Raw genomic sequence first — 72,089 nt, forward strand, 5'->3', positions numbered from 1 at the left:
GAAATTTGGTGATAAAACAATCATTGAAAATTAATAATTTTCAACCAAATTTCCAAAAGAGATATATAATTGCTTTTATTATATTGATAAGCAAAAAATAAAGTGTCTACATAACACATTATTTTTGTATCAAACAACCAAGTTTTATAACTTTAGAACAACAAATAATTAAAAGATGTGAAATAAAAAATATTGGTGGAGATTACATAGTCAAAATAAATTAAATAAGAGAGTGACTATGTCATATGGGACGAGAAGAAACCCAAAAAATTTTCTATGATTGACAAATTTCGAAAAATTATCAAAAATTATTTTTATTAATTTTTTAACTGCATAATTATCATTAAAATAATAATAATTATTAAACGGAGTCAAAAAATTAATTAAAAATCATAGAAAAATCAGAAATTGAATTTTAAGCACGCTGAAAAAAAGAACGTCGAAAACCGATGCCCCACGTGGCCGCACGCGCCCCCACGCGCCACCTGCGCGAGTGGGCTTCGCGACCTGCTGCTTCTTCTTCTTTCTGGGCGGGTTTCAGTCGGGTCACGCGACCCGTTTTCCTCCAGTCGGGTCTGGTCGTGTTTTCCGGCCAAAAACTCGACGAAAACACCGGAATTTGGATGGGTTTTGCTCGGGATTGAATTTCTAATTGATCTATGCTACTAATTTCGGTTATTAAAGTCTAAAAAACAATAGATCTAAAGAAAAGCAATCCAAAAAATAAAGAGCATAAAAAAAAAAAAAATTGATATGGAATATCAATCTTAATTACAATACAAAATTAATCATTTAAGAACATTCATAAACAATTAATAATGAGATATCTATAATCAATTTTAGATTAAAAACCATAAAATCAAAATACACAATTATAATTTCACATTATAATCATATAAACCCTAAAACTTTAAAATTAAAATTCTCTTAATATAGACTATGAATTCAAACACATAATATATCAATTGAAAGAGAATTTAAAGATCAATAAAATCCCTAAAGTTTTAAGATTTATAAACAAAAAAAATACACATAAAATAATAACGAAATTGATATGAAATTATGGATAATTAACATATACAAATTAATTATACTAATTATAGGTTCTAAATCATATACAATAGGCAATCTGATACCACATGTTAAATAAATTAACAATTAACCCAAGATCTATTTGTATATAACATAGAACACAATAGTAGTATATGATAATTGAGTATGTGTACCTGATTGATCCATAGCAATTATCTCTGATTGATCCACAGCAGTTACTCCAATTTGATAGTGCAATACTATCAACTAAGTCTTCCTCCCTAGATCTCTAAATCAGAAGCAGTTTATTTTCTCTGATTATCAAAAGGTATACAATTGTGATGAGACAATATGTATTTATAGAGTTAGGGAGGGGACTTAGCTACAAAACCCTAACTCATCAAAGGCTTCAGTCAACTAGAAAAGCCCACACTTCTGCTTCACCTAGACTTTACTCACAGATGCTAAGCCCATTAACAATTGATCACCAACAACATGGGCTAACACAGCAAAGAACTATCCAATCAACCCAAGTTTTAATAAAACCAATAAAATTTAATGTAAGCCCAAATAAAAGTCTAACATTTTCAAGATCATCACCATGGGTTCAGGCAAGTACAAAAAAACAAACCTGCCCTTTTATTAAAATAACCACACTAAAGGTTTGTTAAGTACAACGTGTTGTATTGTATTATATTAATATTATTTAATACAATATTATGTTTGGTATTAATTTGTATTATTGGGTTGTGTAAAATTATAATATCTTTACAATAAACTCGATCCCAACCCTGACCCTGGCTTGGACTCGAGTCTGCACCCCATTCCCGGAGAGTGTTTTGTAAAAATAGACTTTATAAAAAAAATTATTAGCAAAATAACTTTATAATAGGCTAATTAGTAATTTTTCCCCTTAAACTTTGACATGTACCAAATCGTGCCCTCTGAACTTTTTTGGCCGTTAAAAATTCCCCTCGAACTATTGAAATTGTTAAATTTAAGGACTTCTGTCTAATTTCATTCAATTTTACTATTTCAGTGATTGTTTATGTACTATTTGGTAGATATCAAAGTCTGGGGAGCATGATTTAGTACATAAACAATCACTAAAATTATAAAATTGAATGAAATTAGACTAAGTCTTTAAAGACGGCCAAAAAAAAGTTTAGGAGCACAACTTAATATATGTCAAAGTGTGGAGGAAAAATTACTAATTAGCCTTAAAAAAAATAATTTTTAAAAAATATCTAGCAATTATTATATTAAATTTTAGCATAAGATTAAAAAAATAAAAAGAAAGAGATCAAAAGAAGTGTAGAGAGAGAGAGAATGTACCTGAAGAAGGCTATGTGGAGTGAGGGAATATCAGCAGCGGAGAAAGATTCGACGGAGTCGGAGTCTGACCCACCGTCGACGGAGGTGAAAGACCTCGTCAATGTCTTGACCCAACAGAGAGTTTACAGGGAAGTCACCCTCGCTCTCCGTAGCGGTCTCAGGGACGCCCGAGCTGAGTTCTCTTTCCTCCGAGTCCGCGGTCTCACAAGGCTCCTCAAGTTTCTCCGATCTGTGGCTCAATCCGATCTCACCATCAATCTTTTCTCCCAGACTCAATCCATCTCCGAGCTTCAAGGTTTGAACTTCCATATCCCAATTCAATGTTAGCGCTTTCGATTCATTCATGGAATTTGTGCTTTACAAAATTGGGGGATATTTGCATGAATTCTAAGCAAAAAGATTTAAATTTGTGATACATTTCCTTATAGAAAGAGGATCAAAATTGGTGTAGCTGATTTGATTTCGAATACAATTCCTTTACAATGTAATGAACAGTGGTTCCGGTCCTCTTTCAACATTCATTGAATGAGTCTGAAGATGAGATTGTATCAACTTTGGATCATATTTTTGATGTGGAACCCATGAAGATCACTAGTCCTTCTACCGATTCTGAAGTTTCACTTGCTCTTCGTGTTTTGGAAGGTTGCTGTCTTCTCCATAAAGATAGTACTACGTTAGCTCATCATTACAAGGCAATTCAGGTCTCTATAGACTTATTTTCTATTTGAAATTTGAGCTTATAACTATAAGAAATTTTCACACTGAAAAAAGAAAGAACTAAAACAAACCTTGTGTGATGTAGGTATTGATGACCATATTATCAACTAGAGGAGTGCTTGAACAGGGTGCTTGTTTAGATGCTTTGATCTCCATTATGCTGGAATCATCAGCTAATCAAATGGTACAGTTTTATATTATAGATGTTGTATAAAAAATACATGATGGTAAATGTTTGAAGAGTGAGTATTTGTGGGATCTATATGTAACATGCATATATGTGTTTGATATATTTGATCAGGATTTTGAAGCATGTAATGGGATTGAGGAAGTTGCAGAGCTTATAATAGACAAACAAGTAGATGAAAATCTCAGGTTTTTTCTTCTATTTATTTTTGCCCTTTTCTTTTAGAGGTTATATCTCATGCTGCTGTTAGTTTCTAGTTGCAACGTAAAGGCCAGTAGGCTTGGGAGTTACTGGAATTGACATGTTTGGGTCAGGGTCTGAACTTAGTTTAGCCATAGATAGTTTCTGGACAATCGATTCCCTTTCGGGTCTATGTCACATAAATCCAACCATATGCTGACAATAGATAACTGCTGCTTTCTTAGGTTGAAATGTGGAGAATTTTTGTTGCTGCTCATTGGGCATGTAAACGGACGAGGGAGGCCTCCATTGGCATCCATACAAGAAGACATTAGGCGGCTTCTGGGCGAGAACTCTGCCTCCTTGATATGGGCAGCCAGTCAATTTGGCTCTACTCTTGATCCAGAACAGAGATTGACTGCACTGCATATCCAAGCTCGAAGAGTGCTCGAATCCTTAGACCTGTACTGAATTCCTCCTTTAGCTTTTTCTCCTTGTTTTCTGAAAATTCTTTTCTTCAATTATTTATATTCAAGTTTCTAGAATGCCTGATAATTGGGGCATTAGTTATCAGTAGAAACTCTAAACATATAGTAGTACCACACAATAGTGTCTTTCCTTTTATTTTGTTTGATGTAATCACAAATCATTTGTAAAAAGTCCAGTTACATGTGCAAATGCAATAGCATGTCTCTTTAGATCTGTTGTGAGATTTAGTTTCATCTCGATCTTCAATTCAACTACATCCCGGGCTCTTTCGCATCGTCATATCTGGCTCTACCTCTATTATCCACTGTGGTGCAACTTCTCCAAACTCAATGTTACCACAGAGAACATAGCCTCCAAGCATAGCAACCCACAAAACCAAATCAGGTTTCATTGGACTGATAGGAAAGTCAGGATGTTTGGTTTAAACTCATTTTTCTCCTTATGTCCTCCATGCATTTCATACATAAGCATTGTAGGATTTCAAAATTAGGATTCAAGATTCTGTTACGAGCCGAAAATGCACGGTTCAGACTATCGCATTTCGCATACATGCCCACAACTTCTGCTTGCTCCTCCTATGTAAATATCTGAGTTGTATCTAAAAGAATGTATGTGAACTTGCTGTTAAAATAATACCAATTGAAGAAATATTGGGACCTTTTTTTTTGTTCTTTCTGTTTGATTGCAATGAGAATAGGCAGATAGTATTCTCAAAAGTGTTCCTTTACCTTCATCAAAAGCTCTTTGTGTATTTGCAAATTTAATTGCAAAAGGTTGCTCTTGTTGCCTTAATAAACCTTAAAGAAAATTTTAAAAAATCAAAGTATTTTTAATTTTTTCTTACCCAAACACTATAAACTCTTTTATATTTTTTTTAAAATGCGTTTGCTGGTTTTCAATGTTAAAACACCACCAATAACAACAACTAGCATAGCCAAATAAAAAAAACTTTGATTTTTAAAATTTTCTTTAAGGTTTATTAGAGCATTGCTATGAGGCACCAGTGGTGCCTAGCACCTTCTCGACATGTCGAGTTGCGATTGGTTAGCGATATTCTCTAAAAGCTATTATATTAAATTATATGAGACCTGATACTTAGTTGGATCAATAGCGATATTGACATGTAGGAGGGTGCTAGACACCACTGGTGCCCTTTAGCATTTCTCGGTTTATTAGGGCAACAATAGCATCTCCAAATCCAATGGGGGTTGCCGTCTTTGCTACATGTGCATTTTGGTCAACATTTCAAACTAATTTTATAAATATTATTGTCCAAAATAAGCAATGATCATGTGATATTATTATTTATTTATTTTTTTTGAAAAAAATTACTTCATCACTAACTAATATTTTGAGAGAATATATATATAAAGAGTTTTTTTTATTTTTATACTTAAAAATAGTTTTTTTTTTTTTTTATATTTCTACAGAATTCTATACAGAAATTCTTACAATAACTAATGGAGCAACCTAAATCGCAACTAAAATCCGTATAGCAACCCACATAGAAACTACCAGAGCAACCCAAACCGTAAATTTATATAAAAATAATAATATATAAAGTAATTTTCCTATATATAATTATGAAATTTAATTAAAAAGTAGTATGTGGGAATATGGTAAGTAATTTTTGGAGTTGTCTACAATTGAAGTAATTTTTGTAGAAAAATGTATCAAATCTTATGTGGATGAGAAATAAAATAAAAAAAAAATTATTTTAAGATAATGTGTGTATTTTGACAACTATAAATATTGCCTTTTATTGAAGATGCTCTAATAGTAAATTGCCATCTAAGTTGCTTGTGGGAAGTGGTCTCAAGAGCAGCTGAGGTGAAAGAAGGAGAAGTAATATTTTTATTGTTATAGGAATTGCTATCAAAAAAGTAGGACTATATAAGTAAAAACTTTAAGATAAGAATGTATTTTCTTTTTTATATATATATAAAGAAAGGTAAAACAAGTATTAAGAAGGATTCATTAAACTAACAAAATAGATTCCAAGTCAATGTTTCTCTAGATTTTTCTTTTAAATTAAAGAAGCTTTTTTCATGTTTTATCCAAACAAACCTCAAAGTAACTTTGAGACTTCAAAAACTCTTCTAAAGGCATATCAAACAAGCCCTTTGTCATATTTGATCAAGATTTTAAAGCATGTCATGGGCAAAGTTTATAATAGAATCAAGTTAGATTGTTATGTTGCAGTGATAATTTCACAAATATTCTTTGTTTTCTTTCTTCTTAGTCCTATTTTTAAGCATTCATTTAAACTGCCTGATATTGAGGCAATAATTGATTTGTAATCAATGTAAGTATATACCATAACACAATATTATGTTTGAAGTACTCACAAACTAGTTGTAAAATCCACTTTCATGTGCAAATGCAAAATTTCTAAAGTATCATATATCTCTCTTGCTCTATTGTGAGATTTATCACTAGCAAGAAAAACATGAGTTTCATCTCTATCTTCAATCCAACTACATCCAGGGCTCTTTTGCATTCCTCTATCCTTCATTAACTCTCTCATTTTAGCTAGATCATACCACCTTCCTGCATAGGCATATAAGTTAGCTAACACAACATAGTTTCCGGTATTATCTGGTTCCAACTCTATTAGCTTCTGTGCTGCAACTTTTCCCAACTCAACATTACCACACAGAACACAGCCTCCAAGCAAAGCACCCCACAAAACCGAATCAGGCTCCATTGGCAGTCTTTGAGTAAATTCATAAGCTTCATTAAGTTTACATGCTCGACTTAGAAGATCGACAATACATGTATAGTGTTTAAGCGTCGGTTTAACATTGAAAGAGCTCATCAAATCGAAGAACTCATAGCCCAACTCAACTGATCCAACATGGACACATGAAGAAAGAACCGATAGGAATGTCACAGAGTCTGGTCTAAATCCATCTTCTAACACTCTGCGAAATAAGGCGATTCCTTTCTCGCCATAACCATGCATTGCATAAGCAGTAAGCATGGCATTGTGGGATACCAAATTAGGATTTGAGATCCTGTTATAAGCCAAAAATGCATACTTTAAGCTTCCACATTTTGCATACATGTCTACAAGTGCTGCTCCTATGTAAACATCAGAATCATTCCCACATCTGATAGAATTTGCGTGAACTTGCTTACCGCGCTTTATAGTAGCCAGCCTCGAACAAGCTGATAAAACAATACCGACGGTGTATTTGTCAGGCTTCAAATTTGAAGCCTGCATTTCAGAGAACAATTCCATGGCTAAATCAAGATGATTATTTTCAACATGGCCAACAATTATACCATTCCAAGTGTATAAATTTGGCTTAAAGCCATCTTCCTTCATCCTTTGAAGAAATATTGGGATTTTTTCTATTTGATTGCAGCGAGAATAGCCCGATATCAAAGTGTTCCAAGTAGTGATATCCCTTTCCCTAACTTCATCAAAACACCTATGTGCAGCCAGTAGTTCATGGCATCTACAATACATTTCTATAAGGGCACCACCCACAAAAGTGTTTGATTGCAAACCCCTAATAAGGGCATGAGAATGTATCTCTTTCCCTTGTCTCAAAGATTTCATATCAGCACAAGCTGTAAGAACACTGCCTAGTGTAAAAGAATCAGGTTCTATCCCTTCCCCAAGCGATTCTCGAAATAGACACAATGCTTCATCAAACAAGGAGTTACTGACATACCCTGAAATTATAGAGTTCCAGGAAGTTACATCCTTCTCAACACCCATCAATTCCATATTATCAAATAATTCCCTGGCATTTGAGATATCACCATTCTCACAATACCCGGAAATCATTGTATTAAAAGAGACACTACTCTTCATTGAGAAGTTCAAAAACATCTCCATAGCGCTTCTCATATCACCACACTTTCTATACATATCAACCAATCCATTAACAAGAAAAGGGTTTGACATAAATCCATGCCTAGTAATATAGCCATGGATTTCTCTGCCAAGACTTAGCCGTTGTAGTCTTGCGCAGGCTGGAAGGACACTGGCCAATGTTCTTGCATTTGGCTCAAATCCTACTGCTTGCATTCTAAACAACAACTCTATGACTTCATCATCATAACCATTCCGAGAAAAGCCTCCAAGAACCGCGCTCCACGAAACAAGATTAGGCGTTAACTTATCCGAAGCCATTCTATTCAAAAACTCCAAAGCCTCAAACACCATACCATTGGCAGCACAAGCAGTAACAACAGAATTCCATGAAACACAATCCTTTTCTGGCATTGTTGCTAAAACTTTCTTGGCATCATCTAAGCTTCCACACTTTCCATACATATCGATCAAAGCATTACCAACATAAATGTTATCAACAAACTGAGATTTCATTACAATCCCATGGAGTTGTTTACCTAATTCCAGTGCCCCAAGACCAATACTAATCTTAAACAAAACTGGAAACACAAAAAAATCCAACCCCATATCCTCAAATTGAAATTCTAAAAGGAGTGAAAGAGCTTCTCTGAAGAACCCCAGATCAACATTTACGCCCAAAAGGGCTGTCCAAGCATTACAAGTTTCTTTGGGGCATTTTATCGAACAACACGTATGCTTGCTCCAAACAACCGCATCTCCCATACATCTGGAGAAGCTTAGTTTCCACAAACTCATGCCCCAAAAACCCATTTTTGACAGAGTGAGAATGAATCTGCTTCCCCAAATATGGGCATTTACAGGAGTCAAGAAGAGAAGCATAAGAAGTGGAATTGAGTGGTTGGTCAAATGAGTAGGAAATGGAGATGGGTTGGTCAGGTCTTGGAAAGGAGAGGGTAGTGAGGTTGTGAGAGTGAGTAGTAGTAGTGGAACCATATCTTGGAAATGATGGTGGTGGTGGTGAGTGAGTACTGAGTAGTTCCAATGGGTGAGCAGACATTGGAGCCGACCATGTTCAAGCTGGAGCACAATTTTACTTCCCAAAATCACCCTTATTTATATAAAACTTTTTAAGAAAAAAGTTTTAGATGGAATAGTAAATAGCAAAATAGAAGGAATACTTACACTACATACTTGAAATTTTTATTTTTTTTTTACTTTTATAAAGCGGAACTTTTCTCAAAAATACTGTATTTTTTTCTCAAAAATACTGTGTACTGTGTTAAGTTTTCACTGTTATTCTACTGTTATTTTTTAGTTGTTCCACTGTTGTTTTTAGTTGTTCTGTTTTGTGTTCTACTTATATTTTATAAAAACACAGTATTTTTGAAAAAAAAATTTGTGTGATAGTATTTTTGTAAAAATTAACTCAAATTCCAGTATTTTTATAAATTTCCCAAATAGAATGGGAGTTTGGAAAAAATTTCGGTAAAAAAATAATATATATAGTTAAGTGTAACAAATTATATAATTCATGTAGTTTTGCCGCTAATATCTTAATAAGAAATAATATATATGTACAGAGGCAAAGTTACTTATCAATGTCACCTTGCTTTTCTAAAAGAAAATGTCGCCAAGGTTGCCAAGGCTTTGACTTTGAGGAATATTGTCAATCAATGTCGCATCTTTGGGTTTGAGAATATCTGGTTTGAGTTTGAGTTTACACTTCGCTAAATATGTTATTACAACATTTGTTAGTTAAATTTGGTTATCGAGTTATTCTAATTGTATTTAAAATTTGATTCTAATCGAAGCTATTGATAATGGATGGCAAAACTGGAACATAAATTTTACAAGTTAGGGTCGGACGTAGATTAAAAACGGATCAACACGACTTGACATGAAATAAAAACAGACTAAACACTATTATAAGAAGCTCTCAAAATACACTCCTTAGCTAAAATAAGGAGCGAGATTTGAAAAAATAAACTTCAACCATAGAAAAAATAGCTCTATAATAAAAAATGAAGAAGCTCCCTATATATTGTAAGGACCTCCTTATTTTTTTTTTGTTAAACTTTATTAATAGTATTTTAATCAAAAACACTATTATTTTTTTATTATTTTATAAAATTAATTTATACTTGAAAATTTTAAATAATCAAATATTAAGTAAATTAGGGAAAATAATTGGAGATTAATAACAATAAATATAACTTTTTATTTTAATTTTTTTTAACTATTTTAGTTAAAAAATTGAGAATATATTAGTATGTTATCTACTTAGCTAGGTATGTATAGGATAAGATATGCACTATAGAGATATTTTCATGTTTTTTTTTTCTTCTGAAATTCATATACAGTAGACTCTCTATCCAAGAATACACTTGGGACCAAGTAAATTATATTCTAATTGAGAGATTATAACTAAATAGAGTTATACTAGAAAAAAAAATTAAAAAACCAAAAATATCAATGTAACAATAATAACAATAAATAATCATTAATACTATACAATAATAAAAATATTTTAGAGTAAATATAATATTCATACATGTATTATAATTTAAAATAAAATTATTAATTTTACATAAATAAATTTACAAAATACATATATATATTTTATTAAGATGTAATTATTCTTATATAGAGGTATATTTTGGTAATACGGGACTTAAAAAATATATAACTAATTACAATTTAGAGGTTATTCTTATTTATAACTGGCCCAAATTGGAACTTGATTTTTTTATAACAAATTAGAGGTTATTCTTGAATAGAGTATTCTTAAATAGAGGTTCTACTGTGTATATATATATATTCATGTTAAATTATTGAATATATATTTATTTTTCCATGCATGTCGATTAATAATGCAAAACCCTACATATACATATAGGATATAGCTATATTATCCCTATTCTATATATATAGAATAATAATGATATCACTAAGAGTATTCCAATGCCACATCATGATTTAATGTTCTTCTCTTATTAATTATTTCTAAACTTACAATAATTATTTTATAATGTAAATCATCACAAACAATAATTCTAATAATTAATTACTAAATTAAAATATGAAACTCAAAATTAAATTACATAAAATATTAAGTTTGAATAGATATTTTGTCTCTAGTTTTTGGCCAAAAAAATATGCTTCCTTCAACTATTACCGATGTTAAATTAAATGTTCTTCTCTTATTAATTATTTATAAACTTTTACAATAATTATTTTATAATGTAAATTATCACAAAAATAATTCTAATAATTATTAAATTAAAATTAATATGTGAAACTCAAAATTAAATTACATAAAATATTAAGAATAAATAGATATTTTATCTCTAATTTTTGGGCAAAAAAATTATGCTCCCTTCAACTATTATTGATATTAAATATTGCCATTCAACTTTAAATGTAATAATTAATAATTTCATATCGAAACTATAACCACTATATCATATTTTATTTATCAATTAACGTTCGAGGGGTACCTAAAATATATGCACGGGTCACAAATATTTTTTATTTTCAATTTTTTTAATTAGAAAATTGTAATAAAAAATTTATTAATGCCCCCTCAAATTTTATTTTATTTTTTGCATTTTGGCCTCTCTCATATATACTTTCTACCTTCGTTCCTTATAATCATAATTGTTGGAGTAAAATTACTAATTACTCAGAACTTAAAGGAAATCTAACATAAATCTCATAAATTAACATTCCCAACAGTAATTCAAAAGGTACAATCCTATTAGTGATCAAATTTTTGGGCGAAATACCCTATTTATTTCAAATATTAATACAACTTATTTCTTCTAACAATTTTTTTAATTATCGATTTTCTTTTTCCTTTGCACTTTGAATTAGCTATAGCCTAGTCCCCTAAACTCTATAAATATATATAAAAATAAAATAGATAAAATATTCTAATTAATGAATGCATAATGAATGTTATGATTTTTTTTTAATGAGTGTTATGATTGGTAGTATATAATTGTAAGAAATCTTGGGGAAATAAGTGTACATATGTACGTGTATATATATCAAAGCAAGCTATATATATTATATACTAGCTAGCTACTATCTCTATGTAAATATATATATAATTGCTATATATGGTGCTTTCATAACAATGAGGTAAATTTTGACAATGCATATATTTTGCCTTTGATCAATTCCACGCATCCCAAAGAATTATTTAATAACCCACAATACCCACTACCATTATTATATATATGTATAAAATTAAAGTTCCAATTTTTCAGCGTCATAATTCACATCATTGACAATTTTGACATTATAAAAAAAATTATATATATATGTATTGAATCATTGAAAATTTGTATATGAGCAAAGGAAAAAAAGACAAAAAATGAAGAGAGATCAATCAAAGGATGTGTTAGTAGATATGGGCTAAATCAATGAACTCATCCTATTACTATGTTGAAAGAAAGAGATGAAGAAGAAGAAGAACCCTAGCTAGTGCTAAACAACTAATTAGACAAATTAATATATATTTTTTATTTTCACAAAAAAACATTAATAGACAAAGAAAGATATAATTAATTAAAGAGATAATCTAGGTTTCTAAGATATTGTCGTACAAGAAAACAATATAATAAAAAATGTTAGGAGTGTAATATTTTGGGAGAGTGGAGCTAGAATATTTTCTCATTATTATTATTATTATTATTATTAATGTATATATAGTGTAGAGCATGGTTATCGAGGAGAATGTTTGCATGGGTCCCATTTCAAAGACAAAAAAGAAAATAAAGGAATGCCACTCAAGTGTAGTAGCTAAGCTAGAGTGTATTTTTTTTTTAATTATTTTGAATTTCATTTTTAAATATTATGAAATAAGAAGAGAATATAATGGAGCTCATCTGATTATGGAGATGGTAATTATTGAATAAGATGGAACCATATTTTGTAATAGGATCTCACTATTTTCGTCGGCAGAACAATTTTTTGTAGGTTGTCTAGTCTACTATATATATATATTAATGGGTGTAATTATATATATTAACTCTAGATATATTTATAGCCAAACTAAGAAAAAGAAATTTAAAATTAATGTATGGCATCACAAATATATGATTATGCATTGCTGCATACAACTTATTTTGTAAACTATTGAATAATTGAGATAACCAAAAGTACTAATTTAATTAGTGAAAGAAATTTGATAATATATATATAGTTGATTATACGGTGTAGTAAGTGTTATCAAATATATAAAAAATCAAATACATTTTGGCAACAACTCACTATACATTATACTATATTTGTTCTATATATATGGGGCAACCTATGATGAAAATAAATATATGGATGCACTTCTTCAGTGTTTTCATATTTAGAGTTAATTTATTTCATTATATGACAATGAATATTGTAAATATGTAAGATATCATCTAAATTTTTAAAAATTTCAAAATAATTTATTCAGCGTAAAATAAATCTTAAACAATCCAATCTATTGCATATCCATAATTATTTTTATTCAAAACTTTAGAGAATGCACACTATTATATAAAGAAAATTGAAGGTACACCATAAAAGCACCCTATACTTAATTATCATGAAATATGATATCTTCTAGCCTTATCTCTTTTTTCATTTTGGTGTTTGGGAAACTTAAATTAGAAAAAGTGAGGTGAAGAAGAAAAAACAGAAGAGGGGGAAGAATATATAATTGTAGTGTGTAATTAATTTAAGAAAAGTATTGCTAAAAGATACTAGTTAGAGCACATTCCTGCATATCAATATCCCTATCGACCTAACTAACTATCAAATTCCATATATAATTTAATGTAATAATTTTTAAAGAATACCACTAGTTAATCACAAAATAATATATCTACAAAGTGTTAGACACTACTAATACTCAATAATAATGATTTTAATTTAAATAGAATTAAGAATGAATGTGTCATACCTAGTGTGTTGTTTTGTTTACACATGCTATAAGGTATTTGTTTTTGGTGATTTGATGAAAGGTTGCTTTAATGGGGTGGAAGAATCTGAAAGACCAAAACGGTGCTGAAAAGACCCGACACTTCTGACCTGTATGCAACTCAAAAAGAAAGCAAAAAAAGAAAGAGCAAACTTTTGTTCTAAAAGCATTCAAACCCATCATTCATCATTTCATTTTTCCAAATCAAATAAATAAATAACATCTATATAATTACGAAAATAACAATCTCTATAATTTCCATTCACAGATCCCAGTAATTAAGTCAAAAATTATTAATATCAAACCAAATAAATAAATAAATTAAAAACTATATATCATCATCATCATAAAATTTGAGAAAGTACCACACACACTCACACATATATACCCTTGAAGCTAACCTAAAAATAAAGCTTCAAAAACATACACATTAATTCACTAAAAAAAAAACAAATACAAAATATTAAAAACAAAAGTACAAAGAACCCATAATGTATCCTAAGTTGTTAGTTTTTTTCTTTTTTCAAGAGCTAGAAGGAGAGAAGATTCAAAGCAATAATATTTAGTTACCATCAAAACGTTGTCGTTTTCACCAAGATCCACCACCTAACATTCCATTCCAATATCCATTTGAATTATTATTACTATGATCTTGATTATTATCTCTTTCTCCTCTACCACTTGTAGTTGTTGAAACTTGCTTCATATCTTGATGATTCTGATGATTGTTTGGAAACAGAAGCCTAGCACCATTGATATGATCTTGACCCGACCCGAACCCGGTTTGATGATGTTCTTGCCCGTACCCGTGATCCAGATCAAAGCCAAGAGATGAAGAATTATTATTATTATTATTATTATTAGGTTTGAACTCACCTCCCAAAGAAAACCCATTATTATGATTATGATCAGAATTATTAGCCGGTGGCATGGCCATGAAGGAGCTCATTAATCCTCTTGAAGCCATACCAGTCTTCAAAAGCTCCATAGCCGAGAGTTGTTGTTGTACTGATGAACTCGTTGTTGTTGTTGTTGTTGTCGTCGTCGTTGTTGTGTCAATATTAGGGTTTTGATCCACGTGGACAAATCTTGAGAGCGTGTTTATATCATGATGATGATGATGATAATGATGATCGGACGGTTGAGGTGGGAAAGTGAGGTTAAGATCTTGACCTTGGTTATTTTTGGGGTTTTGTTGTTGTTGTTGTTGTTGTTGATGAGTAATTATATTAGGGAAAGTAAATGGTAATGGTAATAAATCATGATGATGATGAAGTTTTTTTGTTTGTAAAGAAGAAGAAGAAGAAGGTGGTGATGATGTTGTTAATGGTGATGGTGATGATGATGATGAGGATCTTTTGTTCTTGCGTGAACCTCCACCCACTGGAACATTTCTCAAAGAACCACCTTCAGTCCAATACCTTCTACAAGTTTTGCAAAAGTATCTTGGTTGAGTTAAGCTGTAATTGTTGTAGTAACAGAATTTTGTGTTGGTTGAATTGCACCTTGGACAATTCACAGCTTGATCTTTTTGTGGCCTTGTAATATTTCTTCTCTGATCTGATGATCCTAACATATTATTATTACTACTACTCTTAATAATAATATCATTCGAGCTGTTGTTGTTGTTTGAACCTAATTCCATTCTGGGTTTATTATTATTATTATTATTATTATTATTAACCACTCCAATACCCTGAAAAATTATATAAAATAAAAAACGAAAAAAGTCATGACTTTATATTAATAATAATAATCATTATCATCATAAGAATTTATATAGAAAAACAACAACTAATTACTCAACTCCTTTTTCTGGGTGTGTGTGATTTGGTTAAAAAAATAAAAGAAAAAGTGATATATAGTACTTTTAACTTTCAAACTATATATACTTTGAAGAAGAAAGATCTATATATCTTTTTTGTTTGAAAGACAATATAAACAACAATAACAAACAAAAAATTCAGATAGTAGAATTAGTGGAGGGTTGAGCAACAATAACATCATCTATATCTTTTTGTGATGAGAAAAAAATAAAGTGGAAACCTTTTGAAGCTAAAAACCAAACAAGAAAATTTTAAAAAGAGAAAACTAACTTTATTTGGTTTTTTTTTTTTATAAATTAAAATAGAGAAGATGATATTTGATGCAACTAATAGGAAAATTTAAAGCTCCTTTAGTTTAATTACCTGAGGAGGCCAGTGAGCTGTGTCCATGGAGAGAGAGAGAGAAGAAGAGGATATGTATGAGAAAAACAAAAAAGTTTATATGGAGAAAGAAAGAAAGGAAAACCAGTACCCACTTTTTGAATATGTATGTGATATGGTCTTATAAAAAGCTAGCTGGAAGAACACTTAGCTTTAGAGAAGAGATGGGATATGGGGTGGTTCCATGTGTTGGCCAACTATGACAGACAGAGAGAGAGAGAGAGACTAGTCTCTACAGCCACATACAATTTATTCAATTAATTTAATTCTGAGAGTGTTAATTAATAATTACAAAGAGTATAATGGTAGGTATGTATTACTATGAAGTTGCCACTTATAATTAGTCACTAATTTTTTATAATTTTTATTAAAATAAAATAAATGGGACTTAATATTAAATTTTATATTAAGTATCAAAAATTTCTTATGACTTCTTGATTAATTTTCACACTCGAAATTACATGTTGGAATATTTTTTCATAGCGCTCGGTATTAATTATAATTATAATATTATTCCTATAAATTTTTAAAAAATTCTAAATAATTTACAGTACTAAAAATAGAAATCTTAATATTCTAATTTACCACGTGTATTTAAAAATTTTCAAATTTATTTTTCGACACTGTAAGGCTGTTTGGCTTTACAGTTTAAAAATTGTTTTCTATTTTTTAAAACTGAAAACAGTTTTTAAAAACTATCAGGAGTCGTTTGGTAAAAATTTTTAAAAACTGTTTTTTAAAAATTGAGTTTTAAAAAACTAGAAAACAGAAAACATCAAAATGTTGTTTTTAATTTTCAAAAAGAATTTTTTTTGTCTAACATATTATATTTTATATTTTGCTCACATACTTGGATCCTAGACCCGAAACCATACCCGAACCTAGACCCGGATGGGTTAATGTCATGGTATGGTGCTAAAATATTGATTTTTTTCGTAAATTAAAATCTAAAAACAATTTTAAAAAATTTGTGACAAACACCATTAAAATTTTAAAATGACAAAAACTGTTTTCTATTATCACTTTTAAAAACACAATTTTAAAAATTGAAAACTGAAAACACAGCTAAACAAACTAAACTATTTGATATTTTTCAAAACTTTACATAAATTATACTGTGAGTACAACGACTACTACTATAAAAATAGTATTACCCTATTTATTTATTTATTAATAAATGTAAATTTATATATATTAATTTTTGACATTAGTCAATCTTAAATAATATTCTTCTGGTGTGTCTATATTATGCGTTTTTTAATAGTACTACTGTTCTCACTTTATAGCGGCTCTTTCACTCTCTTTTTCTGATAACAAAGAGAAAGAGAGTGTTTTTTTTTCTTTCTTTTTTTACTTTTGATTACCTTTTTCCCTTTTTCTCATTCTATCAATATCTTTATAACTTTAGTGTGTGTTTCCCTTTTTTTTTTCTGATTATTTATCACTTTAATCACTTTACTATCAGGATCTAGGTCGGTTTTAGGGTTATTATAAAAAAGTAAGAAGAAGATGGAATAAGAGAGAGAGAGAGAGAAGAGGGAATATATATATATAGTTGAGGTTTGACTATATATTGTATATGTACATAATCTTTTTCATATCTCAGCAGTAGTAGTACTAGTGAACATATATATAGTTTGTGAGTTGTGCTCTGAACCTTAATATGTAACAATCCTTTATAGTAAAAGAGTTTCACCACAGTACTGCACGCATTCCCTTTTCTTACCAATTTTACTTAAAAGTCCAATATTAATTTTCTCCCACTACTTTTATTACAACATAATTAAGATCAGAGAATTGAGAAAATGAATATGTTAATTTACAATGATTACTAACACTTTGTACACTCAAATTATTATTAAATTATATATTCTTATTAATTATAGATATTTCCAATAAGATCACACATAAGTGTAATTTACAATATATAATAGTTGGAGGGTATAAATTTTTTATTAAAGTTATTTAATTTGCTAATAAAAATTTTCATATGAATGTACATATCAAAAATGTGTTTATTATGTATTAATCATTAAGTATAGCTAACTTTATGTACACATTATAATTTGTACATAATATTTTCAGGTGCCTACGGTGTAGATTTTGCTTACTCATCATCTAAGGCTACATTGCAACAGCTATAATCTATATATTAATATATATCTTTATATATTAAAAGTGTCTATCTAACGGTATTTCTTGGTTTAACATTCTTGGTTTAACAGAATATATTTAAAAATAAAAGAATATTCTGTTAAATTTAACGATTAAGTTTGATCTCCCGTTAAAAAATAAACCCAATAATTAAACCCAAAAAATTAAACAATCTTTTAAATAAACAATCTTTTAAATATTAATAATCTCTTTTTAAATTAAAAAAATCATCTTAGCCACATATCTCTCTAACAAACCTATCTTGGGAGAATATTAATAATTTTTTTATTTATTTTTTAAAAAAGAAAAATATAGATAAAATATCTAGAAAAGATAATATAAAAGAAGATTGATTGTGTTGGCTTAGAGATTTTTGGGCTTGGGCTTAAAAAAATAATAAAAAAAAAAAGATGAAATGGGCTGTAATTAGTATTTACCTTATTTGTTTGTGCTTATTTTTAGTTTTATTTTTAATTTTACCACCGAGAGGAGAAGGTTGAAAAATATTAGAATATGAAAATATTATTGGTGCTTATTAGTAATTTGCAAAGAATGTGAAAGTCTATAAATATATAGTTGTGTAGCTATTATTAGATATGAATGAGATAATAGAAATTTTTTCAATTAGAAGATTAATGTACATTTTACTATTAATAACATACATTATTATAACACAACTATGTTTTACTTACTAAATATACTGACATATATTTTATTTTTATAAAACAAATCGTTTAAATAATTATACTATTTTAATTATTAATTAAAATAAAAAACTAAAATATTAAATAAAACTAACATTACGTGGCTTGACACGTAACAATCACCTAGTATATATATATATATATGCGTTATTAAGCATCAATCAATGTGTTCAACTCTTTCTTTCTATAGATATATGTCCCTCTTAGTGATGCTAAACCCACTCTGCCTAATAGCAACTATATTGCATTGATATATATACTATGTGAGGAAGTATGCGTATATGTATGTATAAGTGTTTACATATATATATATGTATGTATAAGTGTTTACATATATAGTGTTTCTTGCTTTATCTTTTGAGATTACATTTATATGTAATTTACTTGTTGATGTTATGAACTACTTTGTGGGCCAATACCTTTTTGATTATTGGATGTTTATGCTTTCAGTTAGGCTTTGTTATATTCTCGAGAATAATGAATTGAAAGTATGTAGTTCATATCTTGTTGTGATCATTGTATTTTAAGTATATTTACTAAAAGACAATGATATTTTGTTGGCTTAATATTTTAAGCAAGTTTAGTGACACTTACTTATTTATTAAGTAGTGTATGTTTAATTTCACTGGCTTATTTATTAAGCATCGCAGTATCAGTGAAATTGAGGACTGATAAGGATATTATGTTATTTTTAAATTGATCACATGTTGAACATAATTCCTTACCACACTACTAGACTTATTGACCATGTCGATTTAATACTTTGGTATTTGTGATTATGAATGTCTTTTGTTGAGTTAAAAACAATATGACTGTCATAGTTCATTATCAAAGGTTAAATTGGACCGGTATGTTGAGATGCTATCAGAGAACTATCATTTTTTAAAGTGGCCACAAATGTTTTTCTGTTGTTCAACCCATGAGTCGTTTTCAAACAAAATTATTTTGATATATAATATATATGTATTAAAATCAATGTAGCCCAAGTGGGAGAATGTTAGACTTTTATTTGGGCTTACATTAAATTTTATTGGTTTTATTAAAACTTAGGTTGATTGGATAGTTCTTTGCTGTGTTAGCCCATGTTGTTGGTGATCAATTGTTAATGGGCTTAGCATCTGTGTGTAAAGTCTAGGTGAAGCAGAAGTGTGGGATTTTCTAGTTAACTGAAGCCTTTGATGAGCAGGCCCAGTCCAACTAGGGTTTTGTAGCTAAGTCCCCTCCCTAACTCTATAAATACATATTGTCTCATCACAATTGTATACCTTTTGATAATCAGATAAATAAACTGCTTCTGATTTAGAGATCTAGGGAGGAAGACTTAGTTGATAGTATTGCACTATCAAAGTGGAGTAACTGCTGTGGATCAAACAGAGATAATTGTTATGGATCAATCAGGTACACATACTTAATTATTATATTTGTGTTCTATCTTATATACAAATAGATCTTGGGTTTATTATTAATTTTTCTAACATAAGTGTTTACATATATATATGCAGTCGATTTTGTGCTTAAAAATGTAAAACACGGAATGTATTTCGTTGTACGGTAAGTGGATCTCAGGATACGTTATAATGTGTGTGAATTTATTTATGGGTAATGGGTCCCAAGCTACGTTACTATTTTTTAACCGTAATTAGTCTTAGATCAATTCTAGTCTTCAGATCAAATAACTACCTCATCTAATAATACATCACGAAATACATTTCCTAAACTACACTATATAGAATCTATAAGTACTTGTAATGAAATGATGAGTAAGAAGAGAGAAGGAATGATGGCATCGTTCCACATAGTCCCATCTCTTCTCTCCCATGGACTCCATAGTCATATATATATAAGCTTTGCATCGTTAGTCTTATTCTTATATGACAGATGCCACGTGGCACAATATGAGGGGACAGAAGAAAGTCCCAGTCAGCAAAGCTTGTGTGATAGCGAAACGTGTCGGTGACGTGAGAGGAAAGAAGAATATTTAGGAAAGTGTAAAGAGAGAGAAAGTGGGTCCCACTCCCAGTAGAGCAGCATCCATCCATCAAAGGAGGTGGAAAAAAAAAAAAAAAAAAAAAGATGAGTGTGAGTGTGGGAGCGTGCGCTAATGGATTGGTGATACATTACACATTTTTATTTTATTATTATGAAATTAATTAAATTTTAGAAAAAATTAAAATTTAAAAAGAGAAAGATTGTGAGAGTATAAGTGCCGCCTGCCGTCAGATTCATCTGACAGACGGTTATGGTCAAACTACGTCATATTCTTGTCGTTTTCTATACGTGGACATTTCTTTTCCATCCACGTTGTAATTTCTTTTTTCTTACTTTTTTTTTTACTCTCAGTATTATCTAGTATTATATTTTAGAGATATTCGCGGCATAAATACTTAAGTTTTATGCCGAGTAGCAGATAAATACTTAAGTCCTATTTTTGGCGGTAAAAATACCTTCCGTCACTTATCTGGAACTTCCGTAGGTACCTCTCCGTTATGTGCCAGATTAGTGTCCACGTGTCACTCGTTCATTGATCCACATCATTAATTTTTTTTATTTATTATTTAAATGTTTAAAAATTATAAAAAATAAATAAAAACTAAATATAATATAATTTTTATTTTTTAACCTTTATTTCTTTCCCATTAATTTTTCTTTAAATTGATATTGAAAAATGAATCAAACTGAAAAATCAAACCCAGTTAAACAAACAAACTAAAGTTAGATTTTTAACAAACTAAGATCAAAAACTAATTATTTTTTTGAATTATTAAACCTAAACAAACCCAAAAGATTTAAAACTTATTTTAATGAAATTGAAATTAAATATCTGGAATTAAATCCCTACAACTAATTATCTAACTAAAAATTTTTACTCTAATTTCTTATCTTCATCATCAAATCAAATTTGAAGAAAAAAAAAATACCACACCAGAACCACAAATACCTTCTTTAAACGCAGAGAAGAATAAAAAAAGGCAACCCAAAAAAGATTTGCCCTATCTCTATCGGATCAATCTTTTTTTCCCTATTCATCCTCCATTTTCAAGAATCCAAGAAACAAATTTTATAAACAAACAAAATCTCAAATCTAAACAAACCCAAAAATTACAAACAACCAATAAATCTCATATTCAAACTAATCTTTCACAACTAAATCTCAGATTTATACACAAATACATAGAAACATTTCATCATAAGATAAGTTCAATATTCTATTTACAGAAGAAAATAGCCAAAGGAAAAAAAAATAATCACCCTAAACCTCTATAATCTTCTCTTTCTCATGCAAACCTTTATTTTAAACAACCCCATTCAGATCTGACCTCGTTGTAGATCTCATCTTCGAAGGGCAAGAGGAGCTTAGGGATAGCGATTTTGCCATTGAATGTGGTGAGGAGACAAGAGAGGGAGAAACTGAGTAGAGGGAACTTGAGCTATGAGGCTTGCATTTTTGAACCAGCTACACAACCGTGGAGCAAAGAAATAGCTTGGTGGTCCACCATTGAAACCGACGAGAGAGAGACGCGGGACTGTCGGCGCCGAGAGAAGTAAGGCCGAGGATGGAGAAAGGTTGCAGCCGAGGATGGAGAACGAGGATGGAGAAAGGTTGCAGCTTGCTGAGAAGAAGGAGAAAGGAAGAGAGGGTGTCTGATGAAGAAAAGGGAGAATAGTGTTGGGGAAGATAAAGAGAGATTAGGGTTTTCTTTTTTTAATCAAGTTATTTTAATATATATTTTTTATTTTTTTTAAATAATTTTAAGTAAATTTTAGATTTTAATGATTTTTTTAAATAATAAATAAAATTAAAAGATATGGACCTATAAGGAACTGCCACGTAAGTACTGACGTAGCAATTAACGGCCAGGTACCTACGGAAGTTCCAGAGTAGTGACGGAAGGTATTTTTACTGCCAAAAGTAGGACTTAAGTATTTATCTGCTACTCGGCATAAAACTTAAGTATTTATGCCGCAAATTACTCTATATTTTTATAAAAATTAATGCATTAAATTATATAAAATTTATTTTTTAACTATATTAATAGCTATATAATATAGGAATGAGTAACGATTGGTTTCTTCGAACTTTTTTTTTTAAAAAAATTTAAATTTGGTTTTTAGATTTTTTTTCAAAAAATAAGTTTTTAAATTTTCTATAATTATTAAAAAAATTAGAGTATTATATCAAATATCATATAATTTAATAATAAATTTTTTTAATTAAATAAATAATGTAAAATAATTTTTTTTAAATTTGTTCAAATTATTTGTGCTACTAATATGCTAATGAGTTATATTAAAAAACTCGTATTATTTTATAAATGTGTGTATATAATACGTAAATGTATACAATTATAATAAAATAAAGCAGTAAATAATTACGACGTTAAATAAGAAAGATATAAGTAAAATTAGTTTAATAAAATTTTTATATTAAATATGTAGGAAAATAATATATACTATATATATATGTTCAGTCGGTTTTCGGTTTAATCGGTCGGTTTGCCATTGACACTAAAACTGACCATGTTCAGGCGATTTTAACTGAAGGCATGGTTTTTTCAATTTTTTGACAGTCGGTATACTCAGTTTGGTCGATTTCTTAGATTTTTTGCTCATCCCTTTGTATTTTGATTTCATGGTTGAATAATGAATATATAGAGAGAGAATCTGACTTGCCTAAGAGACTTAATTTAGAATAAAAATTTAAAATGATATTAACACAAATAAAACAAATCTTAATTGAACAATTATTTGATATTGTGGAAAAATTACAACTAGTGGTATAGAATCCAATCAACTAAACTTTAAACGATCAAACGATTAACAATAACAATGTTAACAAATCACAAACAGTAACTGAACAGAGTATGAACAACAAGAATCAATTAAAGCAGTAAAACAATAAAATTAACATCAAGATATATACTGGTTTAAGTCCGATAGATCGATGTGATCTATGACTCTACTCCATTTTTAGAACACTACCAAATCCTCTTTATTGATTGAGCAGGAATATGTACAATACAGTCGAGATCGATTTTCTAATGAGTTATCTTAAAGTGTTTCAACTCTTACACTCTTACCCAAGAATCTTCTTCATACAAAACCTAAACTCAATCTCTTTTTTTTTCTTTGTACCTCTCTCTCTCTCTCTCTCTCTCTCTCTCTCTCTCTCTCTCTCTCTCTCTCTCTCTCTCTCTCTCTCTCTCTCTCTCTCTCTCTCAAAACTCAATTTGACCATTATGTTTGAAATGATAAGTGTTAGCGATATTTGAAGGATTAGGATCAAGATCCTAAAGTTGATGGCTGCAAGAATTTAGGTTGTTAAGTTAGTTAGGCAATAACTAACTTAACCAACTCTTCTTAGAGCAAGATCTCGACGTCAACATAAGTGAGAGTGCTTTCGAGAGCGTATATAAGGGCTCACATCTATCATGTCAATCTCTTGCTCCTTTTCCTTGCATATACTTGCTCGTCTAGTACCTCTACTGGGACCAAGTTTAATTTATCGAGATCAAAGTGAAATGCCAATTCCGCTAAGGCATCTGCTTTCGGGAGCGTATATTATTCATGTCTCGCTATTGCCTATATGGCGGGGAGTTTGAATATTTATATTAACTGTATTTTTCGAGGCGAGTTATTTAATGTGTATTTATTATAATGCGCAGTTTGAATTGGTTCATATTCCAACTTTAATACACGTGTCAGTTTCTTATTGCTGGTCGAAATTTAGGTATAAAAAACTGAAAGAAAATATAGAAGAGAAAATGGAGAAGAAGAAGAAGAAATTGAAAGAAAATAGGGAAGAAAAAATAGTGTTAATCTTACTATTTCAGCTTTTTATTTTTTTTTTTAAAAAAAAATTCAAAACTACAAAACCAATCAAATCAATATTTATTATTTAAAAAAAAAATGAAAAAGCCCAAACTTTTGTCACAAACGTGAGAAATGGCAATTTTTTACAAAATATACCATATATAATATAAAATTTGCACAATATTTTTATAAAAAAATAATGAACCAATATAAATATAATAAATTTGAAAAAGAAATATTATACACTGTAAATTCCCGGGGTAAATTAAAAAATACCCATTTTATTTATCAATTAACCAAATCTACCTCTAATTTATATTTAATTGAAAAATATCTCTTTTTATATGTACTTTACCAAAAATACCCTAAGAGAGTCACATAGTGAGTATATTGAAGTGACATTGGCAAAATTGGTAAAGTGTTTTAAAAAAAGAAGTAAAAATGATAGACTTTAAAAAAAAAGAGTAAAAATCAAAGAAGACAATATAAAAAAAGTACGAAGTCTAATTTCCTCTAAATTCTCTAACAAATGTCCAACTCAGGGCTGGTCCTAGGCATAAGCGGGCTAGGCCTGTGCCTAGGGCCCACTCTTTTCGAAGGCTCAAAATAAAAAAATAAAAAAAATTATTAGATTTTTATTAAAGTAAAATTAAGTGTATTGTAAATTATAAATAGTCATAGCTTAGTTAGTTTAGGGAGGAAATTACATTATGTACCCACTTTACTTTATTTGTTTTAATTTTTACTTCTATTTTTATATCCTGTAAGATATACCCACTTTTATAGATGATGTCCCCATTAAACTCTTTAGGTTAATGTAAATTATATGCTAGACTTAAGTAGAGAGTGAGGGTATATTGGGCAACCCACTCAAAAAATGGGTATATTTTAATAAAATATAATATGAGGGTATTTTTGATTAATGGATAAAAAAGGAGGTATTTTTCAACTTATCCCTAGTTGAGGTGTATGACATATTATACAATGTCATGGGTTCGAATCCCATAACACTTTTTTTGAATTTTTTTTTTATATATATTTCTGAGGGCCCCAAAATTTAATTCGCCTTAGGTCCATATATTCTCAGGGTCGGCCCTGGTCCAACTGAATCCATTTTTTTTTCTACATGGTACAATTTGGGAAGGCATTTTTCTATGCACACACCCCATTTTTGCAAGAAAAAAATGAGAGTTTGGTCTCACTTGGGTAGGCCCAGCAAACTAAGCCACTAAAAATTTAAGATTTTTATAAAACATTAAATTTTGAGTAAAAATTTATAATAATTGTCACACGAAAATTTTCACAAAATACTGTATTTTAATAAAATGGCCATAAAACAACAAAACAGAATAATTAAAACAACTAAAAAACAACCGTGAAACAATAGTAAAAATTTAACATAGTACACAGTATAAAACTTACTTTATTTTTGAAAAAATTCTGCCCCACAGTAAAAAAAGTAAAAAAGTTGAAAATTTTAGTGTATGATATAAAAACCCTTAAAAAATATGTGGATCTTAAAAAATCAAAAATAAAAGACATCTTAAAAGTACTAATAGCATTATCGCTAAATATCGTATTGTTATTAATATAATTAAGTATCGAATCTCATATATTTTAATTAAATAATTATTATAAAAAATTATTACTACTCCATCTTTAATATTATTGGTGTCTAATAATAATGTGAATAATAATATAAAAAATAAACTATAGTTTATATATATATTTTGAAAATACTATAGTCTATCTATTAAGCATGCATAAACTTGAAGCTTCCTCTTAGTATAGTAGTTTGTTGTTATATGGGTAACCATATCTTGATCAATCTCATGGCTATGACCTACAACTAATCTTTTTGATTAATTATTAATAGTGAAATCAGTGAGCCAATAATATCAAACTTTAGTGCATTAATGACCCACCTCAAAAGCTACATGAAATTTACTAGAAAATAAGGGTTATTATATGATTAAACTTGGCAAACCTAACAAGTAAGTAATGGGCCAAAACTTTCCAAGCTTCAAAATCATTCTAAAAGACAACAAAATATATTTGAAAAGAAATTATAGTCTAAAAAGCTTCCTCCATTGCATGCTATTTGGGTAACTTGTCTTTTCAAGTCAAGCTTAGTCATATTCCCCTTTAACATTCCTTAGTTAAAAAAATTAAGAAAAAAATAAAAGGTCCATACATTTACATTAAAGCCGTTAACTCAGGTGCACTTGTCCCCCAAACTAAGTTTCTTAGCATATTTTTGTGAGAGTTGGTATGGAAGAATATGTATATTAATATCTCTATAGTTTTTCAAATATACAATTTTTCAAAGAACATTCTTTAAATAACTTATAATACCCATATAAGAAAAAGTATACAAATTAAAAGATTTGTATATATCTTGATAGAAAACACAACATATTCTACTCAACTTGGATATGTCTCTTTTTCATTCTCTAACTTTGGCCAACAGCTTTTACCACCATCAAATCAAAGATTCTCCCAATAAAATACAGAGTGATGAACAAAACAAAGTGGGGGCACATGTTGTGATAGGCTGATTATAGTAGACTTATACATATATGTATATTATATATAAATAAAAAAAGTGACGTACTTTACTTAAAACACATGAATGTAAATGAGTATATTACAAGTATAACCGACAAAGACATTTGCCCAAACCAAATGACATAACTGTGTAGACAATGATTACAAATTTGGAGTTATGTTATTCAAATTGCAAACGTCTATGAATTTCTGGATTGCATTCTTATACTGGGTTCCCTGAAAAAACAACACAGAATTTAATCAAAGCTGGCTACCAACAATATCAACCACTATCATAATCAACATTATCATCATCACCATGCATGACTCCATTTTTGTCAAAAGTTCACACCTAGTTTCAAAGTGTTTTTTTTTACCATATGACAAACAAGAGAAGCTACAAGTCAAATCATGATCTTATGTCTAGATATATTTTGCTTAAAAAGGAGACTTGTTTTAGCAAACAAATTTACTTTTTTTTTATAAGTCTTTATTGATTGACTGATTTTTTTCAATAAAAGGGGCTTAATGTCCAAAGTTTGAGAACCTAAAGATAAATCTCTTTTTGCTTCTACTTGAAGTGGGGTTGCATAAGCACTAAACTATGTTGAGAATGTAAAGAAGTTGATTACACACATCCTATCCTACCACAATCAACAGTATTCACATTTATTGGAGATAATCAACTTTAATTAGAGCCCCTTTTTTCAAGGACAACTAAAGGGCTTGTTATAATAATATATAATAAGTCTATTGTATGTTGTTATTTTCTGTACTCTGCACATTTTCCTTTGGCTTTTGTCCATGTTGCCTTTTAAATAGGAGTTTTATAATCAATAAAAAAGAAACTAATGAAGCTTTTCTACTAATGATAAGAAACTAGCAAGTCATCCTGGCTAAACTCTACTCTTCGGTGGTGAAGAAACTATAGCAATTACAATGTTGGTATCCAAGTTGGGACTCGAACTTAAGCGATGAACATTTGAGCTACCCCTTTTGGATACAGTTATTCATGAATTTCATAAATATTGCTCCTTTGACTATCTATGGTTCAAGTAAAAGGAAATAGCGAAAGAAGTTACGGACGTTACCTCCCAGTAAAGTTGCTTACAGTTCATGCACTGCCAAAACAATAAGTTTTTGTCAAACAAGCAATCTGGAATTCGTTGGAAACCTTTTGCAGCTTCCACAGCCTCTTCAGTCGATAATGGTTTTTGGATAAATCTACCATTGCATTTGGGGCACCTTGACAACAATTGATCCTCACTGACTTTCAGCTGAAAAGTTTCTATGACCTACAAGAACACTTACAATTTCAGCCAATCGCAGCATGAACTCTAATAATACTTCAGAACAACAAGAACTAAACAACATACCTCAAGTAGTTGTTCATTTTTCAGAAGACTCTTCACCCTATATATTTGATTATTTAGTATATAACCATATCTCAGAAGCTTAGCATCCCGTGTCAAGAGCACTCTATTCTCTTTGAGCGCTTGATCTATTAACTCCCTACATAGATGAAACAAAATTACGTCTACCTAAACGTGTTTTTATACCTATAACAGCATTGTATATTTGACATGTTCCGGAGAAGAAATATACCTGGGATCAGGTTTTCTTGAACATGGGATTGCAGCATCCATTCCAACACATCTTAAATGTTTTGCCAACCCTGCAACCTGAGTGAATGTTCCATTAGCTACCAAATGACATTACAGTATAAAATACATACAGAAGTTCAAAGCCCTTGTGGATACTAGTGTGAACCATTTTATGAATAAATAAATCTCTAAGATGACAGACATTTGAACATGTAAAAGGGGTAGACTTACCTTACACTATCTAATGAAGTATAATATATGTTGAAAATTTAATAGACATACCATCACATCACATAGAAACTTTGGGCATCCATTTCCTCCCACGGACAAATCCCATGGTGGGGGGCCTTGCCATTCATCTGAAATTTCTAACAGCCTTTCTTTTCGAATCAAACTAGCTGAAGGTCGTCTTCTGCCTTTCTTTCTTGATTTTTTTGGGTTTTTATCAGATTCTTCCAATAAAAGTTTTTCACCATATTTTTTCACTACATTCAACAGGGATTCACCCATAGGCAAACTACTCCTATGTTGAGATCTCATAACCATTCCTTCTTCTGAGGCTATTTCTCGAGAAACATCAGAACAAGCAGTAGCTCGAACTACATCCACGGCTTCAACAAATCCCGTCTTCATTATTTTATTACACAAGTCATCTTCCTCAAGAATCTCTTTCAACCCAAGAATTGAAATCGAGGAAAGTTGATCAGGAACATTCTGAATTATATTACCTGAAATGACCAATTCATTTGCACACAACAGGGATATGAGATAAGTACTCAGCAGTGAGATAGGAGATCCCAAAATCATTTGAATCATCATTAAGCTTCATTTTATTAAACAGAATTTAGTATGTTATAAAATTATTAGTTAATTTCCCTTTTCCTATTGTTTATTCTCTTTCTGCTCTCTTCTACATCAAGAAAGTGTCCCTGTAAATAATACTTTCGGGTAAAGCTAAATCAGTAAGGATTCGCTAAATTCGCATACCAAGTAAGGCATACATACCTTCTTTGATGACCTTGGCCTGAAATACTTCAAATATATCAAGCAAGCAGTGTGCATCCAGAGCAGCATACGTTCTTTGTTCTTCTGTAAGAGGACGAACTGACCAGTCACTACATTGAAGTTCCTACAAAGGAGATATAAATTGTTTCAATAAACTATCATAGTTATCAAAAACCACCTAATGTAATTACAGGGATCTCAATTACTAATAGCTATAACTAATGCATTGTCCTAGACTACTCTACATTGTAATAAGCACAAATATTAAAGCATAACCTGAGAGTGAGAGAGATGATAATGTCAAAGCAAGTTCAACTTAATAAACTCATTAAGGTTAATCTAATTTAAAATATGCATAAGGAATATTTGTTCATATATTATGTAACATAACCAACAATCTCTTGACTTGTTTAACATAAATCAAACCTTTGAAAGAGAGATGCCTAAGACTTCTTTGCAGATAGTAGCTAAACTTTTGATATCCTTTGATATTCTCCTTTCAGGTTGTTTGTCTTGTAGATGATTGTATATACTTGTAATGTCCAAAAATGGTTCCACCTAAAATAACAAGAAAATCATGGCCTTAATTGTAGTACATTAGCCATGGAATAAAGATATTCATTTGTTATAAATGCATTGCATCAAAACAAATACATAGAATCTATTTTATATATTAGGTCTAACACAATTGATTTTTAGCCAAGAAAATCTTGAGCACGTGTCTCTCTATTCTAACCAAAGTAACTAGCATAAAAAGCTTTCTCATTTCCATTTATGAAGAAGAGAAAAGAAAAACCCAGTTCTCAAATTTATCAATTCCCTCAATTTCATGCATTTTCTCAGTAACCAAACAATCCCATTATTCTAAAAGCAGAGATCTTACCTTATCAAATCCAAGATTACATCCATGGGAGCTGAAAGTTGATGACAAGTACACCAAATCCTGCTTGAATCTAAAACCCAATTTCAGAATATCCGGGGATACAAAGAGGTCTCTCAACAATTCCCAGATTGAAGGTGGAGGAATCAAAATAAGGTCCACCAAGAAAACCACCGATTCTTCTTCGGGCAGTAGCAGCTCATTCGAGCTCCCAACGAGTCTGGGACTGAGTCGACACGCGAGTTGGAGAAGGGACACAGTGGGGAAGGTGGATTGCCGAGTCCGAGTTGGCTTCCATTCCGCGTCGAGTGCGACGAGTGATGAACGAGTCAGGGCCCGAGTCAAGTGAGCGAACTCGGGTGAGTCAGTCGAGGAGACCAGGTGGGTTTCGTACGCGTTTCGATTTTCCATTGACGTAATTCGATACGGTACGGTCTCATTCTTACCATATGAATTACTAACTTGGGCCTGTTTAACTTTTAGGCCCATATTGAGCCCAGAGATTACTAAATTATGAGAATTTTCTTATAATTTAACTAAAATAGACATAAACAATGTTGATGCTTTTATGTTTTATATTATTTTTATAACGACTTTTGGAAATACTTTTGTTTTTTATTTTTTAATTACAAAAATAAAAATAAAATTTATATTTTCAAAATTTTATTTTTAGAAAATAAAAATATCTTATTTTTTAATTTTAAAAACAGAAAACATTAGTGCATGTTTGACATCATAACTAAAAAACTGTTTTTTGTTTTTAAAAATAGAAAATTATTTTTTAAAAACAATTTGGCTTGTTTGGCCTTATTTTTTGAAAACAGTTTTCAGAAAACAAAGTTACAAAAAACAAGAATTTCGAAAACAACAAAATGTTGTTTTCTATTTTAAAAACCAATTCATTTTAGGTCAATATTATTTTTAAAAAACACTAACCAACTATGAATTGTTTTTAAAAACTTCAAAAACTATTTTTTGTTCTCATTTCTAAAAATAATTTTTTGAAAACAAAAAACAGAAAACAATACCAGACATGCTCTTAGTATGTTACATAATTTTTATTTTTATTTTTTAATTTTATTTAAGTCAGATCTAGATCCGAGTTTGGGACTGAGAGCGTGGTCCGAGTTCGAGAATAGAGACAGGGTCAGAGTTCAAAATACTAATTAAAAAAAATAAAATTGTTTAAAAAAATTTTGACAGTTATTTTTTTTATTTTTCAATTAAAAAATTAAAAAGTGAAATAATTTTGTAAAACAAAAATTTAGAAAATATTCTTACTTTCTAATTAAAAAAAATAAAAAATTGATTAAAAAATTGTTACTAAAGACACTCCTAATGTTTAATATTGTTTTCATTTTATTTTTAAATTGTTTCATGTTAGTATTATGGACTTCATAAAATTAATATTAAAAAAAAAATAAAAAATCATAAATATATATTTTTTATTTTTTGTAATATATTATATTTTTAATATTTGCTTTAAGTTTTTAGGTATTTTTAAAAATTTTCCTAATTATCTAACACTAGGCCCAAGCCCATATTATTAATTTGGGCGCCGAAAATGAACTTGGCGCCAAAATTCGTTTCCCGCTGACCAAATTAGGGCGCGAAAATGGCTGTTAAGTTCCCTTTTAATTCTATTTTATCACTATTCTGACTAAACACATTCCATACCCAGATTTCTCCATAGCTTCAAGATCTCATCTGGCAATGGCATCTACCAGAGGAACCAAGGAAATGGCTTTCAGGCAAAGAAGAACGCAAGCTCCGAAACCCATTTCATGTAGCTCTTCATTTAGTTATGAAGATATTAGTCGCGATGTTTCTGATTCCGAAAACGACGATGATGTTAGCTGCCTGGTTTGTGGGTCTGGTGATTATCCGGCGGATCTTCTTCTTTGTGATAAATGTGATAAAGGATTTCATTTGTTTTGCCTTAGACCCATCCTTGCTTCTGTTCCTAAAGGGTCTTGGTTTTGTCCCACTTGCACAAACAATAAGAAGCTCAAATGTATGTCAAAGTTTCTTCCTTTTTCTTTTCAATTTACTGTTTTATTGGAGATTTGGTTGGTTAGGGCTTTTGTTGTTCTATTTAGCTGAAATTCAAATCGGTATTCATGGATTTTTTAAATTTATATGTGGGTTTTGATTTCGATTTGATACATTTTATTAATGGGGTTTTGTTTTTGTTCTTATCTAATGTGCAGCATTTCCACTAGTCCAAACCAAAATTGTGGACTTTTTTAGAATTCAGAGGTCTCAAGAGTCAACCCAAAAAGCAATCCAAGGTAAACATGAACTCTTGATAATTTTGAGTTGCAGGAGCTCCTCACTTTTGATTTTGTTGTAGAAATTTAATTGTGCATTTGATATTCTGGTTAGATATTCGAAAGAAAAGAAAGCGTAGCGGGTTGGTGATGGCAAAGAAGAAAAGAAAATTGCTGGCATTCACTCCAAGCCCGGATCCCACAAGGAGACTGGAGCAAATGGCATCACTAGCAACTGCATTAACAGCCACAGGCACTGAGTTCAGTAATGAGCTCACTTATAGACCAGGCATGGCACCAAGGTCGGCTAATCAGCCAGCTCTTGAGCGTGGAGGAATGCAGGTATATTCCAAACACAATTGCTCTTCATATTGGATTTCAATTTCTAGTATGTAACAATTGCTTCCATATTTGCAAAATGGTAGGAAGCAACAGTAAATTCTTGCATTTTGTTAGATATTATGCCCTTATATATGAGCTTGTTTTTGCCCATTGAATGCATTCTAACGAGTTGCTAACATCACTGAACTTCAGATTCTTTCAAAAGAAGATAGTGAAACTTTAAACTTGTGCAAGACTATGATGGAGAGAGGAGAATGGCCTCCTCTCATGGTTGCTTTTGATCCACAGGAGGGGTGAGTACAGAGTTATAATGCTCATTACTTTTTAACACTTTAAAGTTTAACCTTTGTATATATATAAATGTAGCTCGCATTCTTAACTGATTGTTTTTCCAACAGCTTTACTGTTGCTGCAGATAGGTATATAAAAGATTTGACTATAATCACAGAGTATGTGGGAGATGTTGATTACTTGAAGAACCGCGAAGATGACGATGGAGACAGCATGATGACATTACTTTCTGCTGCTAATCCTTCAAAAAGCCTCGTTATTTGTCCTGATAAGCGCAGTAACATTGCCCGCTTCATCAATGGCATTAATAATCACACATTGTAAGCTCTCATCCCCCATTTCCCAAGTTTGTATACTTAGATATTTACTTTCTCACTAGCAGAAGTCTTGACAAGAGTTTTTGTTGTCTCAAAGAATTTGAATTGCTTGAAAAGTAATCTGTTTCGGAATTGAAGATCAAGTACATTAAGACTATTGATTATTGATCATTGTAAGCATAATTGGTGATGTAAATAAAGCTAATGTGTTTTTTTTCTTTATGCAGAGAGGGGAAAAAGAAGCAGAACCTCAAGTGTGTGAGATTTAATGTCAATGGCGAATGCCGGGTTTTACTGATTGCTAACAGAGATATATCAAAGGGGGAGAGATTGTATTATGATTATAATGGTGATGAGCATGAATACCCAACTGAGCACTTCGTCTAGCAAGGCTTTTTCTTTACCCTTTTCTAGTAATTTATTGTTTCTTTTTCTTTATACACAAGATTTAGTTGGGCTTAGATTATAGCACCAAACTGGCTAATTGTACACATGACTTTCTAGAGAAGATAAATGAAGTTTGTCTTAGAGATGAAAAAGAATGTACACAACTTATGACTTTTTCCTTTGGTGAAATGGTCATACATATTGAAATTTGTAACATCATCCCATCTATTGTATATTTTTGCATTTGGAATACTTGACAAAGTTAGCAATGAGAAAGAGAGAAATGAAGAAAGATTTGTTGTATTAAATTGTAATGTCTAAGAAAAATTACAAGAAGAGAAAAGGGAGCTAACAAGATTAACCACTTAATATGATTAATCAAGATTGGTAGCAACTAATTTACAGCTAACTAAGCTAACATAACTTTGACCTCTCTAACAATACTTAACAGCACTAAGTATTCTAATAGTCAATATCCCCCCTCAAGTTCCATGGAGTGTACTCCATGGAAAAAGCTTGTTACATAGAAAATTAAACTTTGGCAAAGTGTGTGGCTTGGTGAAGATGTCAGCATAAGTTGATGCCTAGGATTGAGCATTTTGATTGTCACGCTATTATACTGTTGAAAGGGACCAGTACTTTGATTCAGTGCTAGATCCAGCAACTACCTTCTGTTTTCTGGAGTCCTATGTAATAAGATTTCCACTAAGTTTTTAGACTTTCTATCATCAAGACTACATGCCCAATCAACATCTAAACATGCTTCTAAGGTGAAAAGAGTGGTTGGTTTGAACACTACAAGACCTAGGTTAACATCACTTGAATTTGCACCAGTTACGAATCAGAACGAATTCCCATCCTTGTGGCAAAAGAATAGAGAACTATTAGACACTGAATTAAGAATCCCATGACAATAAGACTATAACTTGAGCTTGTCATACCAATCTTGGAGAGCTTGCTTTAAGCCATACAATGCCCTTTTAAGCTTGCAAACATGTGTAGGATGTTCTGAATCCTCATACTTCTTAGGTTATTCCATCCAAACAAATTCATGGAGATTTCATATTGAAAAGCATTATTAATGTCTAATTGCTAAATTCCCAACCATGTGTAACTACCAAAGTAAACATGATCCTTATGGTTGAGGACTTCACAACATGTCTGAAAAGTATGAAAGTAATCTATTCTAGGGGTTTGTTTCGTTGAAACCCTTTGGCAACTAGCATTGTTTAGTGCCATCAACTTTCAACTTGGTTCTCAAAGCCCATTTATTTTGTACCACATTCATTTACAGTGTGATATGGCACTAAGGATCATGTATTATTGTTTATCAATGCTTGATATTAGAACTCTTGGTTTTTTAATACTAGATTTTGATCTGGTTTGAGTGGTGAAGAGAACTAGATGGAAGTAGAGGTAAAGGTAGTATGACTGTGGTATAAGGCTTTGTTGTGTGTTGGACAGTATTGATAGGACTCCCAATGGTCTGTTGAACAAGTGTTTCAGGTTGAGTAATTGTAGATGGATTTTGAATAAAGTAAAATGATGGAGCTTGCCAAGTTGGCAAGCATCACAAAAATCAAATGTGTAAAATTTTATTCAAAATAGCTTGAGATGGATGTCCAAGTCTCATATGCAAAGTTTGCATTTGAGATGCACATAACTGTCTGTTTGAACTTTGAACTTAAAGAGAAATAATGGAGATGATTTTATTTATTTATTTATTTATTTAAAAATCTCATTAAGCACCTATGCATTGTTTTTAATATTTTGTGTAATTGATCTCCAATCATATATTTATGCCCTAAATTATTTTATCTTTATATTTGAGTAAGAATAAAAATAATTTTAGATCATGTATTTTGTAAAATTTATTTACTGCACTATCTATTTAGTTAAACCACAATTTAAATTTTTATTATTCAAAATAATACCCTGAGTTCAATTTTTGATTTATTTTTAATATAATCAATTTTAAACTAGTTTCTATGTAATCAACCTGATCATAACACCTCCAAGTTTCTATGTAATCTTAAATGTACGCTGGTAAACGTTTGCAAACTGCACTGGCAAAGAGGTCAAAGTTTACCAGCGTACATTTGTAGTGGCTAAAATCTAACTTTTACCAGTGCATTTACGCGCTGGGAAAAGTTATTTTTGCCAGCGCTTTTCATTTTATGCTGGCAAAAGTTCTAATACCAACATTGATTTGCCAACCCCCTTTTGCCAAAACATCACAAGTATAAATTCTATTTTACCAGTGCAATACTAACTTTTGCTAGCACATTTCTTGTAGTGATAGCACATGTATTAAATCAGAAAGCAACAATTAGTAATAAAAGAATTTTGTTTTCTTATCATCATCTCAGCATTTTCCTTTATTCCTTTCTCTTCAATTAGTTAATTCTATTCAATTTTTTTTCAAAGCAAGGTAATTAAGATTTTTTTTTTACTTTTAGTTATCTCTTACTTCTTCTTTCCTTAAAACAATAAGCTAAGAATATTATTTTCTTTTCTTTTCTATATGCTTTTTTGTTCTTTTTGATCACCTTCCAATTTTCTTCTCCCTCTTCTTTTTTCTTTATATATATATATTCAACTTATTCATACATATATTAATATATTATCATTGTCACTCCCTATCTTTATATAAATATACATATATCTCCTTCAACATTTTTCTATATCAAACTTCACTAGACATATCTTCTAAAACATTTCTCCTAACTGTTGATCAATCTCTCAACCTTCTTTCTTATATCTTAGCCCGTAAGTCTATTTCAACATTTAATTGTACTTTAATTTTGTGTATGACTACACCTTCAATTATTTCTTATATATACTTTCTGGAAGCTATAGTTTTGTTATCTTATAATCTTTTGATGCTTACAATAAGATTATCTTTTTATTTGTTATTAGGATGTTCCATTGATCATATTTTTTAATTACGTGAAAAACATAAGTATAAATTCAATTGACATCAGAACAGGAGTCATTTCACCACATTAATTGTTGTTTGTTTGTGTTTTTGTTTTTTACAGGAAAATACAAGTTAAAAATAAATGGAGATGATCCAACACTTGACACATTGGGGGCATGTGCATCCTTTGCTATTAGTTAAGGATGGCATGACCACAAGTAACATTATGTCTATTAAATGTGAATTGTGTACACGTTCTACCATTACAGGAGATCCATTTTATGGTTGTGATTCATGCCAATTTTACTTGCACAAATCATGTGCTGAGTTGCCTCCACTAATATATCACTCTTTTCATCCTGCCCACCCTCTCTTCTTGTCCACTTTAACTTACACATTGTTTTGTCGCTCTTGTAAAACAGTTGTCTGGAATTCTCTTTTCTACGCATGTATTAACTGCAATGTTTATTTAGATGTGAATTGTGCATGGACGACACCCATAACATTAAAAAAAACTGATGAAGATAGCATTATTAAGCATTCCAGTCATCATCATCCATTGCATGTACTTGATAATATCGATCCGATTAATTGCTTCGGATGTCAATCAAAAATATGCTCAATGGATGATGTTTATGGTTGTACCGAATGCAATTATTTCCTTCATAAATCATGTGCAGAGTCTCCCAAAGAAATGCAATATCCTTTCCATTGGGACCATGCTCCTCTTTCTCTTAATCTCCAATACTTTTGGTTTGGTCAATGTGCACTATGTAAGGAAACTTTGAAAAATTGTTTCACTTACAAATGTGGTGAGTGTACTTTTCGACTGTGTTTGAAATGCAGTGCAATCAAAATGAGGCCAGGAAGTATTAAGTTTGAAAATCACCAGCACTCTCTTTGTTACATGGATAACATGATGCCCATGAATAATCATTGTAGCATCCAAGATTGCTATGGTAAGAAACCATCTACTTCCCATTGTAAAGAACTCTCTTACACTTCTTGTGCAACATTTTGCTTGGAATGCAACTTCAGAATGCACTTACTCTGTGGACCATTGCCACCCATGATCAAAGATGAGTCCCACATTCATCCTCTTATTTTGGTTGATTCGGTGGTTGAGGACAGTTATGAAGACTTCTATTGTGATATTTGTGAAAATGAACGAGATCCTCGAATACGTGTTTATTATTGTGAGCCCTGCAAATTTATTGGACATGTACATTGTCTCAAGTCTAAGGTATGCTAATCATAATCAAAATTTTATTTTCAATAATAAATGCCTTAATTTTCTTGTTTGGTGGATTCATGCGTGATTAGTATTACATTTTATTTTCTTTAAATAATATTTGCTCATTTTAATAATATAGAGAAATATATAATACTTGAATTAAAATCTAGAAGTCTAATTAATGGTACATATGTTATTTTCATCTATGTTAACAAACCTGAAAAAGTAATTCAATTTGATTGAAAATATGCAATCACTGTAATATATATTTATAGGGTAAGACTACTCTAGGACTAGTAAAAGTTCACTACATATGGAAATTTTTTGACCATTGATTTTAGATCATGTGGTTATTATAATGTAAGATGTATACTCTTACGATAGAACTACTTGTATACAATTAAAACTTTATACATATTATAATAATATATCTTTTTAAAAATAATATTAATAATTAAAAAATTTATTAATTTTTAATTTGAATTATTAATTTTCTTTTATAAAGTTAATTTAAATTATTTTTATGTAGGTATTTATTTACAAAAAATAATTTTACTTACAAACTTCGATATCAATTTTTTTTTATACTAATAGTTAATTATAACAAAATTAATTATTTATACTTTCGCCACTAATTTTTTATCAATCAAACTGAGTCAATTACATCTACATGGGGATTCCTCTTCAAAAGAGAAACTTTTGTTTCGGCACCTAACAGATTTTTTTAGTCATTTTTTTTTTATATATAGTGTATATTATAGTTATTTAAGACATTCTTTAAAATTTTAAGAAATTTTAAAAAATTTAACTCGTCGAAAACAATCCTCTTTGAAAGTAGCGCACTAATATACTCCTACATGTTTCGACATTCGAGAGACTTTTCGGTCTTTTTTTTTCATGATCGTGTACATTATAGTTATTTAAGACATCCTGCAAAATTTTGAAAAATTTAAAAAAATTTAACTCGCCGCAAATTATTAGTTAAATATTAAAATTGTGGTAATTGTTGTTAATTAATATGATATTTTTTTTTATTATTAGAAAATTAATATAATAATAAGAAATATTTTTTTAGTGTAATTTTTAGTGTTGTGATTTGAGTGAAAATAATTTTTAATATCAAATTTAATGATAATGTAACACCAAATTTAATATGTGTTTGAAGATGCTCTAAAATCACTAGTCCACTTAAGCCCACAGTCGCGGGACCCATAAGTCCCATTGCATATGTATATATATATATAATATTTAGGGACAGATTTTGTCCTATTATTGTACTTTTACGGAATGTATTCCGTGATGTACGACAGCCGTTAGATGAGAGAGTTATTTGATCTGAGGGTTGGGGTTGATCTAGGGGTAATTAGGGTTAAAAAATGGTAACGTACCCTAAAACCTATTATTACGTACCCTGAGACTCATCTAAAGGCTGTCGTACATCACCTAACGGCTTAAGTACATCACGGAATACATTTCGTGAAAGTACACTTACGGGACAAAATCGTATCCCATAATATTTAATTGAAAAAAAAAAACTCAAATGTATAAAAGTACACCAATATCACGTGTACAACTAGAATGCTTTATTCTTATTGGTTCAATAGTCTTCCCAATATTCTATAAGGAAGAACTAAACAGTCCTAAATTAGATTTTCCCAATATTTATATATACAGTAGAACTTCTATTCAAGAATACACTTAAGACCAAGTAAATTATATTCTAATTGGGAGGTTATAACTAAATAGAGTTACACTAAAAGAAAATTAAAAAACCAAAAAATATCAATGTAACAATAATAACAATAAATAATCATTACTATATCATAATAGAAATATTTTAGAGTAAATATAATGTCATACATGTATTATAATTTAAAATAAAATTATTAATTTTACATAAATAAATTTACAAAATACATGTATATGTTTTATTAAGATATAATTATTCTTATATAGAGGTATACTTTGTTAATACGAGACTTAAAAATGTATAACTAATTACAATTTAAAGGTTATTCTTATTTATAATTGGCCCAATTCGGGACTTAATTTTTTTATAACAAATTAGAGGTTATTCTTGGATAGAGTATTCTTAAATAGAGGTTCTACTGTATATAAAAAAAAATATAAAGGCTTTCGATGTTTTTTTTTTAAATAAAATTATTTTTATTAAAAACCATTTTCGATGTCTTTATTATGTCATTTTCAATTCTTCTGTATAAATGACTAATTTGGTAAGAGTACTATCTTATTATTTACTTAAAATAGTTTTAACGTGAATTAAATTTTATCACTTGCTTCGTTTCAAATTTAGGATGCATATTAATAATGTCTCTTTATATTAAAACATACTATTTTACAAAATCATGTGGATTCATATTAGAATGCATTTTTAATTGATAGATTGTACCTAAATAATTCAACCAATCAGTATCAAATATACTACTATTCTCTCTTTGAAAATGAGAAAGCCTCATACACATTTCTTTTAGATTCCATTTACAATGAAATGTATAGTATATAGTTAGCTATTTCAAAGGACATTGTTCCTAGCCCTCAAATATTATTGACCAAAGCATATAAAATTGTTGTGGAGACTCCACTCTTACATCTCGTTCTTCTATAATTTTTCACATATTTCAGGCAGTTATATATCTAAATTATTTTGTTGGGTGTTTAAATCAACCCAATCACAAACCTTTAAAAGAAATTTTTTTAACTGTACCTACTCCCAAAGAAGAGATCCAACTCCTCATCAAAAAACAAACAATTAGCATTAGTGATTAAGACAAACCTCACACACTCATTTGGAGTCTCTTCCAACAAGCTAACCAACACTACACAAAACTGCTATTTTTGGTGACAACTTTTTATTCACAACATAATTTTTTTGTGACTAAATGTGACTTTTAGTCACAAAAAAATGTTACTTGTGACTAAAACATAGTATTTAGATACAAGTTGTAACTAATTTAGTTTTAGTCACAAGAAGTATTGTGACTAAAAATACATTTAGTCACAACAAATTGTAATTTTTGTGATTAATACATTTAACCACGAATCTTTTAATCACAACATAAAAATGATGATTTATAATACTTTTTCACTTTTAGTGTAAAAGTAAAAAAAAAATTGTAGTGCAAGTAATAAATTTTAGTTTTGGAGCACTTAGCCTATCCCAAATGAAGTAAAACTATTTCCTTCTCGTATTGTCCCTTGGTCATAGCTTGGACCAAATGTTTGAGATGCTAAATTGCAAGCTAGTGAACTCCCTCAAAGTCATTTTGCTTCTAATCAAATTCTTTGTCATCACAATTTTCCTCTAATACTAGCCGGAGGTTCCACCAATCTTGAGTTTTAATGTACATCGCTATGTCTCTAAAGCCAAGCCGACCCTCTTTTTTAGGTTGGCAAATATATTTCCAAGCTAGATGACCTCATCCTGAAAAGTTTAGCATCACCTTTCCAAAAGAAAAGACATGCAAATACTATCAATTTCTCAAAGAATGTATTTGGGAATAATCATAATTTTTGCACAATAAGTAGTGTTATAGTAACTATAATAATGAATATGATATTTTGATTTAAATATTAGAAACTATAATGAATAAATTAGTCTGTATTTATAGTAAATTTTAAATTTTATTTATTTTAAAATTAATTTAAATTAATGTATATACTTAGCTTAAATATTTTTATGTACCTTAAATAGTTTACTAATTTTGAAATATACATTGTTACTTTTATCTTAAATATATACAGATCATAAAAATACTAACAGGAGAGCTTCAAAATGTGGAGTTAAAGAATATTGGAGATGATATTTGGAAATTGAATAAGCAAAAAAGATATGACAATCATTCTACAGCCATAGCCATGATCATGAACCAAACTTCTTTAACTCTTAACGATATAATAAATGGACTACCAGAAGATCTTCGAACTGCATTGAAGAGCTTTTACAAATGGGAAGACAATTCATTTGAGTTCAAGGGACAATCTGAAAATAAGCGTGGTGGAGAAGATATTGATTGGATTATACAACTTTCTCACTTCACCAATAAGGATTTTCAAGAATTTTGTAATGAGCTTGAGGAATTCTATTCGACCAACAGAATAGAATTGAAACCTAGTGATTTAGGAGTGAAGATTGTAAGTGTGGGAGATTATAAGATACCTTTTACTTTAGTACCTATTTTCAACAAATTACTTGATCAGTATGGAGATGTTGGAATCACTGAAAATAATTGGCGATGGAAGTGCGTTGTTTATTCTGTTTTATGTGAGGTCATAAAGGAAATGTGCACTACTATGGTGGCAGACATTACCAGAAATCATCTTCGACAATGGTATTACCACTTGAGATTCGTGGATTTTCAGGGCTTTAACATTTCTTTCGCAGTTGCTCATCTAGAGAAACTCATACATGCTTTCTTAGGCCTTCAAACAAAAAGACTTGAAACAGAAATCCCTACAAAAGTAAGGGAGAAGGTAGCAGAGCTAAAGCAAGAGATAGAAAAGGAAATGTCAAATCTGAAGAAATGTGAAGAGTATAATGATAAGTCATTGCCAAAGTCTGAGTTGATGAAGGATTGTTGGAATAAGGCCTCTGCAATGAAGTTCAAGAATGCATGTGAAGGTTTAATGACTATAGATAATGATCGTCAACTCCTTCATTTCTTGCAAGAGTTTTATTAAGCCAATGGTATACATAGTGATATTTACTGTTTCTCTCTTTTCATTTTTTGGAATTGGTAGTGGTCCAAAATTATTATTGACATGTTAGATACATTTTCATAGGGCGGCATCTTAGTGGTGTCAGAAATCCAAAGGAAGAAAAAGTGGCATCACTAGCAACAGCATTAACAAATGGTGCAAATTCCACTTTTAAACACTTCTACTTCTGTTAACATAGTTGTGGAATTGAATTGGTTTTTCTAGTGTGTCTAATTCTAAATCCATAGTTTGGTTGTATCTTGTTTGATGTTATATATTATGATTTTCAGTAGTTAATGAACTTCATATGCCACTTTCATATCTAAAAGTAAAATTATATAAATATCTTATTAATACATATTTGATTGATATTATAACAAGTTTCTATATATAACATCACTTTGTACCTTTGATTTTCTTTCCTTTTGACATACATGATAATTAAGTCGATTCATCAAGAAATTGTTGTAGTGACTGTGAGAGTGGTAACACACCCTAATATGGAAATTATTTAACTTATACTGCAAAAGACTAGATTTTGTCTAAGAATCCCATTTATATATGGCTTTCTTTTATGATGTTATGTATAGCTATTTATATATATTATTATCGGTACACTACTACCGAAAACCATTTTACAAAAATAGGTCTCAATTTAATTAATTATGATTAATTAAATAATTTATTTTGTTATTATGTATCATTATTTTAATTATATAATTACTCTATATAAATTATCTCACTTTACATAATAATAATAATTATTATATATATTATTTTTTAACATTTGTTTTTTTTAAAAATTACAATTTAGGTTACTGTAATGATTTTTTGGTGAATTGCAATATACATTTTGATGTAGATTGCTCCATTAATTACTATGTGAGTTGCTATATGAATTTTTATAAAAAATTAAAAAAAATACTTTAATATATAAAAATGAAATAATAATAATAATAAAGAATAATACACTTCAAATAAAAATAGTGTGCTATTGGATTCCTCATAAGATAGGAATTAATATACTTAATTCATTTATTTATTTTTAAAACAAGTGATTAATAAATTTATTATTAATAATAATTATTATTAATAATAAAATTCAACTGATATTATAAATATAATAGATCGAATTAACAGGAATTAACAGAAACAGTGACAAACAGGACCACCTTCATTTTTACATGTACCTCCTCTACAAGGCCCCTTTTTACACTCGGCGTCGCATTTAGTGGGATTTGAGTCTGAATGAGGACATAAATCTGGACGCTTTGTGCTTTTGCAACATGCAAGGAGCATAGGAGAATCTTGTCCTAGAGTACCATTGAAGCCTACAAAAACAAAATATATAGTATGAGTACTAATAATAATGACAAATATAATTTCAAAAATGCAAAAGGAACAATATATAAAAAAATATGTATATATTGAGACCAACCAAAGGAAGAAATGAGAATCCCCACAAGAAGAAGAACAGAAACAATTTGAACTTTGGCCATTCTTCTTATTAATTATTTTCTCTCTCTTTTTCTTTTAGTTTTATGAAAATATGTTAGGTACCAACACAGTCTTATATACAGTTTAAAGAGATGATATTAATTAATTAAAATTTCCTTTTTCTTTTATTTCTTTAATTTTTGCCAAAATTAGTGATATACGTATTTAAGTAGTTTTGTTACTATATTGTTGGAGAATATATGATATGATTTTCTTAATATATACTTTTTGTAATTTTAGGATAATATGTTTGTTGATTAGGATGAGTTTTAGGAATTTAATTAGTTTGGGAAAAATTAATTGTGTATATATATATATATATATATACTAAATATGGATGATATGAATTGATTGGAGAAATCTTTTAATAAATAAATTTCAAAATTGTAATGGATATAATTATGGAGATGATATAGTTAATCTCATCATGCATGCATTGATCACGTGAGATGTTAATATTATAATTATAACCATAATAATATTATAATATTATTTATTACAATTACAAAAATATCAACTTTATGTTATATTTTTTTTTTCAATTTTATATGTCTATTTATTTATTTTTCTTTCAAAAATATGAATTTATAAGCATGCATGTGATAAAAAAAATTATTTTATCAAATGTAATATATATCTTTATATATAAAATGTAGTTATGTAACAAAAATTTTAGTTTAACAATTTGTTTAATGTTTTATTTTTTTCTTAATAAATTATTCCATATACTATTTTTTAAACTTTTTTATTCAAATTTACTTCAGTAGTTTTTCTGGTGGTTTCTATGTGGGTTACTATACGAATTTTAATTGCGATTTAAGTTGTTCCGTTAGTTGATATATGGTTTCTGTGTGGAATTTCATAAAAATACAAAAAAAAAAACAAATTGTTTTAAAGTTCAAAAATAAAATATGTATATTAACAGTATATTAGTTGTTAAATTAGTTTAATACTAGTTTCCTATTGTTGAATTATATTGTATATTTATTCAGTATCATCCTTTAGGGAAACCAATTAGTTTTATTTTATGGAAAAGGAAACTAATTTTTTACTTTCTTAATATATATTGTATAACCTTGATTTTAAGGAGTGATATTGTGTTTAAAATCAAATTAGCATGTTTGTTGTATTCGATCTACCTATTAATATAGACAATTATTTTATTGAATAAATATATCATATTATTCAAAAATCTTCATGCTGCTATGATACACAATCACAACTCTTTATTTCTTCCAAATTCCAATCCTAATCATAAGTTTTTATTCTGTTTTTGTCCTAAATTGTTTCAATGTTTTTTTTATTGTTCTGTCTAAATGGCATATTAATCACATTTTAATTATGCTTCTTATCTCTCCACTCTTACATATTATACAAACTAATTAGTAAATTGTTATTACTATTGCTTAATTAGTATAAATGTGTAATGTCATTACACAAATAGATAATAGATAAAAATTAGGATTATTTACACCACATACTGAAATTTCCAATTTTTTTACTTTTTTACTGTGGGGCTGATTTTTTTTAAAAATACTGTATTTTTTTCAAAAATACTGTGTACTGTGTTAGGTTTTCACTGTTGTTCTACAGTTGTTTTTTAGTTGTTTCTTTTGTGTTCCACTGTTATTTTATTAAAACACAATATTTTTGAAAAAAAAATCCGTGTGATAGTATTTTTGTATAAGTTAACCCAAATTCTAATATTTTTGTAAGTTCTCCTAAAAAATTAGGAGTGGTCTTATTTAGAAACGGTCTTAAAATTTAGCGGGTCATAGGAAAAAAAATATTTTTGAGTCCTTATTTAGAAAAAAAAATATGGTATTTTTCAAAATCAATAAAAACAATGTGTAATTTTAAAAAGGGAGAAATTTTTTTGAGCTATTTACAAAAATATGAGAAAAAAGAGATAAATTTTCATATATATGGCGTAAAAATTTAATTATACAAAATATGACATTTTTAAAAAAAACATAAAAAAAAAACTGATGAAGAAGGCATTATTCAGCATTCCAGTCATCATCATCCATTGCATGTACTTGATAATATCGACACAATTCAATATTGCTTTGGATGTCAATAAAAAATATGCTCAATGGATGATGTTTATGGTTGTACCGAATGCAATTATTTCCTTCATAAATCATGTGCAGAGTCTCCCAAAGAAATTCAATATCCTTTCCATTGGGACCATGCTCCTCTTTCTCTTCACTTTCAATACTTTTGGTTTGGTCAATGTGCACTATGTAAGGAAACTTTGAAAAATTGTTTCACTTACAAATGTGGTGAGTGTACTTTTCGACTGTGTTTGAAATGCAGTGCAATCAAAATGAGAGGAAGTATTAAGTTTGAAAATCACGAGCACTCTCTTTGTTACATGGATAACATGATACCCATGGATAATCATTGTAGCATCCAAGGTTGCTATGGTAAGGGACTATCTACTTCTCATTGCAAAGAACTTTCTTACACTTCTTCTTGTGCAACATTTTGCTTGGAATGCAACTTCAGAATGCACTTACTCTGTGGACCATTGCCACTCATGATCAAAGATGAGTCCCACATTCATCCTCTTATTTTGGTTGATTCGGTGGTTGAGGACAGTTATGAAGACTTCTATTGTGATATTTGTGAAAATGAACGAGATCCTCGAATACGTGTTTATTATTGTCAGCCCTGCAAATTTGTTGGACATGTACATTGTCTCAAATCTAAGGTATGCTAATCATAATCAAAATTTTATTTTTCAATAATAAATGCCTTCATTTTCTTGTTTGGTATATTACATGTATGTAGATTCATGCATGATTATAGTATTACATTTTATTTTCTTTAAATAATATTTGCTCATTTTAATAATATAGAGAAATATATAATACTTGAATTAAAATCTAGAAGCCTAAGTGGCGTTTGATAACACTTTTTTAAGGATTTTTTTTATAAATGTACAACAAAAATAAAATAATTACAAAAAATGTGCAAAAAAAAATTATTTGAAAAACTTATACATTTTGAAAATTTATTACATAAAACCATACATTTTAATCATTAAATAATATAAATCATTAATAATTAAACTAATTACCATAAATAGAAAACAGTAATTAATGTTTCTAATATTATTTTGTAATTTTTTATTCTTATGTTTATTATATTAATGTTTTAAAAATTATTAATAATAAAACATGTTTATTAAAATTCAAAACAAAGAATTCTGTAAAATTAATTAAGTAAATAATAAACAGTTTTATAAAAATAAACAAATTAAATATTTTTTTATTAAAGAAAAAATATTTATTATCTATTTTAGTATGAATTATTATAATCTAATAAGTTTTTTTTCAATAAAATACAATATCAAAATTATAAAATTAATGTATATAAATATAAATCAACGCTTAAAATTACTAAAAATAAACATAACACACATAGTGATATAATAAACATATGTGAATATTATTATTTTGTTTATTACATTAGTAGGTTTAATAAATAGAAAATAAAATAAACATACATACACAAAGTATTTTATATTATTAGTATGTTTATTATAATTGTAAATATAAAAATAGACATAGCCAATTTATACTATACTAAAATAAATATATTTTCTTTTTATTGTTTCTATATATTCATTATTTTCTAATGAGTAAGTAAACGAATTAAATACAATTCTTACATCAAAAAATAAATAAACAAATATAACTTTATAAACTCCAAATATTATTTAATTAAAAAAAAATAAACAGGACACAATAAACAAAAACAAAAGATAAAGATAAACAATTTTTTATATATATATTATTTATTTTATAAAAAATTACTAAACAATAAATATGACACACATAGAGTAATATAATAAACATATGTGAATATTATTATTTTGTTTATTAAATTAGTATGTTTAACTAACAGAAAATAAAATAAACACATATATACATACAAAATATTTTATATTATTGATATGTTCATTATAATTGTAAACATAAAAATAGACATATCTAATATTTATACTATACTAAAATAAATATATTTTTTTTCTATTGTTTCTATATGTTGATTCTTTTCTAATGAGTTAGTGAACGAATTTATCTATTGAAAAACAATTCTTACATTAAAAAATAAATAAACAAACATAACTTTATAAATTTCAAATACTATTTAATTAGAAAAAATAAAATATAAATTGTAGATAAGTGAAAATTAAGATTTTTAAAATCAACTAATAATGATATTGGACATAGTTAATTAAAAAAATTATGATTATATATGTTTTGAATTTTAAAAATATATCATTTATGTTATTGACGTGATTTGTATGATAAATATAAATTTTATTGTTTATTATTAGTATCTTATTATGTTTTGTAATTATTAATTTACAATTTTATGTAATTAGTAGGCTTACTCATTATGTAACGTCCCCGCTTCAAGCCTCCATTGGGTTCATCCACCCACGGAATAATGGCTCTTATACACGAGTACGCCACTCTGGCTGCTTCCTCGATTGATGACTGACCCTACAAACCAACACGAGTGTTTCCAGCGTGTTTTGTCCTCACTCACACGCATCCTGGGAAAACTTCCCAGGAGGTCACCCATCCTTGAAATTGCTCCAAGCCAAGCACGCTTAACTGTGGAGTTCTTTCGTGATGGGCTACCGAAAAACAAGATGCACCTTGTTGACATAGGTAGTACCAATCAATCCATTTAAGCTCTCTTCAACTGTGTAGTCCCATACCTACACAGTCTCAGAATCATCCCACTTGACCTTCCCCAGGCGGTGTGGGATTGTACAGCTTACCCGGTATTTCCCCTTACGGATCACGAGACTACTGACTGTCACAATCACCCCCCCCCCTTACGGGGTCCGACGTCCTCGTCGACCACACTTCCGGCTGGGTCAAGGCTCTGATACCATTTGTAACGTCCCCGCTTCAAGCCTCCATTGGGTCCTTCCACCCACGGAATAATGGCTCTTATACACGAGTACGCCACTCTGGCTGCTTCCTCGATTGATGACTGACCCTACAAACCAACACGAGTGTTTCCAGCGTGTTTTGTCCTCACTCACACGCATCTTGGGAAAACTTCCCAGGAGGTCACCCATCCTTGAAATTGCTCCAAGCCAAGCACGCTTAACTGTGGAGTTCTTTCGTGATGGGCTACCGAAAAATAAGATGCACCTTGTTGACATAGGTAGTACCAATCAATCCATTTAAGCTCTCTTCAACTGTGTAGTCCCATACCTACACAGTCTCAGAATCATCCCACTTGACCTTCCCCAGGCGGTGTGGGATTGTACAGCTTACCCGGTATTTCCCCTTACGGATCACGAGACTACTGACTGTCACACATTAATACTATATAAATTAGTCATAAAAATAGTTATACAAATCTAAATATAGTAAGTTGACTCATTAATATATCTATTATAATTTAATTAAAAATTTGTATGAATTTTTGTAAATATGTTTTCAAATGTGTACATTTTTAAAATTGTGTTTTTTTGCACATTTTTTGTAATTATTTAAGAAAATGTATACATTTATGTAAAATGCCCCTTTTTTAATCAATTTTCACTTTTTAATAATATTTTTCAAAATCATGTTCTATAAAACTGTTTTTATTTTTCAATTTTTTAATTGAGAATCAAATCTTTTTTTTTAAAAAAAAATCACTTTCAATATTTTTTTAAACAGTTTTTTTAATCAATATTTTGGACTCCAACTATACATGGATCGGACCCAGACCCGGTCCCAGCCCTGGCACCAAACCGTGTTTCTGACCCAGACTCCATACTCGACTTCGTTCCTTTACTCGACTTAAATAAAATCAAAAAATAAATTTTACAGAATACACTTTTGTAATCTGTTTTTAAAATTGAAAAATAAAAGTAGTTATAAAACACATTTTTATTTTTTAAAACACAATATTTTTAAAAACAAGAATTTATTTTTATTTTTCTGACTAAAAAATTAGAAAACAAAAAATTTATCAAATAAGACCCTTATTAATTATACATATATTATTTTCATCTATGTTAACAAACCTGAAAAAGTAGTTCAATTTGATTGAGAATATGTAATGGAATACTTCTTAATGGGTAATACCCATAAATGGGCACTAAAAAAAATTAATAAGGTAACAATCTAATAACCTTTTATGGTAAGTTTCCAACAAATATTTTTTTAAATAAATTATATTTATTTTTTATAAAATTGGAAATAATAATTACAACCAATAGTTTGAAAAAAATTATAAATTATTTTTAAAAATTAATTGAAATTTCTACTTTATTATTTTATGAAATTGCGAGTTTATTAATAATTTATTATTGTAAAACTAAGAATCATTTACATGCATATTAATGTGTTATTTTTATTAGGAGAATAAGAGATTGATTGAGGAATCCAATTGTCTTAATATTATTCATGCTCTTAAAAATAAAACGCTACAATACATCTTAGTTCTTACTCAGGGTATCATTGTTAGAGAAATATAATTATCATCTAATGATTTTTTTATATATATTATCATGCATCATTCTCCTAGAATAACTAATGAGGTGTTGTTCATTATTTATATTCTTAGGATTGGAAGATGATAATCTTGTCTAGGGGTCAAATGTAATTTTTTGTGCTGAAATTCTTGTGTTGGCAACTGCCATTATTCAATAATGTTTATGACACTTTTTTTCTTCGTTCATTTTTTTTTGTTAAAATTTTCTTCATTGATTTTGTTCTTATAAGTTTTGGTAAGCTCAAGTGTTTTTAAAAAATAAAAACATATAAATGATTGTTAATTATTATGAAATTACAGATTTTAGGTTTAGAAAAAATCTTATACATTTTATATGTATTAAAGCTTAAAGCTTAAATTTTTTTTTTGTTCTCAATAATGCAATTTAGAATTCTAGTTTGAAGAAATTTTATAAAAAGATAAATATACACTTTTTTTTTTCTTTTTAATCTTTAAAATGATTTTTATTAATATTATTTTATTTAAGTTTTTTTGAATTTGTCTTTACCATATGAATTATATAAAACTAATATTTTAATTTGATTTCATTATACATAACTAAATAGATATAGTTTGGAATTCTTACCTTGCTCTTTAATAAATTCATTATTTAATTTTAATTAATTCAAATAATATTATTTTTTTAAAAAAAATAGTTAAAATAAAATTTTCTTTGAGCTGATATTATTAAAACAAATTTAGTTAAAAATTAGAGATTTTCTACCATTAAAATGTGGATTGGTTTGTGACTCAAATAATAATAAGTACAAAGTGATGTTAGTATTTTATCATATATAATAGCCTTAATATACTTTGACTGTTTGACATTTAGATTGTGCTGCGGCCTTTCATTTCAACTTATGTATTTATAACATTAATTATTTAATTATTGTAACATTTTTTTAAAAAAAAGAATATATATATATATAATCTAATATAAAACTAAATATTCGTGCCTTGCACAAAATTATTATTTAGTATATATAAAAATATAAGGCTTTTGATATTTTTTTAATTTATTTTTTACTAAAAAACATCTTTCAATATTTTTATTATGTTCAATTCTTATATATAAATGATTAATTTGGTAAGAGTACTATCTGTTAGAGATATTATTACAATGGAAGAAAATCAAAATATTACAACTCTATTGTAATACAATACAAGGACCAACAAAGAGATTAAATAAATGTTACAACAATATAATATACAATATATATACACTATATATATTATATATAAGAAATATAGAAGAAGATATATAGATTACACAATATTATATAACATATATATAATATGAAGAAGAAAAGATCACTCACTCACAACCTTGAGTGTAGAATAGTGGGGATCACCATGACTTGAACAAGGTATTACACCTTTGTCCAAAAGCTTATTTCCCCTATCTCTAAGCACTAAGGGAACTCTCTAGGAAATAGCTTTGGGAATTATCAAGCCTTAGGGTTTTCTAGCAAAGTGCTTTCTTGATAGAAAACTTCCTCTCCAAAATGAGCACCTTAGACCTCTTTATATAGTGTTTAGGATATCATCACCATTTGAAATTCAAACTCATAACCCCATAGATGTTATGGACTCAAATGTAACTCATACACACCATAACTCCTATAGCATTAAGAATTTCAAATTAAGATGTGTAACATCTTTTTACACTCTTAATGTTGGTGATGATAGTGGAGGTTACTCATAGTAACAAGTAACTCCCAAATGTTACAAAAAGATGACAACTAATATACATTGTCATATGTTACATATTATTAGTTTATTACACATATTTAATCTATATATTATATTACTATAAATAATATAACAATCCCTCACTAGATTAAATATTATCTCTTTAGTAACAAACTTGTAACTTTTGTAACATTTATTTAATCAATCAAAAATATTATATCAAAATATAATATTCCCCCACTTTGATTGACTAAATACACACTTTTAAGAAGTCTTGCTTAGGTGCATTAGATAAAATGTCTTTCGACTTGAATTTTATTTTAGTGTAATTACCACAAAGTTTGATGAAATTTTGGTTGCCGTAGCATTGAACCATTATTCCTTTAATACAAACCGGTGATAACACACACACCCTCGCTAATGCTCACTTGAGACCGCATGTCTCGCTCTTGCACCGTTAATGGCCATGTGCAAAATTCCAATTCATGGACTCTCTAGAGAATAACTCCCAATTCTCATAAGAGGCGGCACCACCTCTAGTCCATATAGGTGGAGTTTTAGTGTCTCACCACTTGTTAGACACTTCTTAAGCTTAAGTGAGTTTTCTTAAACTTAAGCTCCATTAAAAAACCTTTTGGTTTTAACCCTCAATTTTACAACATGTACTCGTCCATAGATGGGACAATTGAGTACCACATTCACTCTATTGACTTGTTATTACCTATTGAATTTAAGACTAGATTTTTACTAGTGTTAAGATAGGTTACCATCAATGAGCAAAACGCTAAGGGAGTTTAGGTCCCATCCCTCGAAAATTCATGCTTTAATCTTGTACGGAGATTAAGCGATTTGTTATAACCTCTCACTATTGATTCCATGTGAATCATGCATGCCAAAATATAGTGTTCACTTTGTGACCACTTTTCTCCTTAAGTACTTAAGCTTTGAAAATTTAATCATAAAAGATTAATTTTCACACACTCAAATTCTCAATAATTTTGATACCATGCATATCAAAATTAAACACTAATTTAGACACCAAACATGTCTAAATTATACTTTATTTTAAGACACCAAACATGTCTTAAACTTTTCATATTGGAGTATCACCCCCACACTTTCACATTTCACTATCAAGATAATATCTTGATTTTAAAATATAGAAGATCACTTTGTCTCTATAATTTTTCTTAAATTTAATTTCCTTCTTGAAATTATTTTTACCAAAAATTTGACACCAAATATGTCAATATTTTCACTTATACACATAGCCAAACTTGATTTAGAATTTGAATTCAAAATCAAATAAATTAATCAACAATGTCTCAACACATTGTGGCTCACCCCCACATTTCTAGCATAGTGTATATAAAATATCACTTTTGTGTATTTCCTCTTGAAATGACTTTTTAAGGTCACCTTAAAAAATATCATTTGACATTTTTAGTTTTCTCAATAAATCTAAAATGTCAAACTCACATTACTACTCATAAAATAATGTGATTATTTTTACCATAATTTTAAAGCCATCTCCTCATTGAGATTAGCCCAAAATTATACCAAAGTTAACACAATTCTCATCAATTTTGTTCACAACTTTGATCATTTAAGATTCAAAATTGCTTCTCCAATTTTGTTATCTTTTTGAATCCACATTGATTCATTTACTTTTGAGTCCAAAATTGCTCTTCCAATTTATGGCTCATTTCACAAGTTTGGATTCACTTTTAATCCATTTGTTCTTGCTTATGACAATGCAAGTCCAATAAAAGTGTAACTCTCATAGTCCACTTTTTCTTATCTCAAATGTGAGATGCTTATCTCTTATAACCCAATAAAAGATGTAACTTCTCAAAAGCCATCTTTTATTATCTCATAAAGTGAGATGTTTACTACCAAATTGAAAAAAAAAATTAAAATATTCTTTATTCACAAAGTAGATGATAATAATTTCCACATCAATAGCAATAAACAATATTATATTATTACTATCAACATTATTATCATACTATATAACTCATACATTAATATAATATGTATGTTACTAATCAACATCTTATATGTAACATACACATGAGATCAATATTAAATTCACAATGTATATGTTACATATCTCATATATATAACATATATACTATAATATACATATATATATCATATACACATAATATATACATTAATTACACAACTATATATGTTACATACCTCACACATATATAACATATATATACACATTAATATACATGATATATATTATATACACATATATAACATATATTATATATGCATGTCTCACATAAATACATAGAAGTAATTATTTCTACATATTTAATCTCACTAATATATATTATATCACATGCTCTACATATATATAATATATATTACTCATACATACATATTATATATTATATATCTCACATATATACATATAATAACATGATATAAAATTTAAATATCATATATATAATATGATATAAACACATGATCACATATATATAACTCATATATATAATATATATTACTATTATATAAAATATAGTAAATCACATAATATACACCACCATGCTCACCCATGAATAGTTTTTACATAAAATCTCTTATCCTTGTATTCTCACAATCTTGATTTATCACCTCTTCCATTGAAAAGGAATAAGCTTTTGATTGTTAGAGATATTATTACAATGGAAGAAAATCAAAATATTACAACTCTATTGTAATACAATACAAGGACCAACAAAGAGATTAAATAAATGTTACAACAATATAATATACAATATATATACACTATATATATTATATATAAGAAATATAGAAGAAGATATATAGATTACACAATATTATATAACATATATATAATATGAAGAAGAAAATATTCACTCACTCACAACCTTGAGTGTAGAATAGTGGGGATCACCATGACTTGAACAAGGTATTACACCTTTGTCCAAAAGCTTATTTCCCCTATCTCTAAGCACTAAGGGAACTCTCTAGGAAATAGCTTTGGGAATTATCAAGCCTTAGGGTTTTCTAGCAAAGTGCTTTCTTGATAGAAAACTTCCTCTCCAAAATGAGCACCTTAGACCTCTTTATATAGTGTTTAGGATATCATCACCATTTGAAATTCAAACTCATAACCCCATAGATGTTATGGACTCAAATGTAACTCCTACACGCCATAACTCCTATAGCATTAAGAATTTCAAATTAAGATGTGTAACATCTTTTTACACTCTTAATGTTGGTGATGATAGTGGAGGTTACTCATAGTAACAAGTAACTCCCAAATGTTACAAAAAGATGACAACTAATATACATTGTCATATGTTACATATTATTAGTTTATTACACATATTTAATCTATATATTATATTACTATAAATAATATAACACTATCTTATCATTTACTTAAAATCGTTTTAACGTGAATTAAATTTTATCACTTGCTTCATTTCAATTTTTTTTTTGTTGGAAGAAGGAAGAATTCATTCAAACTAACAATCCAAAATACAAACAAAGACAACTGAACAAAAGAAGACAGTCCCTAAACAACCAGAACTACAAGTTACATATTACATTCTAAGTACTTTTGTCGCTATTTTTAAAGTTACAAGGATTCAGCATTCTAGTTCTAGCTTTAATGGTTAGTTTAATAGACAAACTAACCATCTTGACTGAATAACAAACTAATTCAAAGATTCATTGATTGCGATTACACCACATATAGTAAATCAAGGCAGAAATCATAACATTATTGATTGTGGATATTAAATCATGTTGATTCTTGTTACACTGGCAATTCCATTCCTCCAAAATAGTAGGCCACACAAACTCGTTGAACCACTTTTTGATCTCAACAACAGCTTTTTTGGTGAACTCTCACAGCCAAAGAAGAGGTGTTGATGAGTTTCGGGTTCAGCATCACACACGGGACAATTGTTCGAGGGGAGCACAATAAATTCGGACAAGTTGTCTCGGGTCAAGAGTTGGTATTTCAGTGCTTGCCAAGCAATAAAACGGTGTTTGGGGACACACATTCTATGCCAAATATTAGGGAAGTATAGAAAATTTTAGCTTTAAACTTACCCTTCTAAACAGCAGCATAAACATCGTCTTTGTCAATTTTTTCTGAAAGTTTTAAGAGTTTTCAACTTCGTTTCAAATTTATGATGCATATTAATTAATAATGTCTCTTTATATTAAAACATACTGTTTTACAAAATCATGTGGATTCATAAAATGCATTTTTAATTGAGATACCAAAATATTAAATAGATGAATATGATTTTTTTTTTATAATTCAGTAATGAATTTTATTGCAAACAGAACACTTTATATTTATTTACAATTCAAAGCATAATTGATAGATTGTACTTAGATTATCGAACCAATCAATATCAACTATACTACCTTTTCTCGCTTTGAAAATGAGAAAATCTCATACACATTTCCTTTAGAATTCTATGAAATGTATAGTATATACTTGGCTATTTTAAAGGGCATTATTCCTAGCCTCCAAATATTGTAGACCAAAACATTTAAAACTATCGTGTAGACTCCACACCTACATCTCGTTCTTCTACAATTTTTCACCCATTTCAGGCAGTTATCTAAATTATTTTGTTGGGTGTTTAAATCAGCCCAAACACACACCTTCAAAAGAATTTCTTTACTGTACCTACTCCCAAAGAAGAGATCCAACTCCTCATCACAAAACAAACAATTAGCATTAGTGATTAATTCAAACCGCAACACACTGGTTTAGAGTCTCTTCCAATAAGCTAACCAAGTAATAAATTTTTGTTTTGGAGCACTTAGCCTATCCCAAATGAAGAAAAACCATTTCCTTCTCGTATTGTCCCTTGGCCATAGCTTGGACCAAATGTTTGAGATGCTAAATTGCAAGCTAGTGAACTCCCTCAAAGTCATTTTACTTCTAATCAAATTCTTTGTTACTCTAATACTAGTGGGAGGTTCCACCAATCTTGAGTTTTAATGTGCACAAAGTGCACCAACGAACCTACAAATTATCTGTTTTACTGGCAATGCCCCACACATATTTGCTGAGAGCACCCACATTGATAATTATCGCTATGTCTCTAAAGCCAAGCCCTCCCTCTTTTTTAGTTTGGCAAATATATTTCCAAGCAAGATGACCTGATCCTGAAAAATTAGCATCACTTTTTTTTTTAAAGAAAATACATGCAAATACTATTAATTTCTCCAAGAATGTATTTAGGAATAATCATATTTTTTGCACAATAAGTATGAATAGCCATCAAAACGGTGTTATAGTAACTATAATAAATATGTTAATTAGGATTTTTGTTCCCTAAACTTTAATATGTACTAAATCATGCCATTTGAACCATTTTTACTGTTAAAATTTTCCCCTGAACTATTGAAATTGTTAGATTTAAGGACTTTTGTCTAATTTTATTTAATTTTACTATTTCACTGATTGTTTATGTACTAAATCATGCTCCTCAGACTTTGATATCTACCAAATCATGCCCCTCGAACTTTGACTTGTACTAAATCATGCCCCTCTAAATTTCCATCCATGTTAGATTTTTTTTACTAAAATTGATGTTTTGATTTAAATATTAGAAACTATAATGAATAAATTAGTCTGTATTTATAGTAAATTTTATTTGTTTTAAAATTAATTTATATTAATGTATACTTAGATTAATTATTTTTATGTACCTTAAGTAATTATTTACTTTTGAAATATACATTATTACTTTTATCTTAAATATATACAGATCATAAAAATACTAACAGGAGAGCTTCAAAATGTGGAGTTAAAGAATATTGGAGATGATATTTGGAAATTGAATAAGCAAAAAAGATATGACAATCATTCTACAGCCATAGCCATGATCATGAACCAAACTTCTTTAACTCTTAACGATATAATAAATGGACTGTCAGAAAATGTTCGAAGTAAATTGAGGGTCTTTTACAAATGGGAAGACAATTCATTTGAGTTCAAGGGACAATCTGAAAATAAGCGTGGTGGAGAAGATATTGATTGGATTATACAACTTTCTCACTTCACCAATAAGGATTTTCAAGAATTTTGTAATGAGCTTGACGAATTCTTTAAGGCAAACACAATAGAATTGAAAGCTAATGATTTAGGAGTGAAGATTGTAAGTATGGGAGATTATAAGATACCTTTTACTTTAGTACCTATTTTCAACAAATTACTTGATCAGTATGGAGATGTTGGAATCACTGAAAATAATTGGCGATGGAAGTGCGTTGTTTATTCTGTTTTATGTGAGGTCATAAAGGAAATGTGCTCTACTATGGTGGCAGACATCACCAAACATCATCTTCAACAATGGTATTTCCACTTGAGATTCGTGAGCTCTCAGGACTTTAACATTTATTTCGTGGTTGCTCATCTAGAGAAATTCATACAAACTTTCTTAGGCCTCCAAACAAAAAGACTTGAAACAGAAATCCCTACAAAAGTAAGGGAGAAGGTAGCAGAGCTAAAGCAAGAGATAGAAAAGGAAAAGTCAAAACTGAAGAAATGTGAAGAGTATAATGATAAGTCATTGCCAAAGTCTGAGTTGATGAAGGATTGTTTGAATAAGGCCTCTGCAATGAAGTTCAAGAATGCATGTGAAGGTTTGATCGCTACAGATAATGATCGTCAACTCCTTCATTTCTTGGAAGAGTTTTTTATTAATTAAGCCAATGGTATACATAGTGATATTTACTGTTTCTCTCTTTTCATTTTTTGGAATTGGTAGTGCTCCAAAATTATTATTGACACGTTATATATTTTTTTATAGGCTGACGAAATCTTAGTGGTGTCAGAAATCCAAGGAAGAAAAAGCGGCATCACTAGCAACAGCATCAACAAATGGTGCAAATTTCACTTTTAAACACTTCTACTTCTGTTAATATAGTTATCGAATTGAATTGGTTTTTCTAGTGTGTCTAATTCTAAATCCATAGTTTAGTTGTATCTTGTTTGATGTTATTATGATATTCTGTAGTTAATGAACTTCATATGCCACTTCCATATCTAAAAGTAAACTTATAAATATCTTATTAATACATATTTGATTATTTGATTGATATTATTGTTAAAATTATCACATAGATTATGAGCTATCCAAACACACATTCAACATTAATCATCATTGCTCATAATCATAAAACCAAGATCAATATTTTATTTAGAACATCCAAAAAAATACACGCATACCTCCCATTGAGCCATCCATGTGAGCCATTTGAATCCAAGAATCACCGAATGCAATGTAAACTCAAGATTGGAGAGGAGCACAATGTGAAGCTATCCCCTCTTCAACTTATTACCATTAATTAACCTACCTTAAAACCACTTCTTCATATAACACATATATATATACATCTCATGCCCCCTTAACCCTAAAGGGTTATTTACTAATTTGGACTTAAGTGGTCCAATAATGGTATACTATAATTTAATGGGCCAATTATAGTTTTAAGGGTGCTCTCATGTGCCTCTAACATAATATATGATTATTAATCATCCCATTATGGTAGTGAACAAATATTAGGCACATAGTTAATGATTGTGTTTATGGTATTAAATCTATGATTATATTAGTCCATAATATTAATTCTAACATTCTCCCACTTGGACAATATAATCAATCACCATGACATTGTCTACCACATATAAGGTAACCAAGTAAAACATACATAATATCATATCGACGGGATACATATATTATGTATGAGTTGACCTTGAAGACATTTTAATCCAATAACAATCAAACCAAACATGCATGAGGTACAACAAAATTGAGACTATGCGCATTCATCTCCTTTTGTACCTGTCACTTCAATAAACAACACATATATACATACATATGTCCACAATAACTAGAAGTGACTACAATATCATTATGCATGTTCAAAACACAAATAATAAGCATTCAATACAAGATACTAGCATGTTCAATACATAATAGAAAAACTCCCACTGAGCTCAACAAGCTAGGCTCCTAACAATCCCATTCGAGCAATATGCTCCAAAAATACACATATGGGTAAGCCTTTCATTAGTGGGTCTGCTAACATGCCAGTGCTAGTACTTTATGTCAATGTGTTTAGAACGGGAAGTACTTCTAACATTTCTAGAGAAATCTACTGCTGCGGAATTATCACAATACAATTTCAGCGGCCTCGAGATAGAGTCCATAACACCCAATGCTGAAATGAAGTTTCGCAGCCATATTGCCTGACAAGTAGCCTCATAACACGCCATATACTCTGCCTCCATTGTGGAGGATGCCGTGATTGTCTGTTTGACACTTTTCCACGAAACAGCTCCTCCAGCCATCATGAAAATGTAGCCTGATGTGGATTTCTTATCATCCACGCATCCTGCATAATCGGCGTCACTAAATCCAACTATATCAAGAGTGTCAGCTCGCCGATAAGTCAACATATGATCCTTGGTACCCTGAAGATACCGCATGACCTTCTTAGCCGCTTTCCAATGGCTAATCCAAGATCACTCAAGTATCTACCCAACACGCCAACAACAAAAGCAATATTAGGGCGTGTGCATACTTGAGCGTACATCAGGCTACCCACAATTGACGCATAAGGAACCACTTTCATTTCATCTCTCTCTTTGTCATTTTGTGGACATTGGCCCTTTGAGAATTTGTCACCTTTCACTATTGGTGCCTTTCCAAGTGAACAAGTATGCATATTGAATCTTTTCAAAATCCGATCAATATAAGTTCTCTGAGACAACCGAAGAATACCTTTAGTTCTATCCCGAAGGATCTGTATCCCAAGTACATATGAAGCCTCACCAAGGTCTTTCATATCAAAATGGTCAGATAACAATTGCTTTGTCTCAAACAACAGATTTTTATCATTAGAAGCAAGCAAAATATCATCAACATACAGTACCAGGAAGATGAAGCTGCTCCCACTGACCTTCATATATATACATTGGTCAAATTTGTTCTCCATGAAACCATTTGCAGTGACAACTGCATCAAACTTGAGATACCACTATCTTGATGCTTGTTTAAGTCCATAAATAGACTTATTGAGCTTGCAAACCATATGCTCCTTGCCAGGCTCCTCAAAACTAACAGGTTGAGTCATGTACATATCTTCATACAAATCTCCATTTAGAAAAGCTATTTTCACATCCATTTGTTCAAGTTCCAAATCAAAATGAGCAACCATAGCCATGATGATTCGCAAAGAATCTTTGGTAGAGACAGGTGAGAATGTTTCTTTGAAATCAATACCTTCTCTCTGGCTATATCCTTTAGCAACAAGTCTAGCCTTATACTTTACTGGTTGCCCATTTGAATCATATTTGATCTTGTAAACTCATTTGCACCCAATAGGTCTGCAACCTTTCGGTAGAACAACTAAATTCCATACTTTGTTTCGCGACATGTGTTGTGAAAATTGTATTGCTTTATAATTGCGCAAGTGTACACAATCACAAACAAGTAATACAATGATAAGTAATCAAAGTTCGTCTCCACAGGGACTTTTTACTAAATAATGTTAAATCAACTAAGAGCAATTCCAAGAATTTCAAATAAAAATAAAATAAAGTCACACATTAATTCATGAGAAAAATTTGTAGCCTTGATTCTAAACTTGAGAACTAACTTTTTAAGCTAAATAAACTAAAAATAAGAAACTAAAACTGATTAGAATGGTGGTAATTTCAGATTTAGAAAATAGACTTGGGTGATTAATTTCCACTTGTATGTCCCTAAATTGATACAAAGAATGACCCGAAGAATGACTCAGCAACCCTGGCAAAGTTAACAGATTTCAAAAAAACCAGCAAGCTTTTTCCAAAACTTGCAATAAACCATTCACAATCTCACAATGCATTCCTACATCAGTTTAGATCATAAATAGCCTAATAAAGTATCAAATCTTTAGTTATGCATGGTAGCAAAATATTCCTATTTCACTACTAATTAATACCTAAAAGAAAAGGTAAACATCATGCATCAATTAGAGGGGTTCAACTAGGTCTTGCTTTTCCAAGTAAGATCTAGCTTGCTAAATGTTAAAAATGGCCAAAAATTAACATTCAATCAACATTTCATCACATCTAATTGAACTAAGACAAGATTACTTCATCATTGCAAAATCAAAACACTAGTCCATACAAGGGTTTATAACCACCCAAATCTCAAAGAGTTTAGTTCATAGCTGAAATTAAAAACTCAAAACCAGAAATTATATTGTTCATGAAGTTAAAGAGACACTTAAAGAGAAGAAAATGATACAAAACGAAGTGGAGAGCAAGAGAGATGAGTGGTGAGCTCAAATCCTTTCTTTGGTAGTTGCCTTCTTCTCCTTCTTCTCAATCTTCTTCTTCTTTGTACTCTCTTTCTCTGTACTTAGAAACTCTTTTCTGCTGTAAGTTTTTCGTACCCTTTTCAAAGTGCAGCCACCTTCCTCTATTATCACTCCTCTTTTTCTTTTTGCTCCCCAATTAGGGTACCCAAGTTTACCCTAATTGGAAATCCCAATCATCACCCACTTGTCCTTCATTTTCCACATGTTTGTTGAGTCAATAGCCAAAATCCGCCACCTCAGCTCGTTTTTCTTTTCATTAAAGCCAGCTGGACTATCTGCCAAAATAAACTTACTGGGCTGACAAATTGCTACGCGATGATTGCTATAGCAATGCCAGTCAGCAATAATCATTTTTCTGCTCCTTTTTCTCCTTGTCCCAAATATTTCCAAATACCTATTCTTGTATTTTTTCTGCTTAAAACACATAAAAACAATAACATAAGTCTATTTAACACTTACTAACACACACACTTCCATTTATTACAAAGACACAACAAACTAGACACAATTACACAATTTAAACATTAATTGCTCCACAATTCACATTAAATTCAAGCTTAAAGATATGAAAATAACTCTAAATCTTAGAGTTATCAACACCCCAAACTTAGAATCTTGCTCGTCCTCGAGCAATGACAATACAAACTAAACAAAATAAAACATAACAACAAATTTTTACACAAAGACTCAACATACAAGACAAATGAGAGATTTCATAGAAATTCAAGTTGGCCTAGCGAACATTGACGCTCTCAGAAAAAATGGAATTAAATGGAATATGAAATTGCTTGCCGTAACTTTATATGCTGCCCCTTTAACGTTTTTGTCATTGGATAACATTAATATTTCCCAAAAGTCACCTAATCAACAGCTTATACAAGTATATCCCATCTAAACTTTGCACTTCTCTCCAACTACCTTAAACTTTTTTTTTTTTTCATTTCAGCTCCATAAGTTGGATTAGTGCACTCCTCTCCACTAATGTAGTCTAACTTATCCCCTTGATCAATAGGACTTTATTAGGCTTGTAATGTTAGGCTTGGGTTAGGGTATGGTCAAGGATGTATTTTAGCTAGCTCAACACCTAACTACTTCACTTGTCAAAAACCGAGTCTCTTCCATAAATTTTTTTTTTCTTTTGACTCACTTCCCTAATTCATTATACTCACAAGTACTTGATATTAAAATTAACTTCTCTTGCTATGTTTATTCCTTTTTTTTTTTTTGTTTTTGCTTCAAATGGGTGGAACACCCCAAACTTTGCAAGAATATATATATATGTACTTTTTTTTTTTTTAAACTAAAAAGGAATTTAGTACTATATTATACTTATATATAGCAAGAGAAAGTTATTAAAAATGCATACTAATATACCTTGTGAGCTAATTCCCCCACCCCAAACTTACAACCCAACATTGTCCCCAATGTGGCTAAAAGTATAATCGTGAATTAGCTCACAACAAATTACACTCACCGCACTCACCCCAAACTTAATGGGAAACTTGGCTCTTGACAAGTGAGCAATTAAGTTAGGACATATGGGGAAATGCAATTTAGGATGGATGTGATATGTTTGATCGGGTTGCACAACAAAACGAGGCTAACGGCTCAAACTTGGGTGACTAGGGCAAAATTGATTGAAAGGGAGAGTTAGAAAGGCTCAAACGTCCAAGGAAGGCCTAAATCATTTCTAAGGGACAAATCTAACTAGGATTTCGCTTCAAGGAGATGCACTAACCAATTCTAGATGCTAACATTACATGTGAAATAATAGTATGAGAAATGCAAAGCATGGTGGCAAAATAAAAGTATAAACTAGTGAGGAGAGACTAAAGAGAAACATCCATAATATCCAACAATTCAGCTTGACAAGGCAACAAATAAGATTAGGCAGCAACAATAATGGAATGAGCGGAAAATATCATCATCGAGCAGAACACTAGGCCACAGAAAACTCATAAATCTCTCAACGTCAAACTAACAAACACATGAACAACATAAAATGAAAGTTCCAAACACAAAAGACAATACACAAGTAGCACAATACAAACTGAAAAAAACGGCACATAACAGAAAAATATAAAATAGCTTAGGTATGAGAAAACTCCCTCTACTCGGAGTCCTCGTGGGGCTCCTCTGTGTTCGAAGTTGATGGTCCACCTCACGGGTCTAGAACTTGCTGAGGGAACGGTAGAAACTTGGGCTCAAATCGTGGCGTGACCTTCTTGACTGTTAGGCATTTGTCTTTCTCTTTTTTTTTTTTTTTCAATTGCACACTACCCCAACACAACAAATTCCCCCTGTATATATGATTGACAATTCCATATATCCAAGATTTCAACACTTCAACCAAATAAACACAACAAGCAGCCCATTGTTCAACAACACACTAACAATCAACAAGCCCCAATTCAAATTGATCACATATGTCACTCGACAAACCCCAACACTTGATCACTAATTCAAATTGAAAATTTTCACACCAACAATCAGCACCTATAAATCACGGCACCCTTTTGCACGCACAAAAATCACATCCAAAAATTTCCCAATATTACTTCAATCATTCAGAACCCTCCCAACAATTTCCAAAATATCAGCTTTATCCAAATCACAACATCCACACATAAACACTCACTACTCGACAGCCAAGAACAAATCAAAATAGAAAAAAATTATTAACAATTTATTCTTGACAAACCAGTGGGATTTGTTGTGATGGATCAGATGACTCTCGGCTGGGAAACTTGACTCCAGTGCTGGTGATGGCAACTTGGCTCGACAGATGACTCTCAGCTGGGATTTGGTTCGAGTTAGCAGCTGGGAGGTGTGATTTGGGTTGTTGTGGTGAAGGATGCGGCTGAGTGGAGTGAGGGTCGACTGGGCAGTGGCTGATTCGGTGTTCGAATGGAGGTTGAACGTGGTGATGGGAGATGGAAGTTTGGTTAAACTGGTGAAGTTGACGGGTGCTTGCTGGTTCGGGGGTGCGACTGCTGTTGAGTTTGCAATGGTGGTTTGTGGAGCTTGGGCTGAGATGGTGATGTGCGATTTGGTTGAACAAAGGTGGAAGAATGGCTGGTGGTGAGTGACTTGCGTGATGGCTACGGGTGAATGGAAGCTGGGTTTAGGTTGGTGAGGGTGAACTGTGAGTGATGGAGGCGGCTGGGATAGTGATTGGAGTGAAGATGGTGAATTGGTTGGTAGGGTTGAATATTGGGCTAAAGAATGAGGTTTTGGGCTGGCTGACTAATCCAAGAGGGGCCCAGTTGACAAAAAAAAAAATAAGTCCCATAACTAATTGATTAAATGACTGAGATTGAAAACTTTGTTTATTCACTCATCTATCCTTGATCCACAAGAGGCAAAACTAAGTACAAGCCCAATGATTTGTCTGAACAGAAAATCATACCAAATGATTGCCTCCTTAACATTTCTCACGTGTTCCTTTTTATCAGACCAACAGTCATTTAAACCCTGATATAAGAACACTCTTGCTGCCAAATAAAATTGCCGAACCATTGCTATAGCAACTGGGCACAACTTTTCTACCCCAAACTTAATTTCTTTGCCCAAATTGAAATTTCTTCACTTCCACAACCTTCTTCACTTGATTTCCTGCACATTGAAAGAAAATAATTTCTCAATTTCACCATGACAATTATTTACTAATTATATAATATATATATTTTTTTCTTTTTTTTTTTAACTTTTCTTCTTGCTTTTTTTTTTTTTTTTCAAGGGGTGCCTGTTGGGTTTTATGCCCTAAATAAAACTCATTTCAATATAATCAGATTTGTTTATTAATATAGATCAGAAATAACATTTAATGTTGCATGGTTCACATGATTTATTTCATGATTATATGTACATAATGTATAAATTCATCTGAAACCCTTTTCACATACTTGATCCTGTTTATTGTGCCGTCAACACATTGGAAAGTAAACATGACTATGTGAATAAAGTTTCCTAGATTTATCAGACACAGGGTTTTACTGATATGATAATCTACAACAAGAGTTTACTTGCATTTGGAGAAGTGCTATGTTCTTTCCAGAGCATTGGTTAAAGTAAAGCTCAGGTTGGATGCATGGAGTATGCATCGGAAGGGACCGATATTGAACTTTGACTTAGATTTATTAAACTTACCGTAATATCTATTCAAGTCAATATCGCCTAGTTGATCCTAGATCAAATGATCTTAATCCTGATATGATTAGGCTCAATCTTGAAAGGCTATTCGTGTTCTTTGATTTGTTAGTTAAGCCTACTTTTAGGTCAGGGTGATACGTACATTTTGGGAACACGGTAGTGCAATTGAGTGGGAGCGCTAGCATAAACATGGAATCTATAGCTTCTATCTGGCAAATAGTAAGCAAAGGATGATCTCCTTCGAGCTTGACCAAACGAACATAAATGGTGGAGTACTCATTTCACATTAGCCGAAATATCATTTATACGGGGTCAAGTGTTTTAAGGAATAAATACATTGTAGGGTGTAACGGTAATTTAATCCCTTTACAGTGTAGATCATTCATATAGAGGATCATTGATCACATTAGGATTGTAACAATGGATAACTAATGATGTGTCTATATGGTGGAACATATAGAGCATTCTATATACTGAGAGTGCAATTCTAAGTTCTATGCGTGGATTCAACGAAGAATTAATAAGTTAGTGAATTTTAGTGCTAAATTCTTGATCTACTTATTGGAAGCTCGGTTATATAGACCCATGGTCCCCCCACTAGTTGAGATAATATTGCTTGTAAGACTCATGTAATTGGTTTTGATTAATCAATTATAATTCTCAAATTAGACTATGTCTATTTGTGAATTTTTCACTAAGTAAGGGCGAAATTGTAAAGAAAGAGTTTATAGGGGCATATTTGTTAATTATGATACTTTGTATGGTTCAATTAATAAATATGATAAATGACAATATTATTTAATAATTATTTATAGTTATTAAATAGTTAGAATTGGCATTTAAATGGTTGAATTAGGAAATTGGCATTTTTGAGAAAATCAGATACAAAATGTGTTAAAATTGCAAAATTGCAAAAAGCAAGGCCCAATCCACTAAGTTTAGGGCCAGCCACTTTTGTAGGAAATTTAAACTGATTTTTTCATTATTTTAATGCCATATAATTCAAATCTAACCCTAGTAGGAATGCTATAAATAGATAGTGAAGGCTTCAGGAAAATTACACTTTTCTTCTGACTTTTTCTATTCAGAAAAACTGAGCCTTCTCTCTCCCTATCTTTAGCTGACCACTCTCTCTCTTCTTCCTTGATAATTTCGAAATCCTTAGTGTATGAGTAGTGCCCACACACATCAAGTGATACCTCAATCATAGTGAGGAAGATCGTGAAGAAAGATCATCAGCAAAGGAGTTTCGGATCAAAGATTCGGAGAAAGAGATCCAGGTTCGTATATTGATAATGCTCTGCTACAGAAAGGAATCAAGGGCTAGATATCTGAACGGAAGGAGTCATTATATTCCGCTGCACCCAATGTAAGGTTTCCTAAACTTTATATGTGTTTAATTTATCGTTTTAGAAAGTTCATATTTAGGATGTTAATAAACATACTTGTGAGTAGATCTAAGATCCTGGTAAAATAAATTCCAACAACTGGCCTCAGAGCCATGGTAATTGATTTACTTACATGTAATTTGGACTTTAAAACGATTGTTTGTATGTTCTTTGGATGGTATCATGTTGTATTGAGTGTTATTTGATGATTGATTGATGATTGTGAAATTTTCGTGAAAAATAATTGTTATTTCGGTTCTGGCATTATTTTTATTGGATAGTATGGAAAAAATTAAGCAAGTTAGCCTTTTACAGAACTCAATTTGGATTTTATTTGAATTAGTTATGATTTTTTGAAGATTTGACAAAATCGGGGCTGTGCTGATAGTTTCCTGCGATCGCAGAACTGTCCGTACAGTTTCGAATTTTTTCAATTTTCTTCAATTTTTCATACTTTTTCATGGAATTAACTTCCAATTTTTTGTATGGTTTTGTATATATACTATTTCTATTCCTAATTCAATTCTAATTATCATTTTGAATTAATTTAAATTTTTTTTTAATTTAATTCAAGATATTAGTGTAATTTGAATTTGAATAGAATTAGTATTTATCTTTTTGCTTAAAAATCTATCTTATTTTTAAATTTGATTATATTTTTTTTTAAATTTAAGGTCAGATATTTTAAGATATTTTAAAAATATCTTATCTTTTAAGATTTTTTAATTAAATCTTTTTAGATATTTTGACCATATTTAAATTTAAAATAAGATATTTATAATCATGTAATTTTAAATAGATATAAGATATTTTGCTAATTTTTTAAATTTTGTTATTTTATTTATTTAAATTACATTTAAAAATTTGAAAAAGATATTTATTTATCTTTTCTAATTTTTTATTTAATTTTTATTTATAAAATAACATTTAAAATTTAAAAGTAGTTAGCAAATTTTTGAAATGATATTTAGGTTGGTTGAAACCTAATTTTTCAAAAATTGTAGGTTTAATTTTAAATTTTTTTTAAATTTCGAATTTTTTTTTAAATTTTTAAAAAATTTTCGAAATTTTTTATTTATTTTTTTTATTTAATTAATTATTTTCGAAATTAAATATTTATTTAAAATTAAATAAATCCTACATCCAACTATCCAGCTAACCTTGTTGCAGGAGTATGTGTTTTAGCTTATGTGTAAGTTTTTTAAAACCTATTATTACTTGATTGCAAATAGTCATGGTTACTTTTTGCCAGATCTAATGATCTGATGGCTCCCTTGGTCAAGATAATAATTTGTAACAGGTATATTTACAATCTTCTTTCATCTGTGTATGACCTAGCAACATGATAGGACCCATCCAAAGTGTGCCTGTGTGAGCCTATGTGTTTAATTTTATTATAGATGCATATAGGTTAATGTTGCTAAATAAAATGTCATAGTCATTGATAGATTTTATTTAGGCCCATTTAGTTTTGGGCTTATTCAATTAATAACAGTTGTTCTTATTAAGGTTAAATTCCTCTCTTTTGGGCCTTGTGTGAGAGTTGGGAGCCATAGAAGTGGGTACGACATACTGAACCCAGCACCCCCTCACACAAACCACCCCAATTGTGAAGGCCCATTTGCCTGATTTGAATGACTGTACTAGGTTAATTAAACTAGTTTAACCTAATAAAATTGATTAGCAACATAATTAATTTCATTTATTTTGAAATTAATTTAAGAAAAATATAGTTTAAGGAATTTTATATTCTAAGCTAAACTATATGTATTTTCTTGTATTTAATTAAATTTAGAATTATAACCATCTAGATTCTTTCTGGAACTTAATTTAAATTTTTCATTAAATATTCCTATTTAAGTTGATATTTAGTTATCTTCAACTAACCAACTTAAATCTGAATATCTTTTGAATTTCAAATTTCAAAATTAAGTTGAGGAATTTTAGGCATTGGTTATTAAGATTCTTTAGATATTTTTTAAGTTAATATCTTTTCGAATATTAACTTAAAATGGAATATTTTCAAATTAAGTGGTTACAACTTAATTTTTGATATTTAATTAAATTTAAATTTGAAAAATATTTAGGTTCTAGATTTTTTCTAATACGACTTAAATTAGATATTTTTTCAAATTTTGTGGAAAAGATACTTAGTCAAATAAGATATTTTCTAGATAGTTATTTCTAGACTACTTATTATTTCTAATATTAAATAGGAAAATATTATAAATTGTGAAATTAATTATTTATATAATTAATTTTGGTACAATTTATTTTAAGTATATTTTTCCTAGTATTAAACTAGAGATTAATAATTAAGCCTTCTCTACACTTAATTATTTATTTCTTGAATTTAATACATTTAATTAATTTGAAAATAAAATATCTAAGTTGATTTAATCATCATACTTAAATATTTCTTTTTCATGACATTTAATTAAATAGAAAATTATTTTTAGTTGAAATTTTAATTTTTCAACTAAATTTAAATAATTTTCAAAATATATTTTTTCTTTATTTTATTAATCAATTTTCGAAATTGCATTTCTTAAATGCCGGAATTTCGAATTTTATTTGAAAAATAGATTAAGTTGTAAATTAATTATTTATTTTAATTAATTCTTGGATCAACTTAAATCAATGATTTTTTCATTTATTGATTAATTTAAAATAAATTGAATTAAAGTATATTATTAGAAATTGAATTAATTAGTCAAAAGAAAATCTAGATAGATGATATTTTTGCTTGAAGTATTTTTCTAGTGTATTTAATTAAATAGAAAATTAATATTTAAGTTGATTTTCATCATCATACTTAAATATTTGAAATTTTTCTTATATATTTAATTAAATAGGAAAATTATATTTTTTGTTGTAAATTAATTTTATTAATTAATTTTGGGCCAACATTAAATTAGAATAATTTTTCCAGATTTATTTTTTATTTTAATATGCATTTTTCGAAAATTGTATTCTTATATACTTTAATTTTTCGAAATGCAATATATATTTATAGAAAATTATATTTGAGTTGTAAATTAATTTAAATTAATTTTCTAACAACTTAAATTGAATATTTTTCTAAATATTTATTGGAAATTATTACTAAGATGGAAATAATTCATGTTATTTTCATATCCATCTAAGTAAAATTTATAAATATTAAATTAAAATTTATATTTGGAATTTTTCATTCTAAATTGGAAATTTTAATTAAATAAATATATATTTAAAATAAATAGAATAAATAAAGAGAATCAAAGAAAATACAACTCACTTTAAATAATGAGCTTGATTATTATTAAGAAATTCGATCTCCATTGTTGGTCTTACAAAAGTTAAAT

At 29.6% G+C, this 72,089-nt stretch overlaps 7 protein-coding genes across 7 annotated transcripts; 4 read left to right on the plus strand and 3 right to left on the minus strand.

The window, feature by feature from the left end:
* Nucleotides 1–2,314: 2,314 nt before the first annotated feature.
* LOC115717252 (uncharacterized) lies at nt 2,315–4,153 on the plus strand. The gene is made up of 5 exons (XM_030646220.2): nt 2,315–2,662; nt 2,863–3,068; nt 3,170–3,268; nt 3,386–3,459; nt 3,697–4,153. Exons 1-5 carry the CDS (start codon nt 2,362–2,364, stop codon nt 3,920–3,922), a joined length of 906 nt encoding a protein of 301 aa, XP_030502080.1. The 5' UTR covers nt 2,315–2,361; the 3' UTR covers nt 3,923–4,153.
* Nucleotides 4,154–6,201: 2,048 nt separating this feature from the next.
* LOC115715584 (pentatricopeptide repeat-containing protein At2g13600) lies at nt 6,202–8,868 on the minus strand. Its single transcript, XM_030644222.2, is given in 2 exon segments — nt 6,202–8,465; nt 8,467–8,868. Coding segments are annotated over 2 exon segments (2,541 nt in total). The 5' UTR covers nt 8,827–8,868; the 3' UTR covers nt 6,202–6,284.
* A 5,165-nt stretch (nt 8,869–14,033) lies between these two features.
* Nucleotides 14,034–16,208, minus strand: LOC115715591 (dof zinc finger protein DOF4.6). The gene is made up of 2 exons (XM_030644232.2): nt 15,924–16,208; nt 14,034–15,430 (listed from the first exon to the last, which is right to left on the minus strand). The coding sequence occupies exons 1-2, from the start codon at nt 15,948–15,950 to the stop codon at nt 14,324–14,326; spliced, it is 1,134 nt and encodes a 377-aa protein (XP_030500092.2). The 5' UTR covers nt 15,951–16,208; the 3' UTR covers nt 14,034–14,323.
* A 10,995-nt stretch (nt 16,209–27,203) lies between these two features.
* LOC115716824 (uncharacterized) lies at nt 27,204–31,062 on the minus strand. Its single transcript, XM_030645732.2, has 8 exons — nt 30,650–31,062; nt 30,193–30,324; nt 29,767–29,890; nt 29,044–29,489; nt 28,763–28,839; nt 28,534–28,669; nt 28,249–28,452; nt 27,204–27,394 (listed from the first exon to the last, which is right to left on the minus strand). The coding sequence occupies exons 1-8, from the start codon at nt 31,055–31,057 to the stop codon at nt 27,320–27,322; spliced, it is 1,602 nt and encodes a 533-aa protein (XP_030501592.2). The 5' UTR covers nt 31,058–31,062; the 3' UTR covers nt 27,204–27,319.
* On the plus strand, nt 30,934–34,554 carry LOC115716825 (histone-lysine N-methyltransferase ATXR6). Its single transcript, XM_030645733.2, has 7 exons — nt 30,934–31,074; nt 32,328–32,660; nt 32,857–32,937; nt 33,032–33,258; nt 33,451–33,551; nt 33,657–33,869; nt 34,094–34,554. Exons 2-7 carry the CDS (start codon nt 32,360–32,362, stop codon nt 34,251–34,253), a joined length of 1,083 nt encoding a protein of 360 aa, XP_030501593.2. The 5' UTR covers nt 30,934–31,074; nt 32,328–32,359; the 3' UTR covers nt 34,254–34,554.
* A 2,038-nt stretch (nt 34,555–36,592) lies between these two features.
* On the plus strand, nt 36,593–43,497 carry LOC115715963 (uncharacterized). The gene is made up of 4 exons (XM_061115273.1): nt 36,593–37,022; nt 37,295–38,416; nt 42,170–43,095; nt 43,208–43,497. The coding sequence occupies exons 2-4, from the start codon at nt 37,316–37,318 to the stop codon at nt 43,218–43,220; spliced, it is 2,040 nt and encodes a 679-aa protein (XP_060971256.1). The 5' UTR covers nt 36,593–37,022; nt 37,295–37,315; the 3' UTR covers nt 43,221–43,497.
* Nucleotides 43,498–46,623: 3,126 nt separating this feature from the next.
* LOC115715958 (uncharacterized) lies at nt 46,624–59,602 on the plus strand. Its single transcript, XM_061115274.1, has 2 exons — nt 46,624–47,336; nt 58,600–59,602. Exons 1-2 carry the CDS (start codon nt 46,716–46,718, stop codon nt 59,539–59,541), a joined length of 1,563 nt encoding a protein of 520 aa, XP_060971257.1. The 5' UTR covers nt 46,624–46,715; the 3' UTR covers nt 59,542–59,602.
* The last annotated feature ends 12,487 nt before the right edge of the window (nt 59,603–72,089 follow it).

Source organism: Cannabis sativa, chromosome 5 (genome assembly GCF_029168945.1).
Source record: "Cannabis sativa cultivar Pink pepper isolate KNU-18-1 chromosome 5, ASM2916894v1, whole genome shotgun sequence".
NCBI lineage: Eukaryota > Viridiplantae > Streptophyta > Magnoliopsida > Rosales > Cannabaceae > Cannabis > Cannabis sativa.

Coding starts and splice junctions, on each gene's coding strand:
- LOC115717252 (XM_030646220.2), top strand. CDS start 2,362: ATGTACCTGAAGAAGGCTATGTGGAGTGAGGGAATATCAGCAGCGGAG. Junction 2,663..2,862: donor ATCCATCTCCGAGCTTCAAG/GTTTGAACTTCC, acceptor TGTAATGAACAG/TGGTTCCGGTCCTCTTTCAA. Junction 3,460..3,696: donor CAAGTAGATGAAAATCTCAG/GTTTTTTCTTCT, acceptor CTGCTTTCTTAG/GTTGAAATGTGGAGAATTTT.
- LOC115715591 (XM_030644232.2), bottom strand. CDS start 15,950: ATGGACACAGCTCACTGGCCTCCTCAG. Junction 15,431..15,923: donor CAGCTCACTGGCCTCCTCAG/GTAATTAAACTA, acceptor ATAATTTTTCAG/GGTATTGGAGTGGTTAATAA.
- LOC115716824 (XM_030645732.2), bottom strand. CDS start 31,057: ATGGAAAATCGAAACGCGTACGAAACCCACCTGGTCTCCTCGACTGAC. Junction 30,325..30,649: donor GTAATCTTGGATTTGATAAG/GTAAGATCTCTG, acceptor TTGTTATTTTAG/GTGGAACCATTTTTGGACAT. Junction 29,891..30,192: donor TAGGCATCTCTCTTTCAAAG/GTTTGATTTATG, acceptor TCTCCTTTGTAG/GAACTTCAATGTAGTGACTG.
- LOC115716825 (XM_030645733.2), top strand. CDS start 32,360: ATGGCATCTACCAGAGGAACCAAGGAAATGGCTTTCAGGCAAAGAAGA. Junction 32,938..33,031: donor AACCCAAAAAGCAATCCAAG/GTAAACATGAAC, acceptor TATTCTGGTTAG/ATATTCGAAAGAAAAGAAAG. Junction 33,552..33,656: donor GCTTTTGATCCACAGGAGGG/GTGAGTACAGAG, acceptor TTTTTCCAACAG/CTTTACTGTTGCTGCAGATA.
- LOC115715963 (XM_061115273.1), top strand. CDS start 37,316: ATGGAGATGATCCAACACTTGACACATTGGGGGCATGTGCATCCTTTG. Junction 38,417..42,169: donor TACATTGTCTCAAGTCTAAG/GTATGCTAATCA, acceptor AAATATATACAG/ATCATAAAAATACTAACAGG.
- LOC115715958 (XM_061115274.1), top strand. CDS start 46,716: ATGGATGATGTTTATGGTTGTACCGAATGCAATTATTTCCTTCATAAA. Junction 47,337..58,599: donor TACATTGTCTCAAATCTAAG/GTATGCTAATCA, acceptor AAATATATACAG/ATCATAAAAATACTAACAGG.